Source organism: Condylostylus longicornis, unplaced genomic scaffold (assembly GCF_029603195.1).
Source record: "Condylostylus longicornis isolate FDR11 unplaced genomic scaffold, ASM2960319v2 ptg000011l, whole genome shotgun sequence".
NCBI classification, from domain to species: Eukaryota; Metazoa; Arthropoda; class Insecta; order Diptera; family Dolichopodidae; genus Condylostylus; species Condylostylus longicornis.
In genome coordinates, this window is record NW_026577980.1 from 4,359,629 (window position 1) to 4,431,717 (window position 72,089).

Sequence of the window (72,089 nt, forward strand, 5' to 3'; positions counted from 1 at the left end):
TCCGTTTCCCTTGCCGCCATTTTCGGAGCGACTTCAGGCTTTCCAATGAGTTTTGGCTCTTTTGGTTGGCCTGAAGTGCTCGTCGTTGTCGTTGTCGCGGTGGGCACTGGTTTTTTATTTTGTCCTGCCCTGCCGCCAGCACCTTGAGAGGATTTTCTTCCTTTAACCCGAACGGTAACACGGAAGAAATTCAGGAAAAGTCGGAACTCCGCTTTCCGTAGATCTTCCAATCCGGAATCATCCACGGAAAAGGTGATGGAGCAGCCCCCGTCCTTTTCCTTATCCATCCTCAGCACCCTCCAGGAACTTATCTTGAGGCTGGGATTTTGCTTCCCTATCCTACTTAGAAATTTGTCCCTGGAGAGACTGACGGTTGTCTCGTCCTTTGGTACGTAGGTGACGCAGACATGCTGTTTGGGCATGCTGTCGCCATCCAGTACCACGACATCGCAACCGTCCCAAGGCTTTATCTTCCTGCAGACACTGGTTATCCACTCCCTGGTGTCTTGATTGTTGCATGTTACGGATATCCATCCGTCCCTTTGCAACGCTGCAGTGAATTGTGGATGAGAGTCCACAACCCTATCCATTTCATCCATGATGGCTACTTTGATTTTCCCCATCTGGACTTCGGATAGCCTTTCCTCTGGATGCAGTCTATGAGTGATGGCCACCTTGACCTGTGCTACTGCATCCCGATAAGAAGTCATTTTCGGGTTTTGTTGAGGAATGTTCCCAGGGACCTTTTCCTCAACATTGCCCTTCATCGACCTCTTCTTTGAGGGCCCTGCATCAGGGGTGTTGCTTTCCGACCTTTCCCTCTTTTGGGGATGGTCGGCCACAACAACCGATCCGCAGGCCTTCAGCTTTTCCAGCCTTTCCTTCTCATATCTGCGAGCTTCCTCTGGGGACATGCCATCCCTGATATAAGCCGCGATACGCCGCTTGGATGCACCAGAGAAATATTGTTTTTTTCCCCTGATGTCCAACCTTTTCAGGTCCTCCTCAGTTTTTTGGATAATAGGTCCAAGAGGATCCTGACTATCCGTCTCCATCGGAGGCGAAGCCTTTTCCTCCACTGGCGTGAGAAGGAGTTCCTCCTCTGCGTCAGTTGAGAGAAGCTCTGGTTCCGAAGACCCTTGAGCACTAAGTGGTTGTATGTTGTCCTTAGTGTCGTTGTTGTTGTTGTCACTGTTGTTATTTGTCTTGTTGTTGTTGTTGTTGTTGTTTTCCATTTCTGTCCCACGAGTAGCGCGGGAAAGTAAAGTCACCCATGGCAGAGCCCGGCATACCATGGGAAGGCTCATTTAAACTGGAGGGCGCCTGGTATCCAGAGTCCGCATACTAACGACTAAGCTCCCCCTTAGCCACGCAGTCATCGGCATATGCTGTTCCACCTTGACTTGGGACGCCTGTCGTCAGCTGACGTATAGATATAGGGCTGAAACTCACAAAGCAAGAGGCTCGCCGCGAGACATGACCACGACACGAACGTAACTTTGATCGTTTCAATCACCCCTTTATCCTCCGCCATTACCGGGGCCCACCACTAGGAGGTGACAGTGCGGTTTTGGGCCCCACACATGAGATTAACTTAATTCGTAAATCGAAATCTCATTCATTTTATTTTTTGCTTCGTTTACATCATAAAATGAATAATCTTTTAATGACAGCGTTCGGTCTATATAACTAAATAAATTACCGCTAGTAGGAAAATAATTTTGTTTGTGTTCTTGTCCTTGATACGAAATTGTTATTACTATTACACGAGCATACCCCCTACATTAAATATAAAATTTCAGGGACACAAACAAGACAAAAATTTTTATGAAAATCCAAAAAAAAAAATGTGAAAAAAATTTTCATTGAAATTCAGGATAATCAAAAAAAAATTGAATTGAATTTTATATTTTAAAAAGAGGAGAATGAAATAAATTAAAAAATAAAATTGAAAACCATCTACTTAAAAAAAAGAAGAAGAAAATTGAAAAACAAAATTAATTTGATTGTCTTGTCAAAAAATGACATTTATTTTTTAAAAATGGCAGCAATATTTTTTTTTTTTTCAAATAATTTAATCAGAAAAAAAGTTGACATCTTGCCTGCCTGCCTGTTAAGTTTTGGGTCAATTTTTTTTTTAATTTTCTCTTTTAATTTTTTAATTTTAAATTTTATAGGAGTAAAAATTTATTCACAAAGGAAGAAAGGGTTCGATTTACATTTCTTGTCTTATTGGATAATTAAAAAAGGATTTTTTGTTTCTTATTAAATTTTATTATATTTCGGTAATTTTATTATTTTTCCCATTTCGATATCTTTGAACAATTTCTATTGGGTAGGTACAAATAATTAGGCAACTCTTTTTTATACTATAACGCGGCAGACGTATATAATAAAATAAATTATTATTCAAGGCTATCTGAAGTACATACATACATATATTTCTTTTTCATTCTAGTGTAAATCTTCTTTATTCGACTATATGCCACTTATACTACCCCGGTTCCAAGTAAATACTGGGAGATATACCCCAGGGGTTGTATGTGAGTTCCCCAATACTGAGAAAGCCAGAGCAGGATAGTTAAACAAAATATTTATGGCCGAATATTATAGCACGAATTCGATTTCGGCCCATACCCAGCAGTTCTGAAGGGAAATTCCTTTAGCAAGATAGAAGAAACAGTTTTTTATGGTATCCCTCAGTGAACTCCCACAGATTTGATTCCCCCTCAAGCAGAACGCTAAGTCTTCTCTTAATAGTAGACGTTGAAAGTCCACAGTGGGGACGGATCGAGCGAAAGTGATGTGAATGAAAGGCCTCTCGACGAAAGCTCTATTAGTAGATTTGTAGATTTGTACAACGGGAGCAACTGTGCACCGCGACTACGTATAAGAACATACTGTGCGCCATTCCGAGGGCGAGGCATGCCCTACAACTCACGCTCGAGACCCATTCTCTTGATGAACTCAAGCAACTTGTGAGGACCGGAAGACCATAACTCCGCCACCGTTAGAGCAAAGCCTTCCAGCACCTCTCCCCTCCTATGAGCAAGAGTATCCATTCTTCTAACAGAATCTGCAAGTATCCTCATTTTCCAGGCCCAGCCAACTGAGGTGTCCCCTAAATCTGCAGTGACCCGTCAAGATGCCGGTGAGGATTCTCATCTGATTCTTGCCTATAATTTTCTTAAATCGCTTCTGGTCATAATCTCCCAGAAATTTTTTGGTTTGCCGCAGCCCCATAAGACTTCTCCAGCGCTCAGACCGCCTTCTTTCTGTTTCCTTCCTTAATTCCCAACGGATAGTATGTGGTCCGATTCTGCAGAAGGGCTCCAGCCCAAAAAGAAGTGCGTTTGCCCTCCTCCTTGCAAGCGCATCAGCAGCCTCATTTCCTTCTACGCCCACATGACCCGGCATCCAACACAGTGTGACCCGGTTGCGCCTGCCCAACACATTGAGCTTCTCAGGACAGCCCCATACTGCCGCGGAGGATACTAAAAACGAGTTCAACGCTCCGATCGTAGCCCGGCTATCTGACATAATCATCATCTCATGTCCCAGATACCCCCTTTCAATGGCGTGTACCTCAGCCCAAAACACACTCGGGAAAGTCCCCATACGATTCGGAGAATTTGGTTCTTGGCCCAAACACCCCCGCACCCGTCTCCATTCTGGTTTTTGACCCATATGCGTACCATATGATAACGTGTGTACTCACTGGGCGACCTAAGCTCTATTAGTATCGTGGATAAATTTTTTTCCTGCGATATCATCACCAATATGAATTCGGTAAATTGTTAGCAGAGCATCTAGGAGCGTCGGTAGTTCGACGGATGCCTTGCGATTAGCCGCTGGAATCGTCCGCATTATTTGTGTGACTTACAGACAAGCAATCCACTGAAGTCTCCTTTAATATCCATACTTACCTGCAACACACCACACCCCAGACGCATAGGTGACGATCGATTTAGCGAAGGCTGTGTATAGTCGCAGTGCTACCGTAGAACTAATGTTTCAAAGTTTTGTCAACAAAACTTGGATAAAAAGGATTAAGAAATTTCGAAAAAAATTACCATTACTTTATCAACTATAATTTTCTTTTCCCGGAAGAGAATTTTCTCACTAATTTTCTTAATCTCAGTAATTTTCTCTCTTCGATTGCAAAATTATTTATTAAATTTATAGTAAATTTGGTTTTAAAACCAAAATATTCTATCAGCCATTTTATTTATTTACTTTTTTTTTCAAAAATTTCACTTTAAAATATTGAATTCAATTCTTTTTCTTAAGTTTCTTAAGTTTTTTTATAAATCATCAATGAAGAAGAACAAGTTACCAATAAATTCTTTCATCTTTAAGGATTTTAAACGATTTAAAAAAAAAAAATTTGTTTCTCTTTCTTTTTGTTGTATAAATACCAGAAAAGTATTCAAAAAAAAAGGTAACTTTTAAAAAAAACTTATTCTTACTCCCCGGCAGCATATTTATAACACTAAATTCCTGGGAACACATACAAGAGGTACAAAACAAAAAAATAAGGAAGAAATTCGAATATGAATTTAAGGAAAAAGTGAGAACCAATATTATTATTATTATTACAGGAATGAATATCATTCTTAAAACTCAACTGGAATGTTAAATAGGTCCCTGTTGGTTTTATCTTAAGAACGAAAAAAAAATACACAAACCATTGAAGTAAAAATTTAAAAGATGAAGAAAAGAAAAAGGATTCTTTGCGTTTTTATTTTTCTCTTTTTTTTAAAGGATTTTAGTAAAAAAATAAAAGCAACAAAATTTTTGAATTTGTTAAAAGAGAGACAGAGAGAGAGAGAGAAGGAAAAAAATGTGTGCATTTTTTATATTTGATTATATTTTTTTTCCAGTGAATTCGTAAAACGTGTTCACGCGATTCAAAACACCTTGTGTTTTATTTGCTTTAAGGATGAAGATTTTTTTAGAGAAATCGGAAAAAAAATGAAGAATGAGAATAAATATTTGTTGGAGGAGATTAGCTTCTTGGCAACTTCAAAGAACAATTTCATTGGTGAATTGGTGGAGCCCTAATATTTTGTAACCTTTAACTTGTGGGGTAGAATGGTTTTAATTTATTCTTTGAGATCGTGGTAATTGTTACACCTCTCTCTCAATTTCTTCGTTAATGTTTTACGAACGATGACGAAATTAATACTGATTAGGAGAACTTAAAACAATATAAAGGTTAGAGAATATGACAGTGTGAGAACATCACAGTTAGTTTTGGAATCGAATATTATAAATGTTACTTCCATTGCGAAATTCCAGGGGTATGGTTCCTGTGATTTTTGTTCGAGCCATCGTTTCATTCTAAATTTTAAAACCATCAATATGAAGAACTAAGTCTTCTGCTGACACCATTATATCAAATTGTCGTTTTTGTATAACAATAACTGCATGTTCCTGTCAAAAGAGCCCGAAAAATCGAAAATTTTAACTTTTAAGAATTTTGATAATTTTTGAACATATATGTATGTAGCTATCTTACAAATGAAAACCTTAATCCGTTAAATATGAGAAACATGAATGAAAATTGTGGAAAATCAAAAATTTTTTCCAAACTTCTTAATTTTTTAATCTTGTGTAGCTAATCGGTCCCAAAACAAAAGCAAATTTTCTGTGTTTTTGTTCTTCTTCTTTTAATATTTTGCATTGAATTTTTGAAAATTACAATAAATTTTAAATCATGTTTGAAAACAAAGTTTTCTCGCAGAATTTGAATGAAAAATTTAAAATAATACAAAAATATTTAAAACAAAAATGTTACCATAGAGAAAACAAAGCAACAGAATGACTTGAATTTTTCAATTTTTCAAAAATTCGGAAAAATACACACAACAATTTTCCAATTTCAAAAGAAAAATATTAAAAAAAAAAAAAATTTAAATTTGTTTTATTCTTTTCGTTTTGCATCCGTGACTTGAAAAATTCAACGACAAACCAAAAAATTTTAAGATTAACAAAATTTTTGGTGTGATGTGAAATTATTTTAAAAAAAATTTTTGTTTATTCTGATTTCATACTTTATTGAGTCAACCATTTAACCCACATCCCAACTATCATCAATATCATCGTTAGCATTATCTATAAAACTATTTCGAGACGCTGTTTTAAGAAGAAAACACTGTTGTTATACTTTGAACAATTACCAGGAATGGTCTTATTTTTCGGAAGTTGAAAGGATAATATAAGAGTAAATAGTACAGAAAAGATTTAAGAAACTCATAAGAAGCTAAACGGAGAGCAAAAACAAAAAAAAATTAAAATAAAAAAAGCGATTTGTCTTTTTGTAAACCAAACACGTAATGATTTCGATAAGGATTCGAATATTGTCAGGATAAGATAACAAGCGATTGACACAAATAATTTTTTGTTTTCTTGCTTTGCTTCTTTTGTTTGAAATTAAAGAATAGAAGAATTTTTCAGTGAGAAGTGAAGGAGGAAAATATTTTAAGGATTTTTGGAGTAAATTTTTCGGTCACCTCCTTAGATCTCCTTTAGGATATTTTAAGACAATGGTAGATCAATTATTAATGTTGAAAATTAAGGTATGTTTTAAAAATATTGCCATTTTCCCAAGGATTTGGTGGCATTTTGCTGAAAGGTGTTTGTGATGTGTTTGTGGTTAAGGTTAAAACTTTTAAGTTATTTTTTTTATGCACATAAAATGTTTATTAATGTTGTAAACTAATTTATTGTTGACATGTTGTTTATCACACTTACAATTGCTTTTTCTTACTGAAAAGTAGTGGTCTTAGATAAGATATATGCGCGTTGTTGGTTAGTGTCGTTATTTTGACTCAAATCAGTTGAGTTAGTTGTTTTATTAGCACATCGAATTTTTTAACCAAAAACTAATGGAGCTAAAATCTTAAAATTCTCATAGGATTCTATGATTTCTAGAATATTATTTAGTTATACGAGTATTTGGAATCCAGGTTATACTTTGGTTGAGTAGGTAGTATACAACTTCAAAAGGAATAACACCATTAATCTAAAAAATTATTGGAATTAGAATACTGAAATTCAATTAATGTTTACCTAACTTTATCTATGGTTGAGTTCAGGTTGGCAGATCTTACTTAAATCTAAAAAAGCAGTGCGTTTTACAAAATTTGAGATTATAGGGAAATTTAAAATTCCAATTATTGCCTCTCTTCAATATTAAGTAGATTAAATTTTTGTTCGCTTCTTAAAATTTTCATTTAATTTCAATATTGCAATTCTCAACTGCAAAAAAGAGTTTGAGGCAGAAATTCAATGAGAAACTGGCAAAATATATAAATACACACTCGTGTATACATGGCAGTGTATTACAAGTATTGAGCAAAAATTACAGTAACTAAGAAAAGGATGGAAAAGAAAAATTTGTTTTCTTTACTTTGTGTTACAAATGTGAGAACTGGGACAGATGTGGTAAAAAATAGGATTTTGTTTTTTTTTTTCTATTTTTTGGTACACAAAAATTCTATATTCTTGTTTTGCACCATACCTATACAACACGTAGATACTTCATCCAACTTAAAATGCTGGTTTACATTTCAAATATTTTCATGGTACACTTTTTTTGCTTTTGATTGCTTAAATCCAAACTCTAGACTAAACAAAAATAAAAATTAAACCTATGCCAACTTAAAGTAAATAAGAAAGTTGAAAATTTTATTTATAAAGGTTTGATCTTATAAATAAATTTATCAGGATTCCATGGTAAGGTGAGTGCACACATTATCGTTCTAGAATTAGTTGTTGAGATGAGGCAATGTGTTATAAGAGAATGATTTGTGGAGGAAAATTATTGTAAAATTATTACAAAAAATATTTTTTTGTTTTTATTTTCTTAAAATTCATAAAATATTTAAATAAAGGTTTATTTGTAGTTTGGAAGTGAAAGTTTTGAATATTGTGTAAAAGAGAATGGTGTTCAGAATCCCTTCAAGAGCTTAGGAATTCGAACTGGGAAATGTGTTCTAAATTCACATGGAATGGTTATTGAAAATAATTATACAGTTAATTGAAAGGTTTGCCAGTCAATAAATGATCAAATTCAAGTGCAAAATGGAATCCCTATACTTAAAATATCGATTTTATAGTGGACATTACCGTTAGCCAATCCATATTGAACTAACAATTTGCTTGAAAATAAAATATCACTTCTCTTTGGAGGGTTCTTTGTATTAAAACATTTTTATATTACAACTAACACTTAAGTGAAAATTTTGTGTTCGTAATATAGAAGCTTCACTGTATTTTGCTTTTTATATTGTCAATTTTTTAAATGTTTTGAAGTGAAGCTTAACGCTAGTTTCAAATATTTGAATCACACAATTTTACTTGTTAAAAATTTAAGGGCACTGTTTGTTTAATTTATTGTTTATAAAAATTAATGACCAAAATAAAATTTTTATAAGATTTTAATAAACTTTATTAGATTTTTAGAGATTTTACTTATTAATTTTTTATAAAATATTGTGCTTAACATTTTTTTTAAATATTATGGCAATCGATCGTGTAAAACTTATTCAAAAAAAAAAAAAGAAAAATTTATGTATGAACTTATAGCGTTTGTAACAGCGATGTTAAACTATTCTTACATATTGTACAATTTTGTGTAAAAAGTTCACTGTGTGTGTTCACAATTAGGTGTTGTCTTCTTTGATATTACGTTGTTGATTGTTGCTGACAATTATTAAAAAATTCAAAAAAAAACACTGACTAGAGATACGTTTGTGTCTTCATATAGAGCAAAGATAAAAAATAAAACAAAAAAAATAAAATTAACAAGAAAATTAAAAATTCAGTTATAGCGTTCCCATTCCATTATTTTTGTAATTTTAATACAAAACTAATTTGCTTAGAAACATTTACGATGTACAATTCCTGGTCCAGATTCATCATATTCCTGCTTGGAAATCCACATAGTTTGAAAAGTGGATAATGATGCCAAAATTGAACCACCAATCCATACGGAATATTTCCGTTCTGGTGGTGCAATAATTTTAATTTTAATTGTTGATGGTGCTAAAGCAGTAATTTCTTTTTGCATACGATCAGCAATACCTACGTTATTTAAACGAAAATAAAATTTTTAATGTTCTCAATTAAAAAATTAATTCATTCACATTCTCACTTACCCGGATACATGGTAGTACCACCTGATAATACAGTGTTAGCATACAAATCCTTTCTTATATCAACATCACATTTCATAATCGAATTGTAAACCGTTTCATGAATACCACATGATTCCATACCCAAAAATGATGGTTGAAATAATGATTCAGGACATCTAAACCTTTCATTACCAATGGTTATAACTTGACCATCCGGCAATTCATATGATTTTTCTAATGATGTTGATGCTGAAGCAGTTGCCATTTCTTGTTCGAAATCTAATGCAACATAACATAATTTTTCTTTAATATCTCTTACGATTTCTCTTTCAGCTGTTGTTGTGAATGAATAACCTCTTTCAGTTAAGATTTTCATTAAATAATCGGTTAAATCACGGCCGGCCAAATCCAAACGTAAAATGGCATGTGGCAATGCATATCCTTCGTAAATTGGTACTGTATGTGAAACTCCGTCACCAGAGTCTAATACAATACCAGTTGTACGACCGGATGCATATAATGATAAGACTGCTTGAATAGCCACATACATAGCTGGTGAATTAAATGTTTCAAACATAATTTGTGTCATTTTTTCACGATTAGCTTTTGGATTTAATGGTGCTTCTGTTAATAAAACTGGATGCTCTTCTGGTGCAACACGTAATTCATTATAGAAGGTATGATGCCAAATTTTTTCCATATCATCCCAATTTGTAATGATACCATGTTCAATTGGATATTTCAATGTTAGAATACCACGTTTTGATTGTGCTTCATCACCTACATACGAATCTTTTTGACCCATACCGACCATAACTCCTTGATGGCGTGGTCGGCCAACAATTGAAGGAAATACAGCACGTGGGGCATCATCACCAGCAAATCCAGCTTTACACATTCCGGATCCATTATCTACTACAAGACCACCAGCGTCGTCGTCACACATTTTAATTTATTAAATTTGCTTTTTACCGTAGAATAGATTTTTGGTTTTGTTTAAATTTTTTTTTTTAATATTTTGTTAAATATTTAAGAGAATATTATAAAAATTTTGTGATTTTATTTATGAATGTGAGATATTTTTTTTTAATGGATTTAATCACTATCTCATAAATGGTTTAACAAAATATTCTGTAATTGTTTTGGAGAAGCACAATATATTTTCCTTTTAAATCCGGAATGATTTATTTTTTAATGGCTCGATTTTAAAGGGCTCGAACGATCACCGTTATGTGATTTCTGTTGAATACTCGACCGTCTGATTTCGAATATTATATCTTAACAGTTGCACGAATTTTAAACTAATGAATTTTCATGATCGTTGCTTAGTTCTTTTATACCAATTGTGATTAGTGTCAATGCAGTTGAATTGTTCTCTTTATTTTTGATTGTTCATACACCTAAAATTGCATTTATGATTCTTTTGATTTTCATTAAGGACTAATAAAAATTACTGTTACATTTAAGAGCGAAAATGGAATAAATTAATAGAGAGAGATGAAGAGAAACTAGGAGAATAAAGAGAGGCGTGATTAATTCTTTTGGATGAGAGTTATTTTCCATATTGTAATTATTTTTTTTTCTGTAAAATCAAAAGACGATTTTTTGTTACTTTTTTGATGATAAATTTGTTCCGTTTTTAGATCATGAATTATGCATTTGTTAATATATTCTGCTATGTTTTGAAGGGTATAGTAAAATTTATTGTGTGTTTGTAAGGGTTAAACACGCGTGATTGTGTAAATATTCCAACATTATAGTGTTTAGCTGAAGTTAAATTATATTTCAAATTACAATTGCTGTTACTATAGCAAAGTGTATTGAATTTAAAAGGGAGCAAGGAGTAAAGTAACAAAATATGTGTTGTGCATATGGCATTAAAGGATTATAACGGGTTAATTAGAATATGCATTTAAAAAGTGGTTTTTGACAAGGTTTTTTAAAGAAATTATGGAATTAAAAAATCGAAAATTTTTTGTAAGATCTTAAATAGCAATTTATCAAAATTTTAGCAAATCTTAAAGGCTTTCATAATACTAGTTACTAGTTGCTATTTGTATGAAATTGTCTTTAAATCGAATAAAATTGACCATTTAAGAATCTGAGACCATAAGGCATTTGCCCCATTTTAGGTGTGATCAACTATAAATGTTTTATTTTTCAAGTTCTTATTCATGGGTCAAAAGAACTTCTATTTAATTCTATAAATGGTATTGTGATGCATCAGCGATGACGCGTTCTTTGCTTTGGTAATTGTTGCATAAAATACTTTTTAATTCGCCGTACTTATTTTGCTCATGAGATAATGTAACGGGGAAATACGAATATAAACGAAGAAGAAATGTTTTATGTTTTATTATTTGTGCTTGTTTGTTTCTCATTTTCTTAAAATTCTCTCATTGCTATTTAGGGAATTTTTTAATCTTTTTGATTCTCTCTGCTTGCGTTTATTTTTTATTAGACAAATATTTTTTTTTATTGTTGTTATTGTACAAATGAATTAATTGCCTTACAAATAACAATATTTTACCTTTTTCTTTTTAAACATTTTGTAATTTTATTATGTTATTTAATGTTTTGATTTATTAAAGATCGTGATATTTTCGATTTTTTCTCTGTCCTCTTTTTTGTTTTTGAATATTTCTTGCAAATTTAGTGCTGTTAAAGAAAATAAATTGCAAGTATATTGTAAAATAAAATTTGTACTTTAATATTGGAAAATTTTCAAAGGTACGCATAAATTTTAAGAATTTGAAAAAAAAATAATAAAAAATAAATGAAATTAAAAAATTGAATATTTTTCGTATTTCTTATTTTTTTTTATTTAAAATGTCTCAATTATGCAAATAGGAAAGAAATTTTTTTGTATGACAGAAGTAATTAATGGTGTTTATTTCGATGAACATGATAATTTCTAAAAATATTAGGATTATTTAACGATGGTGACAATTTTCACATTGTTAAACTCTAAAGAATAAAAATTAAATAGTGAATCGAGGAAAATTCAAAACAATATTTTGTATATGTACTAGTTCGGGGAAAAAATTTTTTTGTGCTATTTAATACAATAGTATTGCCAATATTATTGGAAATATTATTGGAATTGGAAATTTTTGGATAAATTATTTTTGACAGTCATAAATTGCTATCTACTCTTTCTTCTCTTTATACCGGTTGAAAAAAATCCTCTTCTTATCAGGATTCTTTGCTCATTATTGCTCTGAGTCGGAAAAAGCGGTATATTTCTGCGGCATACGATTACTGTATAGAACGTTCGTAGGAGAGTTGGGTGATTTTTTGTCAAAATTATGATTTTTGTATCATACTTAAACTTAGTGCTAAATTCTGTAAAAGAACAGCAAATGATCAAAATTTGAAAAATTAGCAAATCTTAAGGACATCTTTTTTCACTCTACGCTTTTACAAACCACATAAATGATTCGGTAATTCGGTTCAATCTGAACTTTCTTGCTTGCATCGTAGAACCTAAGAAGGTAAAATTTTATCCAAATAATTTTAAAATGCGCAAGGGTATTTGACAATTATACTTGAATTTCTCTGATTTGGGTAATAAAAAGACTTTTTTATTATGATTCATTAACTTTCATTCGTGCGTCAAAGGGTTTTCAACAACATAGGTGACAAGTCGGCCGTATATTTGTTTTTTCTTTATAATAAATATTCCAGGTTATTGATATTTATTGTTTTATGTATTTTGTTGGTATTTTATATCGCATATTATTGGAATATACTAATAAGTTTAATATTAATTTTTTCTTCATTTTATCGTATTGTGTCATATTAAGTCATGTAATATTGAATATAATTTTTATCCGAGCCTCTGATTGGGTCATAGCACTGCACTATTGACCAGATGTTAAAAAGCTATTTATAATGTTACTACGTTATTGTGTTCACCTCTTTTCTTTCTCTTTATTTTTATATTATATATTAAGATCATTACCCGTTACCGTCCTACCATGTCTGAGCTTTGAAAGAACGAAAGAAGAGAGTTTTTAAACAAGCTATTAGAGAAAAATATCTACTTTTTTTCATAATATAGATAATAGTAAAATTTTTTTTTTGTTTGTGTCAAATCAATGTGTGTTAAATGTTACTTGTAAGTGCAATGTTTGTTGTGTATATTGTATGTTTTCATTGAAAATTCAAATAAATTACATTAATATATTAATTCGATATTTTATTTATACTTTCATTTATCTAAAAAATAACGTTATGTTACTGTTATGTATATAAAAAAAATTTTTTTTTTTAAGATTTTCATTTATTAATTTTGAATTCGGTATATATAATTAATTTAATTATTATAATAGCTATGTAATATAGAAAATTCCTCTTAAATGTTTATAGAGAGAAAAAGGATATTTATATATGTATGTATACATTAAGTGTCAATATTCAAATATATTATGGTTGGAAGCAATAATTCAAAGTGAAAAACAAGAAAAGAAACGGAAAATTATTAAAAATTAAAAAATAGAAATGAAAAATTTCTTAAAAACTTTTTGCAAACAATTAATTATATTGTTATACTTTATAAGTATATATAAGTAAATTATATTAATAATTTAATAAATTATAATAAATAAATATTTTTTAATTAAAAATCTCTTATAAAATAAAAAAAAAAAGAAATTCGAAAGAGAAAACAAAAAAACACGAGATATCATTTATGTAAGCGAATTAAAGTTAAAAAAAAAAAAATTTTTTTTTTTTATTATTTTTTTTTTATTTTTAAATTTTTACTAAAATATTATTTAAAAATTTTTTTGTTTTGTTATTTATTTATTTTTAATAATAATTATGAATTCAGTATAAATTTAAAAAAATAATAATTATATTAATAATTAATTTTTTTTTTTAATTTTTAATTAATTTTAAAAATGTAATAAAATTTTTTTTTTGAAAGTTTATTTCTTTCTGTGTTCTTCTTTATTTATATATTTTTCTTTCAAATAATTTTAATATTTTTTATTTTTATATTATTTTTAATTTATGTATAATTTTTTTAATCTGTATAACAGTTTTTATTTGTATAACAGTTTTATAAACTGTTATACAAATAAATAAAACTGTTATATTTGTATTTTATTTGTTTTTTTTTTTCGTATGTATGTGTTTGTTTATTAATTTTATTATATATGTTTGCGTTTGTTGTATTCATATTAGATTTAGCGATTATATTTTTTTATTATTTTTAACTTAAATTTCCGGGTATGAATTATTTGGTTTTTTTTTTTTATTGTATGTTATTATATTCAAAAAAAAAAAAAAATTAAATTAAAATCGAAGACAGTCCTCTGGTGGCATAATTATTATCTACTATATATGTATATGTGAGTATACACATAAGCGAATGTGAATATTTTTTTCTAGTATAGTACTCATTTATTTTGGGTAGTACCTTAAAGTAAATATTCTTTAAAGCCGGCCACTGATATAAATGACGTATGTACGATAAAAGCTTCGCAATATATGTATGATTGTGATTATTATTTTGTTTGCCCATGTTTCAAACAAAAATTTTATTTGATATATGTATGAACGAACATGTTGAATCATATTTCAATATTGAAGAATAGTTTTGTTTTGTTATTTTTCAGAATAAAATTTGTTTTCTACTTTGTTGTTGATTGTTGTTATTATTTCTTATTGCTATATTGTTTGACTATTAGCAAATACCGGGGGTAACAAAAATATTTTCGTTTTTGCGAAAGACAAAAAATTAAAAAAAAAATTTTTTTTTTGTTTTTATTGAAACTTTTTTTGTTGGCCGCATTTAATTTTGTTTTCCTTAGAATTTTTTTTATTTTTTTCAGTGTGTTGTTCAATTTTTATTGATTTTCGCATTTAATTTTCATTGTTATATTATAATAATTATTCAACCCCAACCCAAATGTCTAAATTTTTGTTTTAAAATTTTTTATTAATTCTTTAAGTATAAAATGTTTTTTTAATTAATTTTTTTTTCTTTTAATAATTATTTTAAATTAAGTTTTGTTTTTTTTTTTTTTGTTGGATGTATAATTGGGTGTTTTTCTTTTTAATCTTAATTTTTATAATTATTTTTTGTATTTTACAAAAAAAATTGAATTTTAATTGAAAACAAAAAGCAAAAATTATTTTTCTGAGTATAAATAAAAATATTTTTATTAAAATGATTTGAAAATAAATATATTGGTCTCATTCTTTCATGTGATAGAAAGTTCAACCTATATTTGTTTGTAGTTATTAATTTGCATTACATTAAATATTTTATATATTAATTATTTAAAATTAATTAAATTTTAATAATAATATAATTAATTAAATAGAAAAAAAATTTTGTTTGTTTGTAACAATTAAATATTCTTATTGGCCGTAAAAAAAAAATAATATTTTTTTTTTAAATATTTAATTAAAAATATAAAAAAAAAAATTTTAGTAAAAATAAATTTAAAAATTAAACCAAAAAAAAAAAAACAAAAACAAAATAATTAAAAATTAAAAAAAAAAACAAAACTATTATAAATTAAAATATTAAAAATAAAAAAATTAAAAATATTTTCCTTTTTCGTGTGTTGTTTCAAGTAATTATTATACATCCAATCGTTATAGCTGGTTGTTTCTGTTCCTGTTCTTGTTGTTCTTTTTGTATAAGTAGTAGTTGTTGTTATTTTAGTTGTTGCTGTTGCTGATTATTATTGTTATTATGATTGTTGCTTTTTTGTATACATTTCAAAAAAAATGTTTAGAAACATTTACGATGTACAATTCCTGGTCCAGATTCATCATATTCTGGTTTTGAAATCCACATAGTTTGGAAAGTGGACAATGAGGCCAAAATTGAACCACCAATCCATACGGAATATTTACGTTCTGGTGGTGCAATAATTTTAATTTTAATTGTTGATGGAGCCAATGATGTAATTTCCTTTTGCATACGATCAGCAATACCTAAAATCCAAACACTTTAGTAAAAAACTTTATGTTTAATATTAAGAAAACAAAATTACCTGGATACATGGTAGTACCACCAGATAATACAGTGTTAGCATACAAATCCTTTCTAATATCAACATCGCATTTCATAATTGAATTATATACAGTCTCATGAATACCAGCTGATTCCATACCCAAAAATGATGGTTGGAATAATGATTCTGGTCCTCTAAATCTTTCATTACCAATGGTAATAACTTGACCATCAGGTAATTCATATGATTTTTCTAATGATGTTGATGCTGAAGCAGTTGCCATTTCTTGTTCGAAATCCAATGCAACATAACATAATTTTTCTTTAATATCTCTTACGATTTCTCTTTCAGCTGTTGTTGTGAATGAATAACCTCTTTCAGTTAAGATTTTCATTAAATAATCGGTTAAATCACGACCAGCCAAATCTAAACGTAAGATGGCATGTGGTAAAGCATAACCTTCATAAATTGGTACAGTATGTGAGACACCATCACCGGAATCTAATACAATACCAGTTGTACGACCGGAAGCGTATAAAGACAAAACAGCTTGAATAGCAACATACATAGCTGGTGAATTAAATGTTTCAAACATAATTTGTGTCATTTTTTCACGATTAGCTTTTGGATTTAATGGTGCTTCTGTTAATAAAACTGGATGTTCTTCTGGTGCAACACGTAATTCATTATAGAAGGTATGATGCCAAATTTTTTCCATATCATCCCAATTTGTAATGATACCATGTTCAATTGGATATTTCAATGTTAGAATACCACGTTTTGATTGTGCTTCATCACCAACATAACAATCTTTTTGACCCATACCGACCATCACACCTTGATGACGTGGACGGCCAACAATTGATGGAAATACAGCACGTGGGGCATCATCACCAGCGAAACCGGCTTTGCACATACCGGAACCATTGTCAATTACAAGACCACCAGCATCATCATCACACATTTTGGCTGATTTTTATGTATTACTTAACGACTAAAAATATTAAAAGTAAACAAAATAATAAATATAATTTGATTTTTACTTATTCGATATAATTTGTAAATAAATCGATTATTCATAATATTCGATTTTTTTCTATATTTTTAGATGTTTCTATGAATTTTTTTGTATTAAAATAACCAGAAAATTGAAGTTCATTCAAATGCAATTTTTGTTCATCATCTTATACAAATAGATATTTAAAATTATTTATTAAGTGAATTTATTGAGTACAGATGATTATGGAAGCAGATGTCTTAAGATTGTAATCTATTGCATCTTTAAGTAGCTTTCGAATTTATATTTTATAATGGATTTGTCATACATACTTCGTTTTTTGGTTTTATATAAAATCTGTCTCATATTTGAAAGCATTATTACTTGTAAACTGAAGAAGTGAATGGGAAGTAAAAATGTCTGATATGAAGAAGAAATATTAGAAGACCATAACTCGAATTTTGTAAATGCTTCACAAGAAAACGCAATGGGAAAAGGAGGAAAAGGACGTGGAATGCAAAATTTTTGTTGAAATGTAAATGCAATACTGTAAGTATCTTTGTACCTAGACAGCTGAACGATTTCAATCTCTTACTCAATAGAAAGGAAAAATTTAGAGATTTTGTTCAGATATTTTTTCGTGTGTTGAAAAGTTTACATTATTTCATTTCAGGAATCTTCTAATGTCTCATAAAGTTTTTAAATCAAAAGGATTTTGTATTTCGGTTTTTACATTATAAAAATGTCCTGATGTGGATAAGAAATTGTTGTAGTTTATGGGATGTTTTTGTTCTTTTTTGCATTTTTCTTTTAGAATTTTAAGAAAAATGTAAAATTTATTTACAATTTTTATTATTTATAATGTCCTTTTTTTACCATTATTATACGTTAACCATAAGACCTGGGTATACAGAGGAATTTTAAACTTTTTGAATAGAATTTAGAAAATGTTTTGTGGTTAAATTTAAAAATTTAAATTGTGGTGATAGAAAATTTTTACCGTAGAAATGCTTGCATTTCATAATAAATTTAAAAAAAAATTTTGCTACCAAGGAAATTCTTAAAATACTACCATTATTTATATGTGGTTAAATACTTTTGTATCGCATAGTTTTTTGAAATTCTTTACTAAATTATGAAATTAAATTATAAATAACTCTTGTGCTTGGGCTTAAATTACTGTATAAAAGTAGGATAATGTTTTTTTTGCACACTTCTCTTCATTTTTTCATTACAATTCATTACAGTTATTAACATAAATTAAAAAACACCCTAACACAACGGTCGAATCCGACTGCTCTTTAGGCCTATTAAAATATGATTAATATTATAAAAACAGGCCCGGTTCAAAATTGTTCGACGCTCTACGCGTCCCCGTCGTTTTCAAAGCAATGAACACTAAGTATTAAATATTACACATGACGCATGATAGTTGCGTTCCTGTTTTCCGAGGCATATCGCTTCCACTTATGGCTTGTAATTATTAAAGGATAATAATCGTATTCTTGCTAAATAAATTTTAATTTGATTCATAGATGATATTAGCATTAAATTATTAAATTTTAATGAAAAACATAGCACCACAAACATTTAATTTAATTATCCTTGAAATATTTATTGAAATAAATAATTATTATTGTTATCATTGCCAAAATTAATATTTTCAATTTCAAGTTGGAAAATTTTCAATACGGTGGAAAAAATATTTTGTTGGCACAAAATTTTCGCTTTTTGTTTATATTGTTTTCTGTTTTTAATTAACAAGATTCAAGTGATATCCTTGTTTTCTTTACTTTGTGTGCTAAATGCCTTGTTTGTTGAAAAATCCTTTTCTTATATCGTTTCCTTATATACTTTTTCTTATATTCCGTGGCACAATGAAATGTTGGTAGTGGATTTTTCTCATCATGTTCTCAATTCTTCATTTAATTTTTTTTTATTTCATTTCTCAGAAAGAGCATCTATTTTACTGGTTCTTTTTTGTGGTTTGCAGTTACTGCTTGTTACAAATAACCATAAAATTAAAAAAAGAAAAACTTCACTTGTTTTCTTTTAGTGTGTATACAATGACAAGTAGCTTTGGTTCCTATGGTTTCTTTTCTTTCTTTTTCTTTTTTTTTTTTTGTTTTTTAGTCCTTGCAGTATATAGAGTGTATTTATTATTGTTTTGTTGTTTTTTTTGCAATATTGCAGTCAGACAGACGACGATGGTTTAGTGTCAAATTTATGCAATTTGTTTTATTCATTGTGTTGTGCTGCCTCATTTATTTTTCAGAAGAAAGGGAAGAAATTGTTGGAACTTGTAAAATGAAACCGTGAAAATTTGTTTTAGTTTTTTTCTTTTGAAAATTTTTATGTTATAATTTAATTTTAATTTATAAATAGAGTATGCTATAGAAAATATTTTCCTTTTTTCTATTGTTAGAAGGAAAATTAAACATTTCATAAGTGAATTGAAAAAGTATGTACATATAAGGACTTGTAATAAATCTTGTACAATTCATTTCTACTAAACATTTTATTTGTTGGTTCTTTAAGGATGAAATAAATAAAGCAATACTAATGAAAATAAATAAAAAAAAAATGTGAGAGAAAATTTTTCAAAAATTACAAAAAAAAAGAGATAAAACAAGCGAACTAAACCACAAGGACATATTCGGATAAATTGATGAACTTCTGTTCAAATAATGTAAAAGGTAAAAGTCCATCATGTCCTCTTGTTTATTTTGTTATATTTTTTCTATCATTATATTTGTTATATTAGCTCTACGTATTATATTTCTGGATTTGACGTAGGGAAAAGCTATGTTCCTGTACTTTTTTCAATATTTTTGTATGTTGGCTGGAAATCCGGATTATTGTTGAGTCCTTTTTGTTTTATTAGCTAAAATAATTTGTCATAAAGAATGGGGAAATGTTAAATAACTTCAGTTGAAAGTCAGCAAAATTTTATAAATTTGCCTGAATTATGAAATTTGCACTATATGGGAATTGAATTGTCCGCCACGTCATATTTTATTATTCTTTTTCTTTCTTTGAAAATTGAAATTTAAATAATTTTTAATTAGTAAATTAAATTTTTCCAAATTATTTTTAATTATTTTAGAAAAAATCTGCCTTTTTGACATTTTTATGTACCATAGCGAGCTATGATAAAAATCTGAATTTTAATTTAATTAATGTAAGCAATAATAAAAGTTAAAAATTGATCGATTATAAATTACATAAAAATTAAATCGAAATCGATTGTAAAATATTTTTTCGATTAAAAATTCTTTTAACAAATAATTACATAAGACGAAAGGAATTTTTTCAATTTTCGATAGAAATCGAGATTATATAAGATTTTCAAAATTGTATCGAAAGCAATATAAAATTTGATACAAAATCATAAAATTTGATTTCATTTCATGTCAAACATTCTGAATTGAATTTTCACTCTTTTTCGATTCTATTCTATTTCGAAATCTTCAAAATTGAAAACAATACTTTCTAGAACATTTATAGTGACAAATTATTGAAATATAAAAAATTTTCCATATATGTATATCACAAATATGGAAGCAATCGGTTTTAATTATATACGGGGTATACTGTGTATTTCGGTAGGAGTATATCATTTTCCGATCTTTTGTACTATCTTCCTCTTTTCCGATTCATATCTTTTTTTTTGCCATATTCGGTATGAGTAATTTAATCTCTATTTCCTATTACTCTATTTTTAATTTAATGATGATTTAGGTAATTACAATTACGGTCTCATTATTTTATTTGACAATTGAGGTTAAAGTACGTTTGAAAATTATTTAATGCATTTTTGTGTTGTTGTCATCTCTATGCTTGTATTCCAATAATGCTCTTCTTCAATAATTTTTATTTAACTCTTTTGTTACTGTTCTGTTATTTGATATGGTATGATGTAATCCTTATGTAATTGAAAATATTTATATAATAATTTTAATTTTTTCATTATTATTTTTATTCTATAAATTGATTGCACTTTAAAAATTTGATCTATATAAAAAATATTATTTGATTTTATTTATTTGTTAGATAACCGAATTCTAATTCACTTATATAAGTTATTTTTGATATTAATTTAATTATTATTTTCATTTATTTTTTTTTTAATATAGTTGATTTCAAATAATAATCGAAATATATAAAATAATTTATTTATAATTCTTGCAATTTTTTTGAATGAACTTTAATTTTTTTTGTTTTTCTCTCTGTGTATTATATATGAGTGAATATCCTTTTGTAATAATTTATTAAAATATCCTTTTTGGTGTGTTGAAAATATTATAAAAAAATATTTAATATTAAAAACAACTAACCGTGTATATAAAAAAATGAATTAAAAATTAAACTTTTTTTTTGCAAATTAAAATAAAAATACTAAAAAGGTATCTGTTCGTATACGGAATCGGCAGATCCCTTTGATGGCGGCTCAGTTAGTATAACGAGTGAATTTAAATATTTTTGATCTTCAGTTTATATATGACGACGGTAAATGCTGTCCAGAAAAATCAATGAGATAATTTTTGGTAAGTAATGCTATTCTTTTCTAATTAATCAAATTAATAATATACCGTTATCTCGTTTTATTTAAGTGGAGGGGGGGAATATTCTGTTTTTAAATGTCCGATTTTCCCCTTTTACATTTTAATCAAATTGATTACACAAATATTTACTTAATTGATTACGGTAATGGATTTTTTTTATATTTAAATAAAAAATGAGTGTGTATATTTGTTTGTATTTATTTTTATTTGTAATTGTAAAATTTTTTTGTTTAATTTTGTATATTGTAAATTTTTTGTTTGTTTTTTATTTTTTTCTTGTATTTACTAAGTAATTAACATTTATAGTAAATAGAAAATGAATAATTAAAAATAAATTTTTATTTTTAAAGTTTTTAGTGATTTCATTAAATTTTTTTTTTTCAGTGAATTTTTTTTAATAGTGATTGAGAATTTTTATTTTTAAATTTTTCTGTTTTATATTAAAAATATTTAATTTTGTTTAATCATGAACGGGATTTAATTAAGGTGTTAAAAGAGGAGAAGAATATTCTGAGTGATTACTGTTTAATTTTATTTATAAAATTCTAAAATAGTAATGACTAAAAAAAAAGTTATTTAACATTTACTATAAATGAATTTGAATCATTATAATTCTAAATAAAGTGTCGTGGGCCAATCTTTTCCCTATGATATCATCTCTAGTCAGAAGTCCATAAGTTGTTAGTCAAGCTTCCCGCATAATATTCCCGCAACGGCGACAATCTAACGAATGCTTCCATTGTAACCAAAACTCCTACACGTCCACACGGCAACGACAGTCCTTTCGATGACCAGGAAATATGAGATGATAACCTCTCCTGGTATAAATATTCCAGGAGAGGTTATCATCTAGAGTTACCCCCAAATATTTAATTTCCATGAAGTATGAAATACACTCACCAAAAAGAGTGTGATTCGTTTTGACAAGTCAATTAATGTGCTCTTGTTGGAATTAAAATTTAACCCCAGATATTTGCACCACCTCTTTCGAACTATTGTATTCTGTTATGTTCTTAAGTATTCTTGGAAGGCCCTATGAGACCCTGAGAGCAACGGTCAAGTCATCTATTACAATAGACCACAGAAGCGGAAATCAGTAGTAAATAAACAGGGGGAGATGGAATAAAATATGCAAAATTAGGATTTGTCCATTTTAAGGTAGAACTTTCAATCAAGTTTTTGATTTAACAAAATCCTAAGATAATTTAGAAACCTTTCACGTTTAAGAGTAATCCTGTATAAGTAACAATCGTACTTTAGTATACAAGACTTGTGATCCTTACATTCAACACTGTTGAACCCCAAAATGTTTTCATGACATAACAAAAATCCGAATCTCCCAGTAACAGTGTAAAGTAGAATTTTTTGCAGATTCGAAGACGTAAACTGTAGAGCACCCGATAATGTCAGAAATACGTTAGAAAATAAAAAACGAAAATCTACTGAACACCATTTCTCTGCTAGGCAGATGGTAACAAGGTTGATTACTTGCAGAACAATAGCTTATCTATAGGTATAATATATCTTAAGGTTGTCTATGAACGAGATGGCGTAGCAATATTCTGAAGCAGAAAAATTCGCGACTACATTTGCCAAGACTGAAAAATGCAAATTTTTTCACCAGCAACCGGTTATCTTTTCACTGAAGACAGATTCAGTAGTAGAGATCATAATAATACATTATGTGGTTGGCGATTATGGGTAGATAATAGGCCACTCCAGAAAAGTTTCCTGCAGCAGCTGTTGCGAGAAATATAGGAAAAAATGACAAATGAAATGTTAGAATTTTTGATGAACAGGCTTTTAAAGAAATGATTAGTTTCAAAACAGTCTGGTCAATAAAATTTGCGTCTTCCAAAAAATTTTCTACTTGTTTTCAGTGCAAACGTTCATATTACATATAAACTTCAACAAAAATTTAATTAAGTACTTCATTAAAGAGTCTTGAATAAATTTTTCAAATTTAAATTGATTTTTGTGTCTCCTTCCCTTACACTTAACCTTTAGTTGCGTTCAATAAAAAATTTATTCAATATCTTCCGCTTTCCTTTTTATTTTTATAATTGATAAGGAATTTCGCGTTTTCTTATATTTTTTTTTTGGTTTTTTTTTACAAAATTCTTAATTGTTGTTCATTTTGAGAGATAATGACGTTACACTATTACAATGATAATTTTGAGATTTTGTTCTGTTTTTTTATTTTATGGTTGTTATGCTCAGGAAAATTTCTTTTCTATTAAAATGTCTCATTTCCTGAGTAGAACAATAGTTTTATTTTCTCTATTAATTCGATTTATTATTGTATGCTTTTTCGTTTTAGTTTTTTTTTCCATTTTTCAATGAGAATTTGGTGTCTCTTTATCAGTGAGTGTTCATTTCCTTTTGATTTATTCGTAAGATAAGAAAAGAAAAAATTTACAAAGTAAATAGATGATGGTTAAGGAAGCTACAATTTTGGAACGGGGAGGGGGGAGAGAAAGCAGTTTCGTCAAATTAAGCTATTCTAAGTAATATTTGCAAGAGTTTTTGCACCCGGGTGTCTTATATTAATTGGAACTAATATGAGTTCATGGATAAATAGGACAACGTTCTTCGTTATTTTAGGATTACGTTCGTTCAATCGTAAGAATAAAATAATTTACCCATTTTCATTGGCATTCTAAAACCTACATGACTTTTAGAAAAGCTTAAACTTTCTAGTGATCTATGTATGAATTTGAATTTGCAGAAAAAGCTATCATCTATTGTAATCTATTTCACCATCTACTGTAATGGTTGCATGACTTTCCGTATTCCTACATTTTCTCTGTCACATTCTGCGAGAAATATAGGTTCAACAACATCGCAAGAAACATTAATTCAAAACAAAAAATGGAATATTGCATACTTTTTCGAAAACTTACTCAAAGTCATTCAAATCGATGTGTAAATTCTACGCTAAATATATATTTTTTTTATATTATTTTTTCTTAATTGTATTGACCAATGTGAACTGTTAATTAGTTTTTTTTTCATCTTCTCTTTCTTTCAAAAAACAAAAAAAAAAATCAGAGAAACAAGAATTTTCATCAATTTTTTCAATCACAGGCGGCCTTATGTTTCCTCAAGCTTTCCCCTATTTTTTCTTTTCTTCTTACGATTTTTTTGTTCTCTTTTTTTTTGAATTATTATTCTCTTTCATTGAATCGTAACGATAACGGACGATGATATTGATAGTGATAATACTTATTGATAGTTTTTTCTGATTGTGTCTAAGAATAGAAACGATCCTTAGAAGGACAGATTCAGTTCTCAAAATAAAAAAAAAAATAATAAGGAAAACAAACCAAAAAAAAAAAGAAAAATATTTTAATGTATAGTTTTAATTATTATTGTGTGATAAAATAAAGATTTAAGAGTGAATATAAGTTAAAAATAAAAAAGAAATAACACAGGCAAGTAAGAAAAAATGCGCCAAGAATTCTATTAAACTATATAGAAAAATAAAAAACAGCAATTTTGTATAGAATATAAAATTATATTAAGAAGAAAATTCCGAACAAAGATAAAAAGTAAAATTAGCAATGAAAGGAAGTAATTTAAACAATTTGTAAGGCGACTCATAAAGAACACAAAGAAAAGTTTTATGGCCGAAGAAAAAAATGGGAAAGAATGGCAAACAAACGCAAAAAAAATATGGAAACGCTTAAAAGAAAATTAAGATAGTTGGTCATAAGTAAAAATAAACTAGATCTCGAGATAATTAAAAATATGTTTTTATAAGCAAAAAGAAAGGAAAATGCCAAGAAGTAAAATGTATAAAATTATCCTGTGTGGAAGAATAATGTATTTTTTCGAAGCGGAAGTTCTATTTACTTCATTAAGCATTTATTAATCGGATCCGTAAACACAATGGAACGTAATAGTGGTTTCTTTTTATAGTTGTTCCGAATTTTAAATATCAAGAGAATCGCTAACTTTCTAGGCTCAAATTATAAGCTATTTTCGTACTTCCTTCGAGAGAAATGTGATCGATAGATTTTAAGCTAGCGAAAATGCAATTCCTACTGATAATTCAGAAACTGAGAAGGCCTTAAAAGTTATCTTTTGAAAAAGTAGAAGTCTTTTCGTTCCATTGTGGGGATGACAAAAAGCAACTGATAGTAAAGTACGTCACTGTCTTAAAGGTTAAAATTTTTACTGCGTTAGAGTCCAAAAAAATTAGGTTGTGAGTGATGCGTTGGCCAAACGATTATCACTTATACGATAACTAGTAAAACAAAATCTCTACAGACCTGAGAAAACGTTAAGTTGTATGGGCTCCAAGAACTTATTGGTATTGATGTGATTTTCTGAATATGCGGCAGTCATTGGTTTCCTGAATTGGGAGAATGTGAACTTAAATATAACTAAGGATGTCCCTTTATTAATATTTGAGCATTTTACGCATTTCTTCTTGTATCTGAATAGATTAGTCTGATGAAGGTTCAGGGAGAAATTCTATCTGTATGAGAAAGAAATCTATTGTGATATGTTACGGGTTAGGCTGACTGTGCTCCAGGATCACTTAATTCTTTTCTTCATCACCAGCCAATTTGCTTCAACCTAATTCTCCAACACAATACTTTACCCAAATAATAAGTATAATTGCTGATATGTAAACGAAATTTTTTGTGTGGCTGGCAATGTTTATATTCAGACATTTTTTTTTTTGTGAATAATATGTAACATTTTTTTATAACTATAAAAAGCGCCACTACACGTGAATTTAACATAAAAATATTTAAAATTTTTCTATCGTTTTCGCTATTTTATTTTTGTTATATTTTTTTGAAAATGAAAAAAAAAAATTTAAAGGCACTAATTTAGAATCGATCCTTATAGGGTGAGAAAGAAACCTCAATAATAATAAAAAGAAAAAAAAAATTACAAAATTTTATTGTAAATAGTCGAATTGCAATGTACGAAACGTCATCGATTTTGATTGCAGTTTTTATTTTATATTTTTAATTTCTTATATTTTTAGAGAGAGAAAGAGACAACGGTATATGTGTAAAGGTAAATCTCTACATAAGTGTAACTGGAAAGCTAAATTATTTACGAACTACTACATAATTATTCGGGTGCGAATGTTGTTAATTTTATTTAATCGGCTCGTAATTAATTTAATTGTTTGAATGCGATATTTCTAACTACATATTTTTGTTGATTATTTATTTTGGCTAAATATTTTGGCCGCGATTCTTTTTCTACCTATACTACCGAAATTAGGAAAATGAATTGAATATTTTCTATATAAATGTTCAATAATAAATCAATTGTCATTAAAATTAGAGTATAAAAAAATTATAAAAAAAGAAAACTATAAGAGACTGTCTAATTTTGGACATATGCAATCCGTATCAATATTTATGCTGTTTGCCAAAAATACTTTAATAGACCTTTAAGAGAAAAATAACTTTAGAAAATTATATTCCATCGAGAGCGGAAGATTTTTTAGAAATTAATGTAAAAATATGTGTTACGTTATATGTTTACGCTTTAGAATAAAATATGTTTTCCTCTCTATAAGAAATGATAATGTTTACGGATCGCGTAAGAAAATCTTATTGAAATTAAATGTTGAATTAATAGAAAGAAAACTGGAGTGCAACTTTGCCGCTATTAGAGCGAAGTCCCCCTAGTATCTCCTTTCTTCTGCGAGTGAGAACATCACACTTTCAGACCACAATATCTGCAATTGTCATCACTTTCTAGGCTCAGCCTATTAGGGTGTGCTGTAAACCTACTGTGACCTGACAAGATCCTGATGAGAATTTCCATTTGATTCTTGGTCATCCCTATAAATTACTTATATTGGTCATAATCTCCCCGAAGCTCTTTAGTCTGCCATAGTCCCGCCAGACTTTTCCAATTCTACAACAGCCTAATCTCTGATTTCTTTCTTAGTTCGCAACGAACAATATATGCTTCGATTTCTCTATAGGACTCCGGTTCCAGGAGAGGTATGATAGCACCCTCCTTGCTAAAGCAAATTACCATGGAATTTCAAGGCAATTTATTTACCATGAAAAAGTTCATTTAAAAATAAATAAAGATCCCAAATGAGAATGACAGTAATTGGAATTCCGAATTAATATTCGTGATCTTTCGTTTATTTATGCTATTGCCTTCCCATATTTAGTTTTCTTTAAAAAGAATGTAAAAAGAATGTTATCAAAGTTTTATTTTTAATTTGAGATATTTTTAAACATACATATATTATGTTTGCACACATGTTTGATACATTTTGCAACACAGCACTCTTGTGGTTTTTTTTTTTTTTTTTTTGTTAATTTTCTTCTTTTATTAATTGTTGTAGTCCGTTAATAACACAAAACTCATGGCCATTAATGTAGATTGAGTTCTGTGTTTGTTTTTGCTTTGTAGAAAAATGTTTGATTTCATGTTTTTGTTGTTTTGTTCTTTATTTAATGAATTAAAAGTGTTTATGCGGTGAGTACAAGTACAACGTATAATATGTTTAATGCAAATTTTGTAATTTATGATAAATTGTTGTTGCTATTTTATATTTTTTTTTGCAATGTTTGCTTGTTTGTTTGTTTTCCTCTAAAAACATTTGTTTAGTTAAGATTAACATATGTGCTTGTTGCATTCTTCATGTATATTTGTTTGTTGTCTATAAGTAGATGCTTTTAGTATTCTTAGTCTTTTGTCTCTGCATGAAACGGCAAGGTGACAGAAAAATTACATATAGAAAAAATAGAAAAGAAAATTTGCTATAAAAATAGAAAAGGAAAAAAATGTTGTTTTATTTTAGCGTTCTTGTTGTTGTTGCTGATGTTGTAGACGTTTTGTATTGTGGTGTTGATTAAAATTGGAAAAAAAAAACTGTTTATTTTGTTGTTCGTTTTATTCTTCCAAATATTTTTTCATGTACTTATAAGGAAATTTATTTATCGGTGATTGCATTTTTGTATTTAAAAAAAAATCTTTCTTTAATTTTTGTTTGTTCGCTTACATTTTGCTTATTGTTGGTTTGTTGTTGGAAACAACAATTTGGTATTATTGTTCTTGACATTATGCACATTTTGCTTTAAAATTAAATCTGAATTGCAGTGTGATTGTAATTATAATAAGTTAATTACATCGAAAAAGAATGAAAATAAAATAATATTTTAAGTAATGAACAATAAATAATGAAGAAGGCGATGAATTCATTTATAAATTTTGATTTATATAGAATTGAGGTGCTCATACGTGACTCATGCTGTGATTTAGAATTATGAACTTTGTTATCTACAATAATCACAGTTCAGTTACTAATAAAATTTGTTGGCTCATCATAAATAATCAATAATATTTTTGGATAATGAAAATTTCTTTGGATGTTGCAAATTTAGTAACATGATGAACAAATATTACTGTTTTGCTGGAAAGCACTGAAATTTTTAAACGAAAATAAAAAAAATCTAATTGAGTTTTGTATATGATTTTAATATTATTGGAACTATGCCATATTCAAAACCTCATTCTAATATAAATCCAAACATTTGCTTTATAATATGGCTTTGCATTAAAACAAAATTAAATTATATTAAATTTTTTTTTTTTTTTTTTTCCTTCTTCACTCCTAGGAGGAGTATAGGGCTAGTGCATGATATCTATCATGCCCTAGTTTCTATAGTCATAGAGAGTTAGCTAGGTAGGTGACTAGCCTGCCGTAGATATTAAATTTAATTTTACAATAAAATTTAAAAAAATGTTTTCTTTATACAAGATTTAATTTTCCAATTGCGTTTACATAATTTTTAAATTGAAATGTGCATTTATATGTATTTAATGCAATCTTAAATCTTTAATGTTTGCATTTGCTGTTATTGATAAAGTTGAGAAATCTTCATAGCTATTAAATAATAGAATTTATAAAACAGGAAAAATCTTCAAGAACTTTAACTTATTCTGTTCAGTTTTAGTTTATAATATCGTCTAATAGGTGCTGCTGCAAGGTGGCAAGAGCAAATTGTGGCATTATAAGGATGGGAAGAGGCCAAGGACATTGGTGGGATACGGTAGAGCTGGTCTAAGTGGAAATTGGAAAAGGAGCAAGAGACTATGAATCACTATATCGGGTTTATGTTGTGGAAGTCGGGATACTGTTGAGGTAGAGGAACATGTTCTTCATACTTGAAAGTTTCTGATGTGGAAGAGAAAACGCATTGTGGAGGGTTATTCTTTTAAAATGGCCTGTGAGACCTGTCAGGGTAGGCCTTGGAGCAGCTTTTGAGACTCGTCAAGGAGGCTGACTTGTTGCAGTAGATAGATTTTGGGATTTGTATTACTTGGGGGGTTGTTTTGTGCTAATTTGAAGGTTGTCGATGGGCCATTTTCTTGGCCTACTGAATGGGCTTAACGTGGTTTGCCAAGCGGGGTCTCCCTATTTGGTTGTTACTACTATTACTACTACCGCTGTTTATAATATTCGTAATCCTTCGAAATAGTTCCAAAATTCTTTCAAGTATCATTTAGGATAGTTGCCATTATATTGATTTACTCAGATCAATTATTTTTTATTGTTATTATTGAAAAGTACTGAAAATATTGAATCATTCACAATAACTTACTGTTTAACTAAACTATATATAAACAAACCACAATTATTATTAAAACTAATGAAAAAGAAAATATTTTTAATATTACACTGATTTTAGAATACAGAAACAAAAGTAAAAGGAATGTGCTTATATTCCACTATCCTATGATTGTCAAATTATTCATTTTAATATTTTAATATCGTAAATTTTTATTGCATTTTGCATTCCTCTTCTAGTATAAAATATATATACTTACAGTATTAAAAAATTTGATATCCCTATGGACAATATCCGTCAACGCCTTCTTCTGATGAATATAAGAGCAGCCAAAAAGAAAAAGCTATAAGAATCTCATAAAGAAACAAAACAGAAAAAAAAGTTCGATAAAAGCCGGGAGGTATTTTTTCTCAATTCATTTCGAGCAAAAATATCGTTTATTTTATAGTACAATTTAAAATAAAAATAGTGCTACCATCATGTACAAGAACCATCTACATAACAATGCTATATATACGTAGTGATGATTACTCTCTGTTACTCTACTATATTCCTCATCTATATATTTAAAATATAATGTAAAGCAATATAATTTTATTATTAACTTACTATATTCTGGTCCTTTATTCAACATTAGAAACCACTGCTGAGTGTCGCGTATTCAACCAAATAAGAATTCAAATATAAAGCAGGAAAATATGTGTAGAAGAAAGGAAACGCGATTTATAGTTTACAGTTTAGTCTTTAATTTTTTACTTTTCCACACGATGTTCTCTCATATACGATATATACATATATATATATAAATTTTTTTTTATACTCGTATATAACTATTGTATACTTAAATAAAAGCAGGAAGAATACATGGGATAAAATTTCATTATTTTTTCTTCGTGTGATTTTTCTTTTCTTTTATCGTTGATTTTTGTGCTTTTTAAGTTTGTATTACCCCGTCTATATTATGGTACCAATGAATTCTTTACAGTTCTTATTACTTTCAACGCTTAAACTCATTATAAAGATTACACAATACAAACATAGATATATTCCTAGTACTATGGGCTGTGCGATATTCCAAATAAAATATAAATTTTCAAATGAAAATTGTGCATTGTAAAAAAACTAGAAAACTTCGATTAGGATTCGCAATAATAATAAAATCAAAAAAAAAAAAAAAGACGGAAAAGAGAAAAATGCTACATATATACATACATAAATATTAAAGGTTTTTATATCCTGTCTATATTTAAGATTGTAAAACATATTATGCATATATTTTAGAAATGAAAGGATATTATGCAAGGATATGATAATCTAGTGGGACAATAAATTTTATTCGTAATTTAATTTCTTCATGTTAATACTTATATGGTATATATGTATGTGTATATATGTACATTTTGTGTAGTTATACAATATAGTGTAGTAGAAAAAAGTGTGTTCTTTGTGCTTGACATCATCGTAATAAGATTGAGAATTGGGTATTTTTACAATTTTATTGAAGTAAAATTGTTATATACTTACATGTTTGCATATGTTTGGGTTTATGTGTTAATGCATTTGTATATTAATTCCGATAAAACATCACATAAATTTTTAGTGACGATTTATTAAAACGGATTTATTAAGTTAATCAGTGGCGTTGGAAAAAAATATATATCACACTGTTAAATAATAATGTCCGAACATTTAGATTTACAAGTTATTCAAAGAATTTCTATAAATTAATGATATATAACGCCTGTAAGTATGTAATTTATTATAACACTTTCATATTGAGAATTATTGTAAGGCATGAGGCTAGTCGCATCAATGATTTAATCACAAATATTCTCATTTACACCACATTAAAGATGGATTTCTACTGGATAAGCAAGAATATAACAGTTTTGATGATATTTCATATGCAAATTGTAGTTATGATAAGAGGTAACAGTGGTTTCACATTAAAATAGCATAAGCAATGATTGATTTAATGAAAAATAAATTCCCCAACTGAGAGATTTTAGATCACCATTGCGAAACAAGTTCGTATAAGTTTGATCACACTTTTCTGGTCGTGTTAGACGTTTTTCCCTCCGAGGCTGATTCGACCTTATCGCTGTGGAGAGGCTTATATAAAACTAAAGAACCCAAGAGTGATGTCGGCGGATACTGTATATTTTACAGTGTTTGGCAAATGCAACCATGCCGGTAAGGTCGAGGGAGAGGTCTGAAAAACCAAGAGAATCCCACAACCCAATTATGAAGGATGTCGAGAAAAAGTATTGAAGAGCGTACTGGGATATCAGCTTAAGTGTCGTATGGACTAACGACAGGCAGCGAGGGCTTGGCTCCAGGAGGAGGGGAGAAAATCGGTGCCTTATATCGAGGAAAATGGCGGATTGGTAAGGTTCAGTCTGTCCAAAGTGATGCTAAATATTGTTTGGGCAAATCGGTTCGGGGGATGGAGTTAATCCAAGTCAACCTCCATCATAATAGGGCCGCTACTGGCAATCTTGTGGAGCACATGAGCGCTAATGGCATCCACATTGCGCTCATTCAGGAGCCGTGGTTGGATGGAAAGGGGAGGATACGGAGCCTGAGGCTTAAGAACTATGTTCTGTACTACGTAAGTACAGTCAGCGTAAGTAGACAAAGATCTTGTATTTTAGCTAGGAAGGAACTAAAACTTTTACTTTAAGATAACTTTTGTCACGGGGATATGACTGTGGTGAGGTGGGAGAGAAAGAAGAAAGATTGGCCTTTTCTTCTGATCTCATGTTATATGCCCTACGAGAGCGAGGCAGAGCCGTCACCGGAAAAATTCAGGAAGGCTATCGGGATGTAGAGACACGATATACTAGTTAGGTGTGATGCGAACGCGCACCATACTCTGTGGGGAAGCTCGGATGTTAATCAGTGAGGTGGGTTCTTAGTAGATTTATTTAATAGGTACTAAAAGGTATTAACTTTTGTGTATGTAATACGGATTGCGACCCTTCTGTCATCATTAGCAATAGGAGTGAGGTGCTATACCTTACTTTGGCTACTAATTTTGTGACCTTAATGGTCAGTAACTGGATGGTATCGGAGCTGTATTCGTTTTAGGATAAATTATCAAAGTGTAGTAGACCACCGAAATTGGTGAATCCAGGAGGTAGGTAAGAAGACTACATAATTTAGCGAAGCGGGGTGGGATGAATATATTCATCCCACCCATGTGGGATGAATATAAAAAGAACTGAGAGCATTTAAGTACACAATAAGGAAGGCCAAACGGAGGTTTTGGAGGAACTATTGCGCGTCATTCGAAAATACCAATGAGGTTGCAAGATTAAGGAAGCTACTATCGGGGCTCCACCGATACCTGGTACCTGGTTTTACTAAAAGAGATAATGGTACTTGGGCTGGCTCTAGTATAGAAACCCTGGAGGAACCTTGATGGGGGTCCATTTTTCGGGATCAATTCCTGAGGGAGCAGGAAGAGCTAAAGCCAAACGGGTCCCAAGGAGAAGAACGGAGGCCGTATGAGTTTTGGGTAAAGAAATTTTTACGGGGGAGAGGATACGGTGGGCTATTAAGTCTTTTGACCTATACAAGTCTTCGGCAACGGATGGCGTGCGGCCTATTATGCTGCGGAGTAGCTGCCTGCATATGGGGTATGTCCGTAGAGAATAGAGAGAGGTGAGGACGGTTTTTGTGCCGAAGACTTTGGGAATGGTCATGTCAGTGCGAGGGATTTCCGGCCAATCAGCTTATCGTCTTTCGTGCTGAGGGCCATGGAAAGGTTAGTTGAAAAATATATAAGGAATGAGGAAAGGGAGTCGGGTCTGTCAAATTACCAGCAGCACACAGGTGGAAGTAAACTTTGGCTGCTTTCTTGGATGTTGAGGATCCTTTGAATAATGTGATGGTTGAGGCTATCGTAGGGGCACTTGAGGCTGTAAGGGTAGAGGAAAGTATAGTCAGATGGATGGGGCAAATGCTTACTACGAGGGTGGTAGTGGCTGAGTGGGGCTCAAGTAAGGTGTGGATGTTGTCGGTGGGAGGCACTCCTCAGAGAGGGTCCTGTCGCCATACATATGAGTCCTGGTTATGGAAGGTTATCTTAGGTTCATGGGGGATAGTGAATGCAGAGTTACTGCCTGTGCAATCCTGATCTCAGGTAAGTAACCGAAAGTACTGAGTGCTATAATGCAGGGGGTCTTGATAGACTAGATGGCTGAGCGCGGGGATGCAGTAAGCTGCTGTGGAGGGAAAACATAGAGAATAGGGTAAGAAGGACCACGAATGCGTTGTTTGCCTGCCAGGGGGAGCCTGGTAGACGTTGGGGAGTGAGTCCTCGACTGGTCTACTGGTTGTATGAGTGTGTGGTTAGGCCAATCCTGATGTATGGGGTCATTGGTCTGGTGGCCAACGGTGCTTCGGGATATGGAGGGGGATGAGCGTATGGCGGCCGTTGGGGTCACTGGTGCATTGTGTACTGCACCTACTTTGTGTTTGGAGGATATTCTTGAAATGGATCCGGTGAATGAGCATATGAAAGCGGTGGCTGTAAGGGGTGGCTTGAGGCAACAAGCGATAGACATAATGAAAAACAGGGAATGCACACACAGTAGCATTCTGGGAGAATATGGAATGCAGCCTGTGGACATTAGGTCTGACTTTGTGGTGCCATCTTCACTTTGTGGTGCCATGGAGGATTAGATTGCGGAAAGGCTATGCATGCATTAGAGGTTGTCCATCTACACAGATGGTTTTAGAACCATGGATGGTACGGGGCGAGGGTCTTCTCCGAGGAGTTGAGGATAGAGCTATCGATTGGACTGCCTGATGGATGTGGAGTTTCCCAGGCAGAGATTTTGGCGGTGCAGAGGGAATGCGGCTGGCAATTTTTGTGGATATCACCATTAAAGGGGTGTCTCTCGCGCGGCTTCTGGGCTTTGCCAATGAGGTTGGCTGGTGGGTCGGATTGCACGAGGTTGTTGGGTGTTGGTTTTTGGGGTCGCGGATTGTTCTTTTCTGTTGGGCTAGTGCGTGGGCTTCGCGCGGGTGTACGGGTGGCGCTCCCTTCTTTTACTACTACTGCTACATGTTGTCTTATTTATGCGTCTTCGGTTGGCTTGTTGCTTTATTGCGATATTGGGTAGCAAAAATTAATTAAGCATTGCAAATCACTTATTTTCTGGTATGGATTCTCAAAAGTTGTCGCATACCTCACGAGGTTGTGCTGCCCATGGTTCTCTTGGATTCAGACTTGTCTCGGGACACAAACCAAGAAAATTTTGAACTATCTGATATTATTTTGTTAAGAAATGACCGTCAATTCTGGGCTGTTCTGGAAGTAGACATCTCATAGGAATCGGTCGGTACTTTTTAGATTCTATATGAAATTTTGGTCCATGCTGCAAGTTCAAATGATTTATAGGGATCTCTTATATTCATTTGGTTGAAGTAAAATTATTATCGTCAATAAATTACTTAAGATCAATTATAAGAAATAAATTGTTTTTCCATTTAATAAGCGAGCGATACAAGTATATGACGTCAGTACTCAGAAAAAAATGCGTGAACAATAAAAAATACAGAATAAGAATCATAAAATAATTTTAATTCACCAAAGACTAACTGTATAATTTTTCTATCATCAAGTCTATGAAGTAATTATATTTAAAGTTATTACAAGAACTAACATAATATTTCTAGATTTAAACTTACAAAAGGATAAAGTTTTTCCTTCATATTTGTTAAAGAAAAAAAAACAGTCCACATAGCAAACATTTTCTATTCCACAGGAACAATAGGGAAAAAATGGGAAATAAAAGAACGACGGCTGCTAAAAAGTTGAAGGCTTAAAAAAAAGTTCAAAATTATTATTAGAATTTTAGAACATAAAATATTCTTATAGACAATGTACTCATTCTCACAGCTTATAGGATTCATTTTTTTGTTTTAAACCTTATAAAAAAATATCCTTGAAATGGTGTTTACTTTTGAAATTTAGCTCTTGTTTAATGTACTAGGATGCATTTGAAATAGTGTTTTATATGGTGCTTCTCACATATGTATATGGTGAGAATTGAAAGTAATTTAGGTACAATTGAAATTAACGAATGATATACGATTATGAGAAAGGAGAAAAACTATTATAATTTTGCAGTCATAATGATTATGCTTGAATATTTCGGGAGAAATTTTAATTTATTCACTTGTTTTTTTTTCACTATAATGTGAGAAATTCTATTTAACCATCTACATAATTTCAACCGTAAATAAGAAACATTGAGATTTAAAGGATAATTTTTTTTGTATAGTTTTATGCAAAGTTAATTATTTTTCAAGTACCTTCTATAAAGTACGAGTAATTAAAATTTGAAGGAGAGTATAAAAAAGGGAGTTATTTATTACATTAAATTAATTTTTATGACACTGAACACAGGATGTAAATAACAAAAAAATTCAAAGTAAAAGTCCTCTTAGTCTAGTCTTGAAATAAATTTTGTTTTTATAAGTTTCTAATTAAATTAATTTTGAATAATTTATTTAATAATAATGAAAATTTGGTAATTACTTAAGGTTATTTAAAAATGGCTGTTGGATTATTGAAGGAAGAAATTTTGAACTGAAGATTTTCAGTCTTTGGAGTGAATTTCCCAATTTACTGTCCCCCTTTTACCTTTCTTTCGAACACAATTGTTTACATATTTGAATTAAAGTAACTGCCGACGATGAACCATCCTACATTTAACCTCCCTTTCGAAAGCAGTCGGTAATATTCTTGAATTGAAATGACTGCGGAACATTTTCGGTCCTCCCTTTTACCTCTCTTTCGAAGGCAGTCGGTAACATACTTGGAGAAAAATTTCCTTTTAGACCAGAAAGTCTTGAAAGTTAAACGGCTTCGTGAATCTGTGTGGGTGCGGTTCCAAAGTATGTCCCCAATCACCATAATTCTGATAAACTAGAAATGATATGTAGTAATTTTGATTTACTCGTATAATAGGATCTCTGATACGTTGAATAATTCTCGTTTGTAGTTTAAAATTTACAACACTGACTATGGACGAATCGTATGCTATAATAAGATTTATTCAATAAACCTTCGTTTAAAAATTCAATCATAAAATTAGAATTTCTCACTGATGACATTTATAAAACAGATTTTGTAATTAAGCATCGTATTGCCCGTTGTATTGGATGATACATGGTGGACAAAATTTAACAAAATATTGGATCGCAGGTGATCCCATATTTTTAACTTGGTTTTTTTTTAACAATTTCATTTCATTTCCTATTCTTCTTGGTTCTTTACAGAAATTCAAAGAGAGAATTTTCTTTTCCCATTTTCCTTCGATGTGCATTAATCTTATTAAAATTCAAAAAAAAATAAAGAGGAAATGCAAATTCCAAAAATCAATACCTTCACTAGAACTTTAATAATGGCCTCGGTTTTCAAATTATAATTTACAAATTGCAATTTCATTTTAAGTATTCTTCCGGTGAATCTCATTATCCATATTGAATAGAGGAAGGATAATATTATATAGAACAGCATGTAAAAAATCAAAAGGTAGTGATTGTTTATACTTGAAAAAGGCAGTCGTTGCATCAGAAACAGTCACATAATTGATGGTGAAGAAAATATTTTTTTTTTGAAAAGAAAATTCTGACCGCATGTTTATTATATTTTTTAAGAATTTTATTCCACGTCAACTTTACAAGTAATAATATTCTTCTTTTTTGTACCTTGTTTTACAGCAGTGAAGCTCTTTCTTCTCGAATACAAAATAACGTACTAAAAAATCCTTTCAACTGGAAATAGTAACACAATCAAAACTTTTGAGTCTATTTACTTTTCCTATTTCTTAGATCTTCTTTTGTAAAATTTAAATTATTAATGATAAAAGGTGGTTGCTTTATTCTTAAAATTCAAGACATGTCGTAACCCGATATTAAAAAATTAGTGTCTGTGGTTGTTAAATTTTTTGCTCCTATTTTTTTTTCTTATTTCAGACTTTAACGCATAAAACGATCACGTCACGAATATCCTTTTCTTTATTTTAAATATTTTAGAATTTTAGCACAGGCATAATAAGTAATAGTGGTGGATAATGGTTGAGTGTTCAGGTCATGAGTAATGACTATTATTTGTTAAAGAAAATTTTGACTATAACAAAGAGGTTAGGTATTGGATCAACGAAGAGTTCTATAATTAGCTTTGAAATTTTCTCAAGTTTGAATAACTGACTGTGCGCATATTCCCATAGGGTCGACTAGACCAGAGACTTATGGTTGAAGTTGAACTCCCTGGACATTGTTTCTCCATGGTTAATATGAAAAAAATGGGCAAGATGGATAGTAAACTTGCTTGGAAGAGGATAAAACAACAAAGATTTAAGTGGACCAATTAAGGGGACTTTATAAGAGCTTTGAAGGTATAACGACTACAAAAATATGTAAGTGGGTCATAGACCAAAAAAGATCATACAAAGGTCGAGGTGAAAATGCCCCGGTCCTTGGCTAAAAATCTATATGTAAATAGTTTTAACAACTTTCAGGTAGAAATAACCTGAACTTTCAATTTGCAACCGGTTGTCAAATTTGATAACGATAAAATAAAATTGTAAACTGTTCAAAGTTTTTACAAATGAAAGATTTCTATAGTTGGCATCCAAGACTTTGGAGATATTGAGACCATCGGAGATATTGAGACAAGGTATTTGGAATCAGGAAAAGTGAACTCATTATTATTAATTAAGCAATAATAGGAGCGATGTAGTGTAATTTAAAAGCTTATTTAACTGAGACTTTGGTACAAACAGCCATAGATTTTCAGAAGAATATAGTTCTAGTATCGGAAACAAAAATTTTCGAGTACACTGGGTAAGTTTCCAAATAGTTTTATTTTTTTCCTATATTATTTCTTATGTTTTTTAATCCTGTTAAGTGTTAAAATACGTTCTCAAGTGTTAAAATCTAATAAACCATATTGAATGAATCTAAAATGTCAGATTTACTTCCTTACTTTTATTATATTTAAAAATCTTATGAAAATTCATTGAAGTATCTGTGAAAATTTCCAGGTGAGATGAATTTGAAATAGGTAATGCAGGATACAAGAAAAATACTTAACTTCTATTATTGTATTTTGCGGTTGTTCGTTAAGTTCCATTTTTAATTTTTTTATTTAATTTCATGTTTTTTTTTTTTTCATTTTAAACTCCATGAAAATTTAAATATGAATTGGAAAAAAAAAAAGATTGTAAAAGTTCAGAAAAACGTGGGAAAAATTCATAAAAATTAAAAACAAGTGAAAAAAAAAGTGGAAAATTTCTTAAATTCTTCGTCTTACAATGAATACTAATTAGAAATGAGGTGCTTAATTTTATTTTTAGTCTACCCGATAAGAACCTATTTAGGTGAAAGAATTTCCAATTAGGGACCATAATTTAAATGAAATTTTATTCTTAAATAAATTTGTACCTACCTACCGCGGAAAAATATGTGTTTTTTTTTTTTTTTTAATATATAAAGAGTGTGGAATTAAAATTAAAAGGACATTAATTGCGGTTGTTTGTGAATTTTAAATTGAATTAAAAAAATTTCTTATCGGATTGCCTTTAAGAAAATATTATGAAAGAATTTGCGATTAATTAAAATGGGATTATTTTAGAATTAAAAAGTTTAAAGACATATTATAGCACAGGACATTGATTAATGTTAAGTGATTTTAAAAATAACCATGCTGTGGGTAAAGCAAACTAACTGTAAGGTAAAATTGGATGCTGAATGTAAGGTAAAGGAAAAATTTATAAATTATTGTGAAAGTTATTTGAATAATTAGGAATGCTAATCACGTCGTTTACGCGTTTAAACAGAAATTCCTTATTATTAATTTCCGCGTATAGATTGAAGAAATTGAGATTTTTCTTTATCGAGGTCATTGTAATTCAATAATAATTATTATGAGGTACTCATATTGGATGGATAATGAGAATATTTTGTATTGGGAGGATTTTCGGTTAAAAATACACGTGTTTATGACTGGTTTGTAGCACATTTTTTGAAAATTTTATTTCCGTCTGTTTTTTGCCCTTCTGTTGGTTCTGCCTACAAAACTTCCCTTTAGACAATTTCTGGTTGACAACATTACTTTATTTTAAAATTTTTTTTATATTTCTTTCATCCAATCCAAGCTATAAGTCTTGGGATATCTGTCTTAAACTCTTTTTTTTTAGATTTTTTTTTGTTTATGGTCAAATTGCGCTTTTGTCCGCTCTTAATTTCGGTTGTCTCTGAAAAAATCAGATTGTCAAGTATGAATTCCAAATTAAGAAATTTCAGAAATAAGAAATAACAATTAAATCCTTAAGAATGTTAATTAAATATAGTGATAAATTCGATTAAAAGGAATGAAGAGAATTTAAAATTTTATGCGACTCGAATAATTAGCGTTAATTTGTAGTAGTTTTTATTAATACTATAGAAGCTGCTATAAAATTTCCCGCACAAAATATTTGCTCAACTTGAAATAGAATATTCTTTCGAATTCTTTATATGGGACCTTCAGTCGTTCAACTTTTGAGGAACTAATTAATCTATATATTGAATTTTTTATAGAATTGAAATTCATTTCATTCAGAAATAGCACCCATTTGACACAAAAGGTAAATTCACTTTTAAATTCATTCAAACTTTTCATATACTTGCATAAAAGTCTCATTTTTCCAAAAATTAAATTCCAAAAATACCCTGATGAAAAGATTTTATTATATCATTATAATTAAAATATCTTTATATTTTCAATATATATTAATTAATTAAAAGAATCCGCAATCGTAATTTTTATTTCTATAATTAAAAAAAAAAATCGTGTATAGTGTAATTCTTTAATTTTAATAAATTGTTCAGTAATTTACACATAATATTCATTTAATTTTTTATATTTTTTTTTTGACAAAAACCGAAGAAAAAACAAGAATTTCATAGCAGCATAAAAATAATGAAGAAATTTAAAAACAATTTTCCAACAATTATTAATCAATTGAGACTCATTATTGTAGAGGCCACACGCAAATGTATTTTATTATGTGCAAAATGTATATACCACCACCATTACATTAAAAATGCAATTGTATTATTGTAGTGTTTGTATATGCAAGTTAAATTTTTGAAATCCCAACAAAATATTGTATAAAAGGTCTCCTTGGCATATGCCCACAGTCAGCGCCATTTACATAAAATTTTTATATTTTAATTTCTGTCCTATAAACTTTATCTCATTTTCACTCATGTCAATTATAGTCATTCCTTTTAATTGTTATATTGTTATATTATATTATGTTGGTCATAAAATTGAAAAATTATTTCAAGTGTAAATTGACAATTTTATTCATTTAATTACAACCTCAGACGATATGCAATAAACATTCAACAAAAAAAAAACAAAAACAAAAAAATAATTGCAAAAATTATTTTTTTATATCACAAATTACCAATTTTGTGCGGAATGATTGCAATTCTGTAGAGTAAAGAGCAAATTAAAAATTAATTTAAGAATGTCAAAAAAAAAAAAAACAAAAAATAATATTATTTTAAACTGCAATAAAAAAATTAATGTTTTTGTTTTTGCATAAGAGAAATAAAAAAATATAAGAATTTTAAATAATTATTGTGATAAATTATAAGATCTTTAATTTTTTATTATTTATATTGCATAATTTTAGGAGATGCGAAGAAACACAAGATGTGTGACAGCTCAAAAAAAGTTCATAATGAGAATGAGCTGTTAAATTTTCTCATATAAAATATTTGAGAACGAGAGAAAATGAGAGAGCAATTGTTTATAAATAATAATGGATTACAACAGTTAAAATTGTAGCACCAAATAATTTTACTCATTCTCAGCACAATACACAACAGCGTTGCTATACTTTTTAATCAACTGTTGTAATAGTAATTGTAATTGTTACGATTGTGGTATAGAAATTGAATAACTACAAAAAAATAGATTATTTATGTTTGTTTGTGGTTAATTTTATTTGCATGTGGAACAATTTTAATTTTTTTATTTTGTTGTTGCTTATTCTGTGGAATAGTCGGGGATTTTATTTATCTGTGAATAATGAAAATTCAATTTAAATAATATAAAATTAAATAGTTTTAATTTTTAAGCACAAAACTTGATGTAGTTGTGATCATAATGCTTTTGGTTCATACTTACCTAAAATATTCGTTCAACGTTCAATGTTGAATGCAGTAATGCCAGTGTATACCATTAGTGTCTACTGTCCACTGAATGTAATTTTTTTAAAATAAATCTGTGCTTCAATTCATTTTTCGAATTCGAAAACAAAAAAAATTCGACTAATTATTATATTAAATAAAAACCATATAGTGAAAAATAAAAAATAAATAAAATGTAAAAATAACTTCTGTTCTGTTAATTAAATTAAGAATAATTTTCAATTTTTAATTTGCTTTTAAACTGTTGATAATGAGCAGAAAATTATTATATTACACTGCAGTTAAATTAATGTCCTGTTTTTAAGTACTATAATTATGTGGTTAAATTGGAAAAAAAAATGTTTTTTTTTTATATTCTATACAAATACTTTTGTGTGTATAGTGCTATTGGTATTGTATAAATGTTGAAATAAAATTTTGTTTGAATTACTAATTTAAAGTGTAAGTGTATTTGAAAAGCTATTAACTTAAATGTTTTAGATAAAAATGTCGGGTGGCGTTAAATGGGTGCGTTGGATATTCCAGACTTACGAATGTAGAATGTATGTAGAATGTCCATTCGAAGAGAATGACTAAAATGGGCTGCTAGAATGACTAGAAGGTGGCGACTCGATTGTAGAAGACATGCTTTGAAAGGGGCTTTGAGATCTTTGACTTCCAGTCATTAAATTAATTGTTTGTAGGCTTTTTTTTTTTTTTTTTTTTTTTTACCGAGAGAAAGGGTGAAAAATCTCGAAAGAAACTGCCAGACGAAAAGCAAGAAATTGTTTGTAAGTGTAGTTAGTGGACGTTACTTCTCGTTGGTCTATCAGAATACAATGAGTAAAACGGAGGATTTGCTGTTTTTGCCTGGAAGAGATTGAGAATGCAAGGCACATATACTGTAGGAGTGAAAAACAAATGGCTCGCTTGCTGGTGATGTGTTTTGGATGGCGCTTTTAGATGATAACCGAAGTTCCGTGATTTGAGGTAGCTGGAATACTATGAATGAACAGTATCCTATTGACCTACATGAGTAGTATCAAAGGGTCTTCAACTCCTATGCATGAAATATTTTTTTTGAGTCTGCGCTTAGCCTTCTTCTGTAGTCAACACACATAGTAGGAAATGTAAACACATATATGAATTGTTAGAGTAGTAATAAAACTTAACCTAAAATAACATAATGTAAAAAAATTATTTAGCCTTAGGAAAGCTATGTCAGGATTAACATTATATTAGAGGTTTAATATTAAATATGACGCTTACCCTTTAAATGGTGCTTGTTGGATTATTATGGGGAAACTATGTTTTCGTCATCGATTCAATCAAATTTCATACGTTAGAAAAAATTACGAAATTTTTTTTTATTACCTTTATTTTACCCGCATAAATTTTCCTCGCCAACATCAAATTTGTTTTAGTTGAATTCACCTTTTGTTTTTCTTACTCCAAAATTTTCTTATTCCAATACATACTTCTCTCCACACAACTTTTCACACCTATTGAAATTGATGAACTAAAGCCAATTTTATTTTGGTTCTTGTTATTAAAAAAGTTTATTTCTTTGGCAAACTACTATGAAGAATAAATGAAAGTTTTTGATCAGGATGATTCAATGGTGATTAAAAATATAATCGAAAACTATTAAGTTAAATATTTACGAAATAATCGAACTACGGGAAACTATTGTTTATCGTAGCTATTTATGTTGTGGTAATGGTGGGAAAAGAGACTAAAATGAGAAAACTTTTTCATTTTACTTTTCAAATTAACTTTTAAAATAGCATTTTAGTTTTAACACTAAAATCTCTTGATATTTTAAAAAGTTTATACGAAAATATTTTTGGAAGAAAATGTTCTTAATATACTTAAGATAAATAATTAAATTTAATGATTTGAATGCATTCGATTTTTTGTTGAAAAATGGTCATTTGTGTAAATTAAAATAAAGGGAAAACTATAAATTTTTAATATTACGATCTATTGAGCTGGCTTCAATTTAGTAATCTCATTTTTATTGCATTTACTTTACTTTAAATTTCACAATCGTAGATAAGTAATATAATTGCTAAAAGAGCGGGACGTCAATCTCACATTCGTAGCATTTACAAGTAACCCGTGTTCTATAATTTCTTACGAAGAACTTTTACTATATTAATAGAAATCATTAATTTTGAGCCGGCGTAATGTAGAATGCATAATTACCGTATACAGCCAAAAAGTGATTAAAATCCCAATGTATTTTGAATGCAGGGATCTAATTAATAAGATAACAAAACTATATTAATAAATTAGACAATGCGATTATAAAAAACTATAAAGCATTGACCTTTTCCAATAAAGAAAATCAAACTGGAAAATCCTAATATGGAAAATTGCAATCAAAATCAAATTTTTTTATGTTAGAATTTTTTTTTCATAGTTTCTTTAAAACAAATTTTATTTATTTATACAAATTATTATGGAAACAAGACCCGGAAATGGAATTAAATAAACGAGAATAAAAGAATTATTTCTTTTTGGTTTTTAAAATGAAATTCTTCAATTTTTCGACTTTATAATGCTCTTATGATCCGTTTTTTTTTTGCTCCGGGAAAAAAATCATTGAAAAAAAATTTGTCTGATATTCATAAGTTTTTTTTTTTGAATAATATAAGGATTTTCTTATTTCGTACATAATGGGAAAAAAATTTTTATCTCATCATTAACAGAGGAGCAGCTCTAAGACTCATTTAATTTCTTTATGAATATGAGAAACTATTAAAGCTCATTGTTTCACTGTATCTGATTTATGTTAGGAATGTGAGCCTCTTATCAAACCATAGAATGTGTACTGAATTTTATTGGAACCCTTTTAGAAGATTTACAACTACCGTTTTCAAGATTCAACATTTTGTAGTGCCGTGTGTTGCTAAAATACTCAGCAGAATTTTCACTTAATTCAAATGTATTCTTATAGCCATCTGTATGTGCCTCTGCCTGTAGTTTCTTAAAAGCTTCATGTCCGATTAACACATCTCGAAGGGCTTAATTACCGTCTCTTTAACTTCTGTCCTTAGCCTTCCACAAACACTACCTATAAATTAAGAATGCAGTTCTGTAAACAAAACTTAGGCATTTCATTTTTCAAATTTTTTGTTCTTTAGCAATAAATAAACCTCTATAGATCAGTACAGCTATGATGATTGCGGAAAATTCCAGCACGGCTGCAAATCTTATATGCTATTTTACCTTAATGTTGGAAGAACTGACTTTTCTTTTTTGAAGAAAACCTTAATGTTCTAGGAAAACGTTCCTGCTTTTATGATTTCTCTTGCACATTGGCGCGGTTGAAAATTTTCTCTTATTTTTTCCAAAATTGTTATTTAATATTTTTTATTTTCATGTTTATATTTTATCAAAAGTTTGATTTGCATTTCATTGAATAAAATACAAAAAAAGGATACAATTTCAACAATTTTGAATACAAATCGGTAGTAATGTGAAAACGAAATATCCTTTTTTTCCTTCTCAATATAAGGATCTCAACATTTCGAAAATGGAAATAAATCATAAAACTGATTTATTTAAAATTTTCTTTAAAGAGTGAAGAAAAAAGGTAAATACAAAAAGTATTGCCAAATTTTTTCTCATATCCTATTTCAATATTTTCGAAAGGAAGGAAAAACTTGTATTTTTTTTTCAACGTGTACACGAGTCGAGGTGTGGGGCGATGAAAAAATATTATCATATTGTGTTTCTTATCATATTTCCTTATGATTTTTTTGGCCGGAATCATATTATTAGAGGTGGTGGTATATAGCAGTCAGTCAGTGGTGAAGGAAACAAAACGAATGTTTTAGAATAGTTGAAAAAAAAATTTGAGAAAAAAAAAAACAAATTTATTATATGGAAATTGTTACATTATGCACAAGATTTTCAAAAAATAAAAAAAAAGGAAAAAATTTGTATTTTTTTGTGGTTTTTGAATTTGGTTTTATTTCTATTTCTGTATTGCCTGTATGCTGGCACATAAATGAAAATTTATGCTCGCATAAATAATAGATAAAATTAAGATATTATCCAAGAATTTTGTTGTTTCTTTTTATTCACCATACTTAAATTTTATGTTGATAGAATTGAAAAGGTTGAATGTATAAGTTTACGTTGTTGGTGGATCAATAGAATCCAGGAATGTACGTGTGCATTATGTATGTGTTATCAAAGAGAAGAGCATAAGAATGAATGAATTTTATCGTATATCTACGATTCCTAATTCAATATTGATATGAATGGTAGTGGATTATTTTATTATATGGGGGAAGGGGAGGATTTAGCATGTATGCATAGATATTATCAATGGTCCATGTTATATGGTATTTAAGTGATTAGATTTATTTTTGCATATTATTAATAAGATTTAAAATAGATTTAATTTGGATATAAGTTAAAATTATTAAAAATTTTTTTTTATTGAAATTAATTTATTTAATATAAAAACTTTTTTGATGAATAAAAGCATTTATTGATTAATATTGTTTAAAAGGAGAAAATACAGAACGTTTTTTTTATTATAATTTTGAATTTTAATGAAATTACCGTAGCTATTCTTGGCAAATCGTACTAGGGTACTGTATATGTGTACTGCTGACTTTATGTACCGATTATCACGCATACACACTCTCAGTTTATCAGAATATCACGTTTGCTCTCAGAGTTACAAAATATTTTTGAGTTATAAGCTTAAATATTCAAACTTATTCGAATTACACACGAAGTATTTAATTTTCTACATCTTGGAGACGGATCTAATTCTCGAATTCATTCAGACCTTAATATCAATGGTTGGCGAATAACGGTCCGGAAATCCTGTCCGAAAATCATCAAAATTTTGAAGCACAATGTCTTCAATCAAACGGTGCCGCAGCGATTAGAATTGAACATCTCATTTTTGAAGAACTGTGATTTAATGTCTGTCTGTGGATAAGACGTACCAAACGGTAAATTTTACTGTATTTAACGTACTCTTTAGTATCTACTGAAGAGTTTTGAATAGAAAAGGTGTGCTTTGCTGCGCAGTTTTATGAGAGAAATGTTAAGCAAATATTCTCTGCTATTTGTAAATTTGAGAAATTAAATTTGTAAATTGTAATTTTAGTAAGATAAATAACATTTTCTATTTATAACCAAGTCTTTTGTCATTAAAAATTAATAAATTCACAAAATAAAATATTTCTTATTTTTATCAACCAACATAAATTTCTTTTCTCTTATTCTCGTACATAAAAACTGCCTTTTTCCCATCTTTTAATAAAACGTTCCATATAAAAATCATAGAATTTTCCATTACCTATATCTACCTGTAAAATTTAATATATTACTTCATACATATTAATGATGGTGGCATCCTGGAAGCACATTGTACCATAATACCCCACAATAATACGAGTATAAGTGCGAGTGTGAGTAATAATTTCAATTCAGCCACATAAAATCCTTAATTATATGCGTGTATATTATTTGTGCGTATATAAATACTCAAAAGGTATATGTAATAATATTTTAAAGGCATTTAAATAAATGTTATTATTTACAGGAATTTCCATTAAATTGCTTATGTCGGCTACATTAAATCAAATGATTTATACCTTTATTTAAAGGTATGAAAAAAGAATTTATACAATTTTAATTTATAATAATTGAATGATTTAGGATTTTTGAATTTATTATGTATAAAGATTACAAAATTGGATTTTAGTTTAAATTGTCATTTATATTTTAATGTTATCAGGGTATTATATAGCATGAAATATAACTGTGAGTATAAGTGATAGCTATATATTGTCTTGTATTCTTAGATTATTATTAATAGGTTTCTCATTTCATATTTATGGCATTCTTTCTCAGAGAAACTAAAGAGGAAATTGGTATATACTTATTTAAAATATTTAGAAGACAATCAGAAATTTTGTTGGTAGTTGAGGTTTTAGAGATCTAAGGGAATTGCACTAAAATTTCCCAAAAATAGTTGCCTATTTTTAGTAATAGTTTGCAAGGTTTAGTTTGAGTTGAAGTTCATGATAAAGAGTTGAAGCTTTGACTCCCTAATGAAGTTAGAGCTATCAGTACCTTCCAGTAATGATTTACTTAGTATTGGGAACAGTCACATCAATACTATGAACTACTTTGTCCCTACTTTGTTCAACTAAACTGTATTCACAAAGTCAACCACGCCTCTTCGCAAAGTGGACTTATGGACCACGCCATTAAATTTCATTCAGAAATTTTGCATCTTCTAATTTTTTTTTTTTCCTATTTCTAGGTTTAGATGTTCTAGTCTCCTCTTCCTGCAATCACTATGATGTAGCTTTCACATTCCATTTATAGCTGTTCCCTTTATTGTAGTTCCTACCACTGTTTCCAAACCTCTCCGTATGAATAAGTATGGAAGACGAATCTGACTGCGTAACGACAATACAAAAATTCAGTCTTTCTTACTTTTTCTCTGTTGTTCAGATAGGCATAAGAGTATCTGTACAATGTTAAATACATTACTTTATGGCTCATCCAGAGCTGATTTCGAGTCATTTAAGTTGAACGGCTGGTGTACTATACTCAGTCTTTTGTGAAATGACTTATTTTAAATCAATAGTTCTTTTCAATAAATGCTTAATATTGTTTCCTCATTTAATTGAAATATTCATTCACTAACAGGGATCTTCTAATAAAAGAGTTTTTATAATTAACCCATATTAATATTCATCAAGACTTTATTCAATACACTTGAATTAATTTCTACTGACACAATGTCTCACAGAAATTCTAATAATTCGAGATGATTGAATTTATTAATTTTTTTGCTTTGCTGTTATTTTTTGGTATTTAAATATTTAAATTTATGTGATTTAATTTGCTGGTGTCATTTTACAATATTCAAAAACACTACAAAAAAATTGATAAGGAAATTAATCCAATATCATTTATCCTCTTTATTATCCTTTTCTTTCCATTATTTTTTATAGGATGTTGACTTCTTAGAAGTGAAAAAGTTTTCATTTCAAAGCTCATTTTTCTCCAGTTTTCTTTTTGGTATCTCTATCCATCCACCTATCTATATCTAACATCATTTCATGTGTATACCGCCTCTGCTCACTATATCTAAAGTGTTATCATGCTGTGTGTTATACGTACCGCGAAAACAAATCAAATCTGCCGCTAAGTTGAACATTTTACAGTATTGTATTTAATAAGCTAAAATGTCACGAAAAGATACTTGATATTAGCATAATTAATCTTCTGTGAATGCACTACCATTATTCTACCATTATAATAAAGGAAGAATAATAAGCGTATTGTATAGGTCTACATATTTATAGAGTTTAATATTTAGAAGAAAAATATTATATTAATATCTTTATATCCTTATATATTGTATTAGAAATTACGTGTTTGGATGTTTTTTGAGACTGATGAGTTGATATTCAATGGAAAATCATTTTCTACATGAACATTTTCTATATACCTACTAACTTAATTCATTATATGATGTAGCAGTAAAATTAAATTCAAACAAAAAAAAAATTAAATTCTCATTTTAATAATATTAAGTTGATTACTTTAGTATATAGCGTTAAATAGCGTTTTTTTTTAATGATACTTCGAGGAGACATTAAGAAATTAATTATATGGGAAAAAATATAGGAACTTGTGAATGAGTCATGGATTATTCATAAGTTTTGGCTAGGACGGTTTCAAAGAATATTCAGGCATCGATATTTTTAACAGTTTGGAATAATAATTTTAAGATTTCTTTTATTTTTTCAATTAATAAATATCTTTTGGCCACTATACGGTCGGTGGATCAATCCTTAAATGAAATTGATAAAGAAAAAACTTATTTAATTTGGTTTTGGGATTTGGCAATGCAGCGTAGCTTTGAAAGGGCCTTACTTTTCTTTCGGATACATATTTGAAAACATAATCTGCCCCACCTGAAGGAGCTAGAAACCCTCCGAAGATAACTAAAAAATATTATCCAGAGACATATACACACCTCTACTTAATTGTAAAGTTTTAATATAAAATTTGTTGTTCAAGTCATCATTTACGTTCTTAGTCTCCCTAAAAGCAATTAAAGAGTGCACAATGTCTTTTCCGCAAGGGCTACTCTCAGTTCTTCATTGTTATGAGAATTAAAGAGTTCAATTTCTTTTAATATTTTTTTAATACTGAGGTAAATTTATTAAATAATTTTTTTTTATGTATACAGTGGCGGGCCAGCTAGTTTTTTTTTAATAATCGAAAATGTTTTTGATCATTGGATAAATCTATTGTCATCGGAATCGTTTCTTATCTCATATCACATATTTTTAATCAAGTTTTTAAATCAATAGAAAATAAATTGAAAATTTCAATTTTTAAAATTTAAATAATTAAGAATAAACATTTAAACTCTCCTGATGATGTTAAATTAATTAGAACTATTAAAATCTCAAATTGTAAGGCGAAATAGAAAAGTCTCTGACGTATGCATAAATGTTATATAAAAGAGGACAATTAATTACTTAAACATTATAAAATTTTCTTCCTTTTTACTCTCATTTAATGTTTCTTATCACAGAATATTTTACCTGTCACTTGTTTTTTTCCTTTAACATTTTAATTGCTAAAAATCTGCTGCTGTTCAGTCTGGTAAGGAAAAATTTTTCAAATTCAATTCTTGGCAAAGCAACAATTTTAAATGTATTTTTTTTTATTTTTCATTTCGGTCGCTATAATTTTAAATTGACATTATACAATTTCCGCTTAAAAATAATGTACTCTTGCTTTATTAACTTCCATTGTATACCCATTCCTTTTTATCATCATTAAGACAATAATATTGTCATCCTTTTTGTTTTTTTGTGCTTTTTCTCACTTTCTGCTGTTTTTGAATGTTTTTTTTTTTTTGTATTTATTTGACTTGTTGTATTCTGGGTCATGGCATTTTCTTAAAAGGAATTACTTGACGCGAAATTCATTTATTTTAAAATTTTCTATATGTAAAATGTACTAGAAAATTAATTCTTTCTAAATGAATGAAATTTTAAATTATAGGATATCAGAAAAGTTTTTATCAGAAAAAAGAAAAAAAACAAGCCTACATTCAGCTGCAATATATCTAATCGTTGAGTGATAAACTTATTAAAGTTCCATTAATACAAAAACTCGCTTTGTAGAAGCTAATTAATGTGTTTCATCTGAAATTAAAATACTCTGAGTAAATATTACGAAACCGTTGATTAAATTTATAATATCAAATTTTTATTCTAAAAATCTAAGACACAAAAGTAAAATAAGATTGCAGCAATCAAGATTTTTTAATTACTTTATGTCCTTAACAAAAAATGGCAAAAAAGAGTGAAGGACATTAATAACAGAAGAAAAGCGCAAAAAATAGAATTTAAAGAGAAGAGCAATAAAAAAGAAGAAGAAAAATAATATGCTCTTTTAAATGTACAAAAACATGGTTGCTCTGTATTTTCGACATTTTTATTCGATTGTTTTAAAATTTTTGTTTAGTCCTTGTACATTTTTATGCAGAGAATATGGTAAAAGGATTATTATTTTTTATTTCTCATTTCTTTTTATTTTCCTTCAAAATAAAAAGCGAACCTCACAATGGGATTCTCATTAATTTATTTTCTGGTTAAGACACAGAATGAAGTCTAAGTCAAATATTGGTAAAAATAATAAGGAGTTATTTTATGGTCTGTTCTCTGTATATTTTTATTAATTTATTGTGTTGTAATTTTGTATATATGTATGTATTGAAAGTGAGTGTGAGATTTTTCAGCTATGGGTAAAATTATATGGGCATTATTATTTTTATATAGAGTCCTCCTCGAATGAAGTCAATTATTTTGGATTCCTGATGTGATCTTAAGTTGAATGCTATTTGGAAATTGTGATGAAAAACAATGAAAACCAAAGAGAATAAGAAAATTTTATAGGGTTGAAATGAATTCTCGTCGTTTTTTTTCTATTCATAGACAATTATAATATTGTATTTGGTATTTTTTTGATGTTCTTGTTTTTATCTTGATATTTTTTCTTGTTATAGTTCTGTTTGGTGTATTATTGATTAATGAAGTGTTTTAAAGTGATTAAATTATTTAAATGATTAAAATTTATTATAAAGGAATTTAAATTTTTCTTAGAAAATGATGTTAAAACGATAAGTTTGAAAATTATGAAAGGAAAAGATTAATCTATGTTTAATAATTCAATGTTAATTTTGCCGATTTACTTAAGCTCAACAATGGCTCAATAAATAAATCTTCTAAAATTACTTGTATTGGAATTAATCGTAATGTAGGTCTTTAAAAAAAGACGAAGAAATTTAATTTTAAGAAAAAAAAGGTAATTAATATATCAAGCATATTAATTAACAGTTTCACACTCAACTATTGGGAGAAAGCAATATGGAATAAAAGAGAGCTAGGTTAAAATTGATTATAAAAGAGAACTTAGCAGAAGAAATGGAAAGGGTAGACCCCAGCAAAGAAATACTTCTTTCTTACAAAATAAATTTAAGATTTTCCATAGAAAATGCTTCCAATATTTTCCATAATATTATATTATTCGGACTTTGACATCCGTCGTGTGTCACTGGATTCTGTTGACTGTACTAGTTCAATTCTGTAGTTATACCTTTCATTTTATGCCTCTTCTCTTTTGGCCATTAAAGGGCTTTAAATTTTCTAAAAATATTTTTTTTTAATTTATTAAACATTTTCGAAAAATATTGCGTACCCGGAATTTTAACATGCACATCCAAAAATATCTTAGAACTGCTCAATATTACCTGGTTCTGCAAACACTTTCCTAAAATACTATTATCACAGAATATCCTCCAAAACTGTAAACGTTTTATATCCCCTATTGCTTTGAATTTACAGAAGCCTATGTCGTTTTGCAATTTTCTAGTGATTATTCGCTCAAAACCGCTCAAAACCGCTCAAAACCTTAAATAATTAGATAAAAAGCGTTCGAGTATGTTTGAACCATAAATTAGACTTACTAAAATTAAAATAAAAAAAAATGTAGCATTTTGTTTTGAATTTATTTTGGTTGTTTCACAAAAAAAAAGAAAGAACGAAAAAAAAATTTATGAAATTTTTTTTCTATATTCATTATATGCCATCTGTTGACCAAATGGATTAAATTTATATTTATGAACGAAAATTCTTTTTGTTATAAACTAAATTTTGGGAGCAGAAAACCAAAAAACAAAAAAAAAAAAGATTTCTTCCACTAGGATTCCTAAATATATGATAATTCTACATCCACATCTTTTCCTTTATTTTTTTTTGCTCATTTTCATCAAAAGGACATCAATAAAGATTGAAAAGGTCATCATAAAACGTTTATCATCTACTCAATAATACATTAGAAGTTCGTTTATAAATAATATCGCATAGGATAATGATTTTCTTGATAATGATGATTATTACATATAGAAATATTGATAATGATGGTAATGATAATGATGATATTGTGATTATAATATAAAAAATGTAAATTGTATACGGAAAAGGACATCAAATAATACGTTATAGTTGATTTCCTATCAGCGTCCCTTTCGGTTTTTGTTACTTTTACTCTTTCTTTTTCTTCTTCTTGTTGTCAGATCACATTAAATGAAAATTTCATCCTATTTTGGTTGAGAAGAATTCAAAAAAGAAAAAAAAATTTAACAGCTTTTTTTTGTTGTCTTCCTTCCCCAACTAAAAAAATGTAAAAATTCTAGCCAGAAGTGATTGTTTAGTAAAAACACAAAAATTGAAAGGATAAAAATCCAATAATAATTATATGGGAAAGGAAAGGCGATAAAACAGAGAAGTTGAAATTTAAAAAAAAAAATCTATTGAATATTGTATAACTATGATGACTCTGTTTACAAGAAATTTGAAAAAAAAAAGAAACAGAAAAAATATTAAGAATTAAGGAAGAGAATACAAACACGAACTAGGAAAAAAATACAATCTGAATAGAAACAGTTTGGAAAGGAAAAGTAAGAACTGAAGTAGAGGTCGGTTTGTTTATTGACGTGGCCGGTGAGCTGAACTCCAATAAGAAGAAGTATGCCGCCTTGCTATCAACATTCCATGATCAAGAGATTGTCGTTGAACGTTCGTTTATATTACGTATTTTGCCACTCAATTCTTTTGCGGAATCTTTTTATGCACGCCCTTTCGTAATGACTAGTGTCTTGAATAGATCGTCGTCATGTTGACTACGAGCTCCTGAAACATCAGTACGAGCCACCCAATATGCAGGCAGAGCTTTCAAGCAGTGGTCAATACACGATAGATATTGCCTATGTATAAAAATTTTGGCAGTGTTGATGGCAAGCAAGATCTGTTTCGCATCGGAAATGTCCATGACTGAACCAAACCTAGTCATATAATTTTTCCGTCAATATCTTGCTACATTTCTGTGCTCTGGGACCCAGAAAATTGAGATATTGGAGCAAACACACATCCTTGTTGGCTCGCGATAGCATTGGTCCACGATTTTCGAGCATAGTTTCGGCGGTTTCATGACCATAATTGGAGCTCTTTCGTCGTTCACCATATAATTTATTCCTGGACACCGCTGGCTTATTCACTGATTGTCTTTTATTGAATCGATATGGGAAAAACCTTATAAATCCAAAGTAATTTTTTTTTGTTTTTCTAAATTCCACAATTTTCTTTTTCAGATTCCTACGGGATATAAAGAAGAGGGGCATAATATACAGTTATCACGAAAATGTATAAAGAATGGAAAAGATAAAAATATGCGGTTACAAACATTTAGTTGTATTTTTATTTTATTTCATTTTTTGAAACTTTAAATCTATGTCTTTTTGAACAAAAAAAGTCAGAGGACACAAAATGAGGGACAAATAGACAAAAACAGGACCAATAACAATGGAGAATAATGTAAGTGAAAGGGAAAAAAATAAAAAAAAAAGTAGGCGTCATTGCTATTTTTTGCTTATATTTAACACAAGAATTTCGTCTGGGTGTCCTTTTACTTTTATGGGAATTCATTGGAATTTTCTTTTCATTCTTATGGGATTCTTAGATTTTTTTTCGATTTGCTTGAATCCATAAAAAAAACCGAAAAAAGATGAAAGTCTGATTTCCGTTTTTTTTTTTTGTATTTTTGGTTCTTTTTGATGTCTCAAGCGAAAATACTTAAAATATCGTAGATGCCCTTATATAAATCAAGAAAAGCAGAGAAAAAAAACTGATCCTTTTGGTTCATTTTGTCCTCGGTTGTTCTGTTATATTTTTTATAAAATGTAAACCAGTAAGGTGTCGTCGCACTGCCACACCGTTGTCGGTTTAAAACCCGAAATGAAACTATAATTTGACATTTTATAAAGGTATACAAAGAGAAAAGTAACGATAAGTTTTCATGTTTTTCTACTTAAAATTAAAATAATTGCGAGTGCAAATGGAAACAGAGTGTGTAATTTAAAATCCAAATTTATGTAATTTAAAAATTACATTGCAAAAAGTGGCAGATAAAGAATGTTGCAAAAGGGGAAGGAGGAGAAGGAAAGGTAATTTTCGAACTTTTTATTAGTGTTATTCGAGTTTTTGTAAGCAAAAATTAAATTGTGATACGTGATTCAAACCGGTGATTGAAATTGAGGAATATTGTTGAGAGTTGCAGGAATTGAGTTGATTTTCAATTCAAATCAAATCATTGTTAAGAGCTGGGTTCTTTCATATTTCGTTCAGGCAACTTTCTTTTCACCGAGTTATATTAAATAAACTGATTAAGATACGAGTTTGAAAGGATAGTCAGGTCACATTTGAAAAGAAATTCACGAAAAATAGTGAATCCTCCTATTATTGCAGAATTTCAAAACGAACTTGCAAATTACAGTGATTATGAAAAGAAATATGAAGAGTCATTAAAAAAGACAGAGAAGAGAATATTTTTGTAAAGTCTCAGAAAAGGAATGGGTGGAAAACTTTTTTCTTGATTTTCTTTCCTTCTTTTTCTTTATAGTTTTTGTCAAATTATGTTTTCTTTTATTTATTAAAGAAATTTTTTATTTATTTTTTTTTTTTTGAAAATCGTGACAAATTGAATCCCAAATGTGGTTAAATATGACTGTCAATGTCACATAATGTCATTAGATGATTACCGTACAGATATTACTGATAGCTGATACAATGAAATCCTTGAGCTGTCATCTTTTAATTAGATTGTGGTTGTAGTAGAAGAAGAAGAAAAAAATGAAGGCATAAAATATATAGATTTAATTTGTTTAGAGTATTATATAATTAAGACAACTTGGAAAATATTGAATTTCTATGTAATTGGAAATAAGTATTGAAGGAAAAAAATATTGACAAGGTTATAAAAACTTAATTGAAATATTTTAGGTCAATAACAAGAATGACGACGATAGAAAAAATGTAATTATATTTAATGTAAGTTGCATTTTAATTACTTTAGAAATTTGTGGTACATAGAGACCGTTGGAGTCTAATGACAAAATACGAATTGATTAAAGATTTTTAAGTTAAAATTCATTTTTCAATGCCTCATTTCTTAAATATTTTTAAGTGTTATTAAGTTTTCATAATGAGAAGGTGACAAAAGCAAAAAATAGCTCACATAAATAACTACAATTATTCAAATGAGTTGACATACGTGGCGAAGTCCAAATAGCCATTTACTCAAATGGGAGAACTGAGAGCAAATGCAACACAAAAATGGAGTTGCTAGTTTGACAGATGAAGAAAATAATTTGACCACATCAAATTAATTTAGATGGCATTTGTGTCATTGTTATCTTAGGTGTCATTTGTAATTATGATTATTGTTGTTGTCAATTTTCCAGGAAAATTTTTCTTGGCATTTGTTTGATTTCACTTAAAATTGTGACAGCGCAATTAATTTTGGTTGTTTATTAGTCGAAATTTAAGCGCGAATGAAATTTAATGTTACTGAGAAGGCCATCTACGTGCACCACAATTTTGACGCATTGTAAGAGTAGTGTTCTGGCATGAGGTTGTGAAGTAGGTATTGGTTGGATAGGTAAACTTTTTTCAGAAATTATTCGGCAAATTCACTATTAAGCACAGGTATTGAAAGCACGTTTTAGCATTACATATTCAAATAATCGTGTTTCTCCCACTTTCACACGAGTTTTGGTGAATCAATTTGGTAATAAAGAAATCACAAAAACTTCTCTTATGTATTCGCAAATTTTTAATAAAGCCTTTATTTTTTAGAAAAGTTTTTATCAAATAAAAACGAAAACTTGTAAGTGACAGTTTTATGTACATAAAGCAATTTTGTTTGCATAACACAAATGGTTTTAAAAGGATATTATGTTATTTTCCACCTTTATCTCATTTAAATACTTTATTGTTTTGCCAATTACAGACTTTTAACTTATTTTGGATGCAAACTAACAACATGTTTAACATTATGCTTTCGCTGTTTATGAAATATAATTCTATTCTTTTCCACATATCGCGCATATCTTTTCATAAAAATTATATCCTTAACAGACAATACATACAGGTAGAAATACGTAGTCATATTCACATTAACTTGACTTAAGTAAGAGGACAAAGAAGAAGTCATCTTTTATTTGCCAACTTAAATGGAATTAATGCCATTTACATTTCAGTTATGCACTTAATTCTACGATATACGATAAATATATGTAGCTGTGTTTAAATGTGAAAATTCAATAGGTCGCAAAAAATTTGAAATTTCGTTCATAATTAATTTGTAAACTGTAGGTAATTTAGAAAGCATATAAAGAACAATTTATTGCAGTTTTAACTGAATGCGGCATTCGTGCAGCGACATTAGCTTTTCACAGTTTGATACAAGGAGATTTACAAGGAGATTTTTTTGATTAACATTCAGTTGTTTAGACTGCATTAAGCCATATGTACGTACTCGTACAAGCCATACGTACTTGTTTAAATCTTGCTTAATAAATCCTGGAACATCTTATAAATGAAATTCCTATTGGTATGCAACACTAAAAATATAGCCACAGTTGTTATTTAATATTCTAAAATCGAATCATAAGATACAAAAGGAATTACTGTTTACCCTTAATATTTAACAGGATAAAATGCCTTAACGAAAACAAGATGCGGGTGAAAATTTATGATTTTATATTTTTATGAATTTCGATAGTAGCCATTCCAAAACATTTACAAAATATTTACGGAGGATGCTTTGTATTTATGCAAATTATTTGAAGATTTTTGTAATGCAAAATATATTTGAGTATGAGAGCGTACATTGTAAAATTCTAAACTAATCTATTGTAAATAATGTAAAAAACCAAGTAAATAACAGCCATTTTTTTGTTAAAATAGAAAATAATGAAATAACAAAGAGCACACAAGAAAAAAATAAATTGTTCATTAACTATATTACTATGATTTTGAAGTTACCTATCTACTTTTTATAAGAGCACAACATTAATAACATTATTTTGTTATTGAGTTGAATATGACGTTAAAATGTTTATGTTTAAATGAAAATTACTGTTACTTTAAGGGTATGCGTAAGCGTACTATAAATTTTGTTGTTATGCCTTTCATTTAGTTATTTTTGCTACACTATTTGAGTTTATAAGAATAAATTTACACTGTTCAACAAAAAAAAACTTTAAGTACATAAAAATCTCCAAAAAAAAAACAAAAATACGAAGAAAAATGTACAGAAAGCGAATTAAAGTTTGAACTTTCCCGATTGTTCTGAAATGTGAACGATTAAGAGAGTGAAATATTAAAATAACAATTTGGAATAAGCTTCTACATTGTTCCTGTAAATCTACATAAGTTACAAATTATGGGATGGCCTCAATGTACTAGATAGTTTAAAATTTAAAAAAAAATATTGCCCGAATATTAGCCCGAAATGCCAGAAATAGCCCGAAATAGGCCGAAATAGTGCGAAATATGCGTTTTTCAAAGCATCGAAAAGAACCAGCTATATGGTAAAACAACAATTATATTTGGCAACTTTTGATTGAACGAAAATGAACTCCTTCCGATATTTCTTGTTTGATACTTCAAGGTGTTGATTCGAACATTGATACTGCCATCAACTTGTTCGAATCAACAATAATGGCAGTACCAATGAATAAAGACTATATATAAAATTTACAAAATTGAATGTACGAATTAAAATAAGGGAGCCGCTCCTCTTTATAGTACAACGGGAAAATGCGAAACAAAAAGTTATGTAGATTTTTGGATTATTTTGTAAATAAGTGGCTGAACGATGATATGCAAATTAAATGATTATTTAAACTACAAAAAGTGTTAGTGAAAAGTATTTTAGCTAGGTTGTTAAGTGGCCTACTTTAAATTCTATATATTAACTCGAAAAATATAAATTTGTTATTTTTTGTAATGGGAAGAACACAGAACAATATAAATACATTTTTGTTACTCGGATATATTCTGAAATGTAAATGATTATTTAGTATAAAGAAATATTTTGGGAAGGAAAAATTCAGAAAATAAGAAAAAAATTAAATAACAAAAATTTCAGCATCCAAATAAAATTCAAACTATATGGCAGGAACTTCAACAAGGAACTAGCAGTTAGGTCTTCAATTAAGCTTTTTCCTTTTAAGTATATAATTAAGGCTGGTTGTTTGGGGGCTCAAAACCGCTCTGTCACCTCCTAGTGGTGGGCGCTGGTAATGGCGGAGGATAAAGGGGTGATTGAAATGATCAAAGTTACGTTCGTGTCGTGGTCATGTCTCGCGGCGAGCCTCTTGCTTTGTGAGTTTCAGCCCTATATCTATACGTCAGCTGACGACAGGCGTCCCAAGTCAAGGTGAAACAGCATATGCCGATGATTGCGTGGCTAAGGGGGAGCTTAGTCGTTAGTATGCTGACTCTGGATACCAGGCGCCCTCCAGTTTAAACGAGCCTTCCCATGGTATGCCGGGCTCTGCCATGGGTGATTATACTTTCCCGCGCTATTCGTGGGACCAAAAATGGAGAATACAAATAATAACAACAATAACAGCAACAACAAGAACAACGACTGTGACCAACACAACAACTGCAACAACATAAACAAAAACAACAATAACAACAAAGACAATTGCAACAACAACAATAATACTAAAGACAAAATTAATACAAGTACTCTAGGGTCTGCGGAACCAGAGCGTCTCTCGACTGACGCAGAGGAGGAACTCCTTCTCACGCCAGTAGAGGAAAAGGCGGCGCCTCCGATGGAGACGGATAATCAGGATCCTCTTGGACCTATTATCCAACAAACTGAGGAGGACCTGAAAAGGTTATACATCAGGGGAAGAAAACAATATTTCTCTGGTGCATCCAAGCGGCGTATCGCGGCTTATATCAGCGATGGCATGTCCCCAGAAAAAGTTCGCTGATATGAGAAGGAAAGGTTAGAAAAGCTGATGGCCTGCGGATCGGGTTTTGTGGCCGACCATCCCCAGAAGAGAGAAAGGTCAGAAAGCAACACCCCTGATGCAGGGCCCTCAAAAAAGAGGTCGATGAAGGGCAATGTTGAGGGAAAGGTCCCTGGGAACATTCCTCAACAAAACCCGAAAATGACTTCTTATCGGGATGCAGTAGCACAGGTCAAGGTGGCCATCACTCATGGACTGCATCTAGAGGAAAGGCTATCCGAAGTTCAAATGGGGAAAATCAAAGTAGCCATCATGGATGAAATGGATAAAGTTGTGGATTCTCATCCATAATTCACTGCCGCGTTGTAAAGGAACGGATGGATATCCATAACATGCAACAATCAAAACACCAGGGAGTGGATAACCAGTGTCTGCAGGAAGATAAAGCCTTGGGACGGTTGCAACGTCGTGGTCCTGGATGGCGACGACATGCCCAAACAGCATGTCTGCGTCACCTACGTGCCAAAGGACGAGACAACCGTCAGTCCCTCCAGGGACAAATTTCTAAGTAGGATAGGGAAGCAAAATCTTAGCCTCAAGATAAGTTCCTGGAGGGTGCTGACGATGGATAAGGAAAAGGACGGGGGCTGCTCCATCACCTTTTCCGTGGATGATTCCTGATTGGAAGATCTACGGAAGGACCATCGACCAGCGCGCCGGACACAAGCGTCCCGGGTGAACCAAAAGGGTCCAAGCCCATTGGGAAGCCAGGTACTGCTTCGGTATTTGCTGTTGGAGGGGCTAACGTGGCCTGGGACGGCTGTGGCAGGGCAGGCGCCCACCAAGATGCGTAAAAAGGCGGCAATGAGAAGCAAGGTTCATGTAAAGCCTTTGTCTAAAGGGCCAAAGCCCACAGACAAGAGCCGGAGGAAATGATATGGCTGTGAGGTGCATCCAAATAAATCTACAGCATGCTAGGGCATCTACTGTTGTTCTAGTTCATAGATTTATGAAGGATCACCTCGATATTGCCCTTATCCAAGAGCCTTACATAGTGAAGGATCAGGTTAAGGGCCTAACAGATGAGCTATTGTATGATAATACAATTGGGGGCAGGCCTAGGGCTTGCATTTTGTTTAGTAAAAGGCGAACGTATTTTCCCATTCCAGATTACTGTTCTAAGGATCAGGCAGCTGCGTTGGTGAAGGTGAAGTCCTCCGGGGGCTGGACAGAGTTCATTGTGTGCTCATCCTACCTCCCGGGAGACTGTGCCCACTCGGACGAGCAACTGAAGGATCTAGTGGACTTTTGTGGAAGGAGGAACTTCCAACTTATAATAGGAAGTGGTGCCAATGCCCACCACACCGTCTGGGGAAGCAGTAATATAAACAAAAGAGGTGAGTGCCTACTTGAATTTATATATAGCAATAAATTAATGATTATGAATGAGGGCAATAGGCCGACATTCATAAATGCAATTAGGGAAGAGGTCCTTGACATCACCCTTTGCACTGAATTTATCGGCAGTAGGGTTAGTGGATGGCGTGTCTCAAATGAGACATCCATGTCCGATCATAGGCAGATTAGGTTTGATATCATGGTCTCCGGGGGCCTGGCAGAAGAAATGTATCGAGTACCCCAATCCACAGATTGGAGTAAATTCGAAACACTCCTCATGGATGGGATTGGATCCGTTCCTGCTTCTGTCAGAACGGTGATGGATATCGAACTGGCCAGCGAGGCTCTGACGGCGGCTATTACTAATGCCTACCATGGGAGCTGCCGCACTAAGCCGAGGCGGAGCAATAGGAAGTGCCCTTAAACTAAGAACCAGAAAGCTATTCAATAAGGGCAAGGCGTCGGGCTCGTGGGAGGAGTATAAAGACTCACGAAGAGAAGTTCGTAGAGGGCTTTCTGCAAGGGCATTGATGAACTAAGCAATCCCGTTTGGTCTTCACGATGGGCAGGGTAGGGGGCTGTTTCCTCTTTCAGGCTCTTCAAATCTCCGGGGGACGACAGAATATATCCTGCGTTTTTGCAGAGAGGTTTGTAACATATTACCAGGCACTGTTGGAAATTGTTCGTGCCAGCTATGCGTGGGGTTACATCCCTCAGGCATGGAGGGTGGCTAAAGTGACGTATATTCCGAAGGTGGGTGAGCGACCAAGCAACCACCGAAGGTCTCTCCGTCCTATCAGCCTTACTTCTTTTCTATTGAAAGCAATGGAAAAAGTGATTGATAGATTTATACGGGACGATGCACTGGGAAGCAATCCCTTGCATGAATCTCAGTACGCCTATCAGTCAGGAAGGTCTACTGTACTCGCTCTGCAGAGTCTGGTGGGGGTCCTTGAAAACTCACTGGAAGTGCGGGAGGTGGCAGTTGGCTGCTTCCTTGATATAAAGGGAGCTTTTGACAACACCCCATATCATGTCATCTGTGAGTCGTTGCACAAACGAGGGATTGATGCGACGACTCGCAGATGCGTTAATCGGATCGGATAGGGTTATTAAGTCCACCATAGCTGACGATATACTCTTCATCTCCGCTGCAAAAGGGTGTCCGCAGGGCGGGGTTCTTTCGCCCCTCCTGTGGTCCATTGTAGTGGATGATCTAATCGCTGCTCTCAGGGGCTCCGGGGCACGTGTCTGGGGATACGCCGACGATGTGGCCTTCATCGTGCGGGGAAAATTTGAGAGCACTATTTCTGATCTTCTACAGCAAAATTTACGTATTGTGAAAAGGTGGTGCAGAGGCGTTGGGTTAAATATAAATCCAAGCAAGAGCACTTTGGTCTCCTTCACCAGACGCAGAAGCAGAGATAGATTAACGAGCAAAATTCTGTTTGGTGAACGTATTAGTTACTCGGGGGAGGTGAAGTATCTGGGGGTAACCCTGGATGATCGTCTCTCTTCGAATACCCATATAGATAGAGTTATCGGGAGAGCTATGGCGGCCTTGTGGACGTGTAGGAGCATCGGGGGGACCTGGGGAATTAGTCCCAGGATAGCACTTTGGCTATATACGGCTATTGCTAGGCTCATCGCCATCTATGCGTCGATTGTGTGGTGCCGTAAGGCTCAGCAGGCGGGTGTGCGGGCCAAGCTGGAAAAGCTACAGAGGCTGGCCTGCCTGGGAGTGACCGGGGCAATGCGGACGGCTCCCGCCGCTGCATTGGAGGTGATGATCGGATTGCCACCACTGCACCTCCACATATTAAAGGAAGCTCGGCTAGTGACTTACCGACTTCTCTCTGGCGAGGACGGGGCATTGTTAAAGTTGGCCCACAGGACTCACAGAGACTTCATTGAGAGCGATTCGATTCTAAGAATAACCATGTCGGATACCTGTCTGCCGCGGTACAACTTCGATCACAGGTACAGGGTTCTGTTTACCGATCGATGGACGTGGGACCGGTTTGGCCCGGTACTTAAGTCGGGTTCGAGCGTGTGGTATGCGGACGGGTCCAAAACGGAGTCGGGTGTGGATTCGGGTGTATACGGTGTCCGCCCGGACACGCGTGTATATGCGACCCTTGACCCATATTGCACGGTGTTCCAGGCCGAAATACATGCAATAGAGATCTGTCTGAGAATCAATCTAGAAAGGGGGTATAGAAACCGCACCATCTATGTGTTTTCGAACAGGAGAGCTGCACTGCTGGCGCTTCGTTCAGCTCAGGTTACATCCAAGCTGGTCTGGGGCTGCCTTGCTGCACTTATGGAATTGGCATCGGAGAACAGAGTCACGCTCATTTGGGTGCCGGGCCATAGTGGCCATGTGGGCAAAGAAGTTGCCAATGGGCTGGCGCGGAGGGGATCTGGGGCTGACTTTGTGCAGCCGCTGCCTTTCTGCGGTCTGCCTTCTTTCGCCGTGGGGCCAGGCTTGCCTGCTTGCTCGCGGCGGAATGCGGCCGTCACTGGCGGGATACGAAAGGGTGAAGTCATGCGAAAGTGTTTCTTTCGGCGTGCTCCAGCGGATTCACCGCAGAGTTGCTGGGGATGAGCAGAAGCCGGGTTTGCACTATTGCGAATTTCTTCACGGGGCACTGCCTAGTGAAGTACCACCTGTATAGGCTGGGGAAGTCGGGCTTCCCTCTGTGAAGATTTTGTGGGGTTGGCGATGAGACCGCCGTGCACATTCTCTGCGACTGTCCGGCACTGGCTGTTCGGCACCGCAATTGTCTTGGACATGGGTCCCTAAGTGTTCGGGAACTGTTGTCCAACTCCCTTAGGGATATCTCCGGCTTTGTGTTTGGGACGGGGATATTATAGGCAGGAGCGTGGGGAGGCTACAATAAGTCAGGAAATATCTGAGGTGGCTTGCGGAGTTACTCCTGTCCCACTCGGTTCCCTTGGAATCTACAATCTACAATCTAAGGCAGGTTGTGTTTAAGTATTTCTACAAAAAGTTAAAATTATTGTGAATTAGAGTCGAGTTGTAGCTGAATTGAATAAAAGCTGATTACAGTCGAGTTGGAATTAATAAAAGTTGAACATCAATGAAATAGAAAGATGTTGTAGTAATCCATAGACACTGTGAGTTTTAACACAATGTGAGGACAATTTTCAACAGCACAACTTATTTCAAACTTTACTATTACAACACTAAGTAATAATTTTTTGAATACACACAACAAATAAATTGCGATTCCAAATCGGATATCTGTTGCTTAATTTTCAACTTATTAAATTTTCATTTTGTTCATTTAAATTCAAATATTTTTATAATTAATTAAACTACCCATTATAAATTTAATTATCAAAAAAAAATTTATTTTATTCATTTCAGGATTTTATCCTTAAAATTATCCTTAAAATTTAAATTTATTTGTGATTTAGTTTTTTATTATTTTTATATTATTTTTATAAAATAATTTAGTTTGATTTAACTAAAAATAAATTTTCATTAGGAATTTCTTAATTGGAATTTGAATTACAAAATTATTAAAGAACGTACGTATGTAAGTTTATATAGGAAATGAATTTAAAATTTCAAATTTCAAAGACAACTATAAGATATTCGTGCAGAAATCACACTGAGTTTGTTCAATTTCACTTGTTTTTATATTTGAAATGTCGAAGTGTTTTCTTAACAAGTCCTAATAGAAGCCGGTTTTTAATTACATACCGATTTTCCGGACATATCAACTCTTTAGTTGCCGGTATGGATGAGTGAAACGATCTTAACTTGAATTAAAAGGACGGCCAACTTTTTCATACCCAGAATTTTGGTTTTCCATTTATGAGTTATAAGTCATTCATTTCATTCGAGTTTGTTTTGGAATAAATAAAATAAATGAATAAACAACACTTAAAATAACACTTTAAATGTATAACACTTAAGATGTATAACACTGCACTCAACCTATATATAAAATCAATTGAGTTATGTAAAATGAATTCCCGCCAAATATTTTTACATTTTTTTATACTAAGTAAAAGTCAAGTCCTTAATATTTAAACTTTTATATATGTATAACAGATTTCTTATACAAATTCTCGGCTTTCCGTATTCAAAGTATTTTCAATTTCTACGGAATACATTAAAGTGTTATATTCTGCTACGAAACCATTATAAATAGTAGAATTAAATCAATACGATCAGTCCATAAAAATCGTAATATTTTGTTCAATTTCTAAAAGTTAATTTCATTTTCTTGTATTGAATTATAAATTATTGAGTAAAGGCGAACAATATTCGAATATAATATTCGCATTAATATTCGAACATTATTAATTCATTTATACATACATACATTATTCTTGTAATTAGATCATTATCGACAATGAAATTAAGTCAAAAAAAAACCAAAAAAAAAAATTAAATTGTAACTTTTTCTATTAGGATTAAAACTGCAACGATAATAATTGTGCGCTTCTCTATATTTATATGTAACCTTACCTACATACAAATTGTTATATGTATAACAATATGTATAAAATGAAAGAGTATGAACTTTGTGTGCATATAAGAGAAAAATTTTTTTTATGCTGCATTTTTTTCTCTCTTACATAAATTTTCATTTTGTTTAATCCTGTGGAAAAAAAACAAAGATTTTTTTGCTCTTTTTTCTAATTTTACTCTCCGTATAATAATTGTAAAAAGTAATAAAAAAAAATAAAGAAAAAAAAGGAGCGAAAAAACAATCAACCATTAAATTGATTTTCTCTCTTTCTCTCTGTATAAATTATTTTTAACACTCTATATGTTTTTTTTTTTCATATTTATTTTTTTTAATTGTAAGCTATTTTCAAGGAATTTCCTACAGTTTCGTACAGGATAGCATTATTCGATTAAAGAGAGCTAAATTTGTTTCATTTGACGGCTAAGATCTTGTGTAAATTTTTATTCAATTTTTTATTAAAGTAGTATTAATTTGTGTAGTGATTCTTTGTAAAAAATATCAACTCTTCTCATGTTATAATTCGGCTGATTCCCGAGCCGATTCAAACAACATTATTTTTATTGCTTTTTTTTCGAAAAGATTATTAGTTCCGAAGAATCCATAATTGGTTTGCTAAATATAATGATTTATTGGCGACCCCTAGAATATGTGCTGCCTGCACTGTGTATCTTCTTATATCAGAATATATATACAATATATACTACCAAAAATAAAACAATTAATTCATTTTATTCTCTTATATTATTATTATTATAACTTGCAATATCGTAAAGTTTTCATTTAATTGCACAAAGTATTCTATAATTTATAATTCTCTTGTAATGTAAAAAATTTATTTTTGTTTTTTATTTTTTTTATTGTGCTTTAAATTTGCTATTTCAGCTGAAGTAAGAAAACTTCATATTGTAATAATAATAATTGAATTCGACAATACCGCAATCGCGTAAATTATTTATATCCATTTACTCATTTAAACCTTGGAAAAGCACAAAAAAAGAAAATTGAACCGAATTGCTGAATTTTTATGCGGGTAGAATGGTTTGATTATTCTGAATTATTTCGATTATTTTGTAAATCGAATAATTTGTACATGCATACACACAATTATTGTTGCAATAAGATATAAGTATAATGGTAGAATTATTTATTTTGTAATAATATTAAATTAATGTAATGAACAATTATTATATGACGATATTGGAAATTATAAAATTTAATATAGATTTTAAGCGTTTTACCTCTATATGGAGTGGATTTAAGGCGCGCCCAGTAGTTTTGATGTGTTCAGTGCCTTTGCAATTTTCAACAAATTTCCTCCCTTTCTCTTTCCTCTCCACCCGTTTAGAAAAACACGTAATGAAAACATTGGAAAAAATGTTTGTTTTCTAAAATATATTTTAAAGATTTCAATGATGCCCCGTTTTCTGGGGCTCATTACAAATGCTTAGTTTGCATATATGATAGAACCGTCGCTGAGTTAATATTAACATTGAATTTGTAATTAATATTTTTGGAGTTGTTATTCGAATTTAATAAGTTAAAATTAGATCTTATATTTGTTTGTTCTTGAAGAACAAATGATTGCATTATTAAAAGTTCTGCTGCTTAGGTGTATGCTTATAGTGGACGTATATAATTAATTGGTTTTTGATAACAGAGACTTTAGTATTATATTATAAATTTTAAATCACAGATAGCATTTTTATAAAATATGACTACAATCTAATGGTAAAATCGTAAAATCCAATTATAATATTCCACAAAAGCAAATAAATTTTTATGAAATATTAAAAACCTTACTGAATAATTCAAATTATTTAATTAATTTAAATATTTCCTTATATTTATATTATTAAAACCCGTATATTTTATAATTGTAATAAAAATTTATTGTATTTATCTTAAATTTGTAATCTATGTTAAATAATTTTGTAATCAGATCTGAAATTAATTTATACAGAACATTGATAATCCTATACCCTAAAAATTACATTGTAATTTACTAAATTAATTTTGTATAACAATAAATGAGATGCTGTGATTTAAATTTTATTATATAGGCAACACTCGTATCGGAGGTGTATGAAATGGATCTGAAACCACATTATATACACAAACTTTATTTAAATGACTTCATTATTATTAAATATTTCCAAATACATATTAACGTATGAGTGCATTGAAATTTCAATATTTTCCTTTGAATTCGATATTTCATATAGAAACAATTTAAATAATAATTTACAATTTTAATTTGTTATATTTAATAAATGAAATTCACAATGTGGACATACGTATGTGTACGAATATGCGAAAATCAATTTACTTATCTTAATTTGACTCATACTATTGCAATAGTAAAATTTTAAATTAAATAATGTTTTGCTATTGTATGTGATGGAATACGTAATTTTTTCACAGAATTGAATTTAGCCAGAAGTTTAGCCAGAAAACGCGTTTGCTGGTTTTATTTGCGGATTAGCAAAAATGTAAATTTGGTCTGAGGTAAAAGTACATTTGCTGACACCTGATTTTCTCTAAAAATTTGGTGACTTGTCGTATTGTCAAGAGGAGCTCATAAATAAATTCTCAGCAAAATTCGTTGATTATTTTCTCAGAAATAGTTAAAATCGCGAAGTCGGCCAATAGTACAGTTCAAGTACCCGAGACTAAACACAGCCCAAATGTTGATCAAACTCGTTTCACCATCAAAGTTAGCAGACAGGCTGGCAAACAGACAGAAAGTTAGTTTTATTAACGCTTACCTGGCGGGAGATACAAATTTCCGTCGAAAACTCGATATTGATATATCACATAACCGAAAACGCCTGGAAGTAGGTAATTTTATTAACTAATTCACTAACCAACAGGATCCTAAGAAAAATCAAATTTCTGGCGAGCTTTCTATTATAAAATATTTCTTTAACGATTTTCGATTGTATTCTTATGGAGTTAAACTCAAAGTTCAATTGGAAAATATTAATTTTTTATTCATAAATCGCATTGAATTTTTCCATTGTCTTTAAAATTAATAAAAATTCATAATGTCGAGATAAAAAATTATTAAAAATTGGAATGGGAATTTTAAATTTTTTGTTCTTTACCTTTTCTCTTCCCTCCATTAAATTCATTGATGAAAAACAAACGGAAACGAAAATCGAAATTTTCGTTGGATTCCATCAAAAATAATTATTTGGGGTCAAAATGAATATAAAATATGAAAAACAAGAAAAGGAAATGGAAATGAAAATATACGAGAGAGAATTTTTGATTGGTTTATTGAAATTTTTTTTTTTACAAAATTTGGGAAAGACCTGCTATTTTGTCCATATTTCTTTTCTATAAAAACATTATTGGTGTTGGTATGTACATTAATGGTTTAAGAATTTCATTTATTTAATGCAGATCAAGACTGGTTCAGGAGTAGACACAGTGTTAAATGTCGTCATGACGTTATTCTATTAAAAATTGCTACTATTTATTTAAATAATTTATAAATTCATAAAACTTTTTCTCTATTAAATTTTGTTTTAATATTCATTATTTTGTTTCAATTTCAGTACTAAAATATTTGATATTCTATATAAACCTTACGTTTGCAGAAAAAGTTAAAAGGATAGCAATATATTTTCCTCAAAAAGGGATAAGAATATTCTATGATAGAAAACATAAACAATAAGTGGTGCCTTCACAATTACTTGTACATTGTGTGTATAAAAAACTGCTTATATTCAGAGTTTATATTGTGTACTCGTTTAAATAGGTCGAAAAATAAAAACTGAAATTAAAAAAATAAAATTATACAAACTAAAATAGTTTATATTAAAATATTTAAAATAAAGAAAACATGAAACCGTTTTTGGATAAAAATAAATTGAGTATTGCATATTATGTGATTATTGCAGGGATGGCATCACAACAAGCGGCACTAAAATGACTTAAAATAAGAATATTTGGTGAACTGAGATTGGTTTCTTTAAATGGCAGAATTGTGAAGTAAGGGAGAGGACTGATCTTGTTCAGCCTTCTAGACTTGAGGCTGGTGGTTTGGGTTTGTAGATATATGGGTTTGTAGATATGCCTATAATATCCCCGTCCAAATCACAAAGCCGGAAATATCCCTAAGGGAGTTGGACAACAGTTCCCGAACACTTAGGGACCCATGTCCAAGACAATTGCGGCGCCGAACAGCCAGTGCCGGACAGTCGCAGAGAATGTGCACGGCGGTCTCATCTCCACCCCCACAAAATCTGCACAGGGGGGAGCCCGACTTCCCCAGCCTATGCAGGTGGTACTTTACTGGACAGTGCCCCGTGAAGAAATTCGCAATAGTGCGAACCCGGCTCCTGCTCATCCCCAGTGATGGCCGTATTCCGCCGCGAGCAGGCAGGCAAGGCCCCCCACGGCGGAAGAAGGCAGACCGCAGAAAGGCAGCGGCTGCACAAAGGCAGCCCCAGATCCCCTCCGCGCCAGCTCATCGGCAACTTCGTTGCCCGCATGGCCACTATGGCCCGGCATCCAAATGAGCGTCACTCTGTTCTCCGATGCTAATTCCACAAGTGCAGCAAGGCAGCTTCAGACCAGCTTGGGTGTAACCTGAGCTGAACGGAGCGGAGCGCCAGCAGTGCGGCCCTGCTGTCCGAGAACACATAGATGGTGCGGTTCCTATACCCCCTTTCCAAATTGATTCTCAGACAGATCTCTATTACATGTATTTCGGCCTGGAACACTGTGCAATACGGGTCAAGGGTTGCATATACCCGACTCCATTTTGGACCCGTCCGCATACCACACGCTCGAACCCGACCTAAGTACCGGACCACCCCGATCCCACGTCCATCGATCGGGAAACAGAAACCTGTACCTGTGGTCGAAGTTGTACCGCGGCAGACAGGTATCCGGCATGGTTATTCTTAGAAGCGGATCGCTCTCAATGAAGTCTCTGTGAGTTCTGTGGGCCAACTTTAGCCCTGCCCCATCCTCGCCAGAGAGAAGTCGGTAAGTCACTAGCCCAGCTTCCCTCAATATATGGAGGTGCAGTGGCGGCAATCCGATCATCACTTCCAATGCAGCGGTGGGAGCCGTCCGCATCGCTCCGGTCACTTCTAGGCAGGCCAGCCTCTGTAGCTTTTCTAGCTTGGCCCCCACACCGGCCTGCTAAGTCTTACGGCACCATACAATCGACGCATAGGTGACGATGGGCCTAGTAAGGGCCGTATATAGCCACAGTGCTATTCTGGGACTAATTCCCCAGATCCCCCCGATGAAGCTCCTACACGTCCACAAGGCCGCCGTAGTCCTCTCGATAACTC

General features: G+C 30.7%; 2 protein-coding genes across 2 annotated transcripts; both read right to left on the reverse strand.

The window, feature by feature from the left end:
* Positions 1-8,435: 8,435 nt before the first annotated feature.
* LOC129619252 (actin, indirect flight muscle) lies at positions 8,436-10,452 on the reverse strand. The gene is made up of 2 exons (XM_055534409.1): positions 9,165-10,452; positions 8,436-9,090 (listed from the first exon to the last, which is right to left on the reverse strand). The coding sequence occupies exons 1-2, from the start codon at positions 10,087-10,089 to the stop codon at positions 8,885-8,887; spliced, it is 1,131 nt and encodes a 376-aa protein (XP_055390384.1). The 5' UTR covers positions 10,090-10,452; the 3' UTR covers positions 8,436-8,884.
* A 3,932-nt stretch (positions 10,453-14,384) lies between these two features.
* LOC129619251 (actin, indirect flight muscle-like) lies at positions 14,385-21,614 on the reverse strand. Its single transcript, XM_055534408.1, has 3 exons — positions 21,455-21,614; positions 16,160-17,114; positions 14,385-16,100 (listed from the first exon to the last, which is right to left on the reverse strand). Exons 2-3 carry the CDS (start codon positions 17,082-17,084, stop codon positions 15,895-15,897), a joined length of 1,131 nt encoding a protein of 376 aa, XP_055390383.1. The 5' UTR covers positions 17,085-17,114; positions 21,455-21,614; the 3' UTR covers positions 14,385-15,894.
* Positions 21,615-72,089: the final 50,475 nt, after the last annotated feature.

Bases quoted from the DNA above. Each gene is read 5' to 3' on its own strand.
- LOC129619252 (XM_055534409.1), bottom strand. From the start codon at position 10,089: ATGTGTGACGACGACGCTGGTGGTCTTGTAGTAGATAATGGATCCGGA. The intron at 9,091-9,164 runs GTAAGTGAGAAT...TAAATAACGTAG, and splicing joins TGGTACTACCATGTATCCGG to GTATTGCTGATCGTATGCAA.
- LOC129619251 (XM_055534408.1), bottom strand. From the start codon at position 17,084: ATGTGTGATGATGATGCTGGTGGTCTTGTAATTGACAATGGTTCCGGT. The intron at 16,101-16,159 runs GTAATTTTGTTT...TTTGGATTTTAG, and splicing joins TGGTACTACCATGTATCCAG to GTATTGCTGATCGTATGCAA.